Below are 72,089 nucleotides of genomic sequence, written 5' to 3' on the forward strand. Positions count from 1 at the left end.
ATCTGGAGAAAAATAATAAACTGCTGGAGGTGTCAGGAAGCAGGGTTTTAAACTGAAGTGTTGACCATTCTGCATCTGCAGATGCTGTCTGACTCCCTAAGTTCCTCCAGAAGTGTGTTTTCTTGCTTGAGTTAGAATGTCAGCCGTGATGAGTCACCGAGTAAAAGGTTCATGGTGAAAAATTGTCTGAGGAAGAAAAATAAATGAGAGGAACAGAAAAGTTATGGTCGAGAGGTTCAGTTGTTCTTCAGAACAAACATCAGACTGGGTAGAAATGTGATCCACTTTGGAATGATTGTAGGTGCCAGAAGGGGTAGTGTGAGTATCTCAGTAACTGCTGATCTCCTGGGTTTTGCACACACTACAGTCTCTAAGGTTTACAGAGAATAGTGCAAAAACTGAAAAAAATTAAATCTTGCGAGTTGCGGCTCTGTTGGTGAAAATGCCCTGTTAATGCGAAGGCCAGAGGAGAATGGTCAGACTGGTTCATATTGACAGGAAGGTAACTCAAAAAAACATGCATTTACCACAGTGGTGTGCAGAAGGGCATCTCTGAACACATAATACATTGAACCTTGAAGTGGATGGGCTACTGTAACTGAAGACCACAGACATACTCCCAGTGGCACTTTATTAAGTACCTCCTGTTGAGTGTATGTCATGTGTTATTTTGTGTGTGAGTGGAATAGTCCCCACCACTCCCCCCACTTCCATTTCAATAGCACCCGGGATTTAAAATAAACCCACAGCTGTAGCAGTTGATGCAGAGTTTGTTCACAGAGGCAGAGGGAAATGTCTGAGGGTCTCTGAGCCTGTGACATTGAACAATCACGTTAGCAATGATAAATTAGTTCAATGTTTAAATTTAGAAGAATAAGAGCAGATGCACATTTAATGCAAGTTAAGCTTTTTTGCAAATATATCTATGTCAAATAAATAGCTCCAGTTACCCCCCCCCCCCCATGCAGTTCGTTTCTCCTGTGGACCCCTCTATCGTTGTACTGGTAATGGATTCCCATCAAAAAAGGCAATTGATCATTGGGAATCCGCAAAAGTAATCACATGGTAAACAACAATTCTGCTTCGCCACGGTGACCTAAAACTTGAATATTGAATGTCAGTAACGTTCTCCATTTCCTGCTAATCAACACTCATGACATAACCGTTGCCTGAAGATGTTTAGAACTTAAAACAGACTCTGGTCATATTGCATCACTTTCTCACATGTCAGATGAAGGATGTTATGTTACCTGATCGGTAATCTATGTTTTCTAGTTTAATGATTACAACAACGGAGTTACCCTTCTGTCATTTTCAAAGAAGATAATTTATTGTATAATCATGGGTTAGAGTCACATATCGGCTTTGAGATACATAACATCTCCTTTTTGGAATTTCATACTGTGTTGACCATTACAAGCTGCAACACATGTGCGTCACTCACTTTATTCAGCTCAATGATTTACTTTCTACAGCTCTTTGTCCTTTAACACCCTTGTACAGTGACATCAATTGTACCCGTATTGAATAATTCATCACAGCAATCATTGTGTAGCAGTATTTCTGAACACGCAAGCAAAATAAGATGGTGGGATGTTCGATTGTAGCAGCTTCTATAACCTCAACCAAATGTGGTATTGTCCTTTTTAAATGTATTTTTCGCAATCATGTGACCCTGCAGGACATTAGCAACTTAAGGTACTGCAGATCTACCCCATCAGTGAGTTGCTCGTCTGTGGAGAAAGAGAAGGAGCTGAACTTGGCGCTGACTGTGATGTTGCGTGGGTTAGAGAGGCTTTGGTGCACAAAGATACCGTGCAATCTACTAGCAAGTGATCGCCTTAGTCGATTTCCTTGCAATCACATGAACTTGTGGGCATTGTTAATTTGGAATTCTGCAAGTCTGATTCGCTGATTTATTGGCGGGTGGCAGGGGAGCTGCTTGGCCTCAGTCGCAGGGAGGACTGTGCCTCAAGCCACAGCGTTACCTGTTTACAGCCCCCCAGAGTCACTGCACGCCCCCGGAGGCGGTGTGGTGTGTGTCCAAGCTGGAATCAGTGCTGCCCCCCAGTGCTCACTTGGCAGAAGACAAGCCATATTGTATTAAATTGCAGATTGCTGCAGCATTCATAGACTCATGATCTTGGGCTATATTTTTCTTGTGTGACTGTATTTTTCTGATATCTCATAAATGTTTGCTGTCTTATTTGTATTATATGTGCTTTGAGCTGTGTGTGACTGTTGGTACTGTGTTTTGCAGCTTGATCTTAGAGTAATACCGTTTTGTTTGTCTGTATAAATGAAAGGCCGAATGACATTTAAACTTGAACTATGAACTATAAGTACATGCCTGTCTGAAATGAAATCAGCGAGTAATAGATATACCCAGAAGGTCAGACAGCTTCTGAGGGGATCAAAGTCAAGCTAATACCTCATAAATTTGTTCTGATGGAATGTCAAAATGAGTGATTAACCGTTTCCCTTTCCTGAAGATTCACAACTGTTGATAACAAAGGTAAGTCCAGGAGCCTGAATGTGATCTATTTCCCATGAATGCATTTCAGTTCGAAACAAAACCACTTATTGATAACATCAGTTTATGAAGATGCATCTAAATTGATTATCATTCATTGGTTATTAGAACAAACAACATCTGCAGGCATTTGAATCCATAGAACGAAGTTTAGCAGTGTAAAAGGATATTAATCAGCTCACAAGTATGTGAGGGTTAAATCTTTTTGCTGGGGTGATGAAGGAAACATTGGGAAAACTGTTGTTATATTGATATCAATGAGGATAACATGTTGGAGAAGGAATTCAAAAATCAAGTCACTGCCTTGAAGGATGACAACATTATCTTGTTTTTTTTCTGGTGACAAAATCAGGTTTAATGTCACCATCACACTGTATGCCATGAAATTAGCTATAGCAGTCATAATCAGGAAAATTCGATGATTACCATTGGAGCTGTATGCGGAGCTAGGTGGGTCAGAAGAGTTAAAAGAAAGCACTTGGCCCAAAGACCTGTGCGGTTTCAGGGTCCTTTAAAAGAATAGAACCGCTGTACCCTGCCAAGCATGTCGTAAAAGGCGACTAAAGAGGGTTGGGCAGAGGGTTATCAGCCCAATCCTGTAAAAATAATTATTGCTACAGAAACATCAGCAGCATCAAAACCAAGCCAGCCAGTCTTGGGAGAGGTAGGGCCTCTTTTGGAGAGCCGTATGACGTGGAGAAGTGAAAGCCAAAAGGAAGCTCCTTCACCGAAAAACCTACTTTCAACCAAGATGACCTCCACAATTGGCATCTGGAATGTGAGGACCTTGTATGAAGCTGGGAAAACCCTGCAAGTGGAATCCTCAGGGCAAGTGTAATCGAGGTAGGCCCAAGTCCAAATGGCGGAGGGAAGTGTTAACCGATTCCAGGAGAGTGGAAATGACATGGTCACAGCTGGAGAGATATGCACAAGACAGGTTGATCTGGAAAGAGGTTGTTGATGGCCTATGCTCACTAGTGAGTTGAAAGGCAGAAGAAGAAGAAGAAGAAGAAGAAGAAGAACAAATGGCCCAAAACTTTGACTCTCTATTCATTTCCATAGATTCTGCCTGACCTACTGAGTTCCTCCAGTGGTCTGTGTGTGCTGCTTTTCACTTCATTGTAGCGCGAGGGTTGAGGTGATCCAAGAATGTGGCTAATTTTTGTTTCTGACTTTGCAATTGTTTATAAACATGTAATTTCACATTGTATAGAAATAGATAAATGATAAAATAATTCAGGATACACAGACAGCTTTTGTTACTTTGGGTTTGTTACATTTGTTTTAGGGGAAAACAGTGCAGTATGTTAGCTATGAATTTATATCTGCTTAAATTCTGTACATTGTGTAGTATGAGTGCTGACTCTATTGCATCAGTCACTGCTGTTCATTCTCAATGAAAGATGTGGTTAGAACTTCTCTTTTCTTTACTTGTCTTACCAAACAGAATTTAGAGAAATGTCAATGTTTTGCTAAATTTTGACAGATAGTTCTGGTCTCTTCCTGAATAGCCCCATCACTTCTTGGAAAACATCTCAACAGCCGTGGGTCAATATGCTGATGAGAGCGAGTGCAGAGATACAAAACATCTTCAGCAAAGCATTTTTGTTTCAGCCACTAGATCACTGAACAACAATAAAAACTTTGTGAAGAAAAGTGAAAAGGCCTATTGTGTTTGAACCTAATCCCAGACGTGCACACGTGTAAATAGAACGGTGGGATTCTAAAACGTTTTCCATTCTGTTGTTGAGATGACATACAAAAACAGCAGCTTTGTAAGGTATTGGTCAGACTGCAGGTGGAAATTGTTGAACAGCTTTAGGCAGCTTATCTTCAAGAAGATATGCTGTAATTGGAGGGGGTCCGAGGAGGGGTACGAGAATGATCCCAGGAATGAAAGTGTTAATGTGTGAGGAGTGTTTAATGGCACTGGGTCTGTACTCACTGGAGTTTAGAAGAATGAGGGGTAGGTATTCTCTTTGAAACCTCTTGAATAGTGAAGGTCCTAGAAACTGGATGGAGTGTACGTGGAGAGGCTGTTTCCTCTGGTGGGAGAGTCCCTGACCAGAGAGCAATGATTCTATGGAATTAATAGTCACCGATGGTGGTGGAGGCCATTGAGTATATTTAAAGCAGAGGTTGATAGGTTTTTGCTTAGTAAGGGTGTCAAAAGTTATGGAGAGAATGTTGTTGACGGGGATGATAAATGAGCCATTATGGAATGGTGCAACAGACTCAATAGGCTGAATGGCCTTCTTATGCCCCGATGGCTCATTGTCTTATGGTCTGAAGTACAGGCAATGCAGGAGATGATGGAACAGTCTATTTACATGAGGCATCCATTGGCACTTCCCTGAATCCTGTTTTGAACGACAAGTAAAGAGCACAGAAGTTCTACCATATCCTTTGAGAATGGCTTTGGGATATCCTGGGACAAGTAAAGTTCTCTTTCAGAACCAGAATCAGTCTTATTTTCACTGTAATCTGATGTGAAATATTTTGTTTTGCAGCAGAGAAAAAACACAAAGCAAGTTCTTTCCCTCAGACCATTAATGAGCTCAGATTTAACAGGTCCAGGTTCAGAAGAGGGACACTGCATCTGAAATTATCTGCAGCTAATCAACACTCATCAGATAACTCTGAGCTGAAGAGATCAAGGGCTCCAAACAGACTCTGGTGTTACTGCTTCACATCCTCACAGAGCAGGTGAAGTTTATTATGTGATATTCCATATTGTCAGTGGGGCATTTCAAGGTTCAAAATTCAAATTAAATTTCTTATCAAAGTACATATATGTCACTCTCTACTACTCTGATTATAACTGCAAAAATACTTTACCTTCTCTCCTTTTCAAGACCCTTTATTGTACATTCACGTGTTAGTCACAGATCGGCATTGAGAGAAGTTATACCTTCTGTTTGAAGATTCACACCCTGATGACCAATGCAAGCTGCTATAATTTGCAGCTCTCTCATTTTATTCAGCACCCAACTTTTATTTCCATTGCTTGTTCTCCTTGAAGACCTTTGTACATTGACTGGAAATGTTCATGCTGTGGCTCTTTCTCACTCCATTTCGACAAAATGTGCTTTGAGAGGTCAGGAATCATTCAGCTTATCACAGTTGAGAAACTTCACGGTAAATTTATTCTCAAAGTATGTATATGTCTCTCTCCCTTGAGATTCATTTTCTTCCAGACATTTACAGTCTGTCTGTCAAGGTACCATATCCGATGTGGACATTGGTGACCACGGTTTTCCATATAGATCTATCCTTCGTTCTTTGGATAACTTCTATTTCCTCGATGTGTAACCACCTGGCTAGGCTTTTGATGTACATAAGCCGAGATCTTCCTCTAGGTTTGCTCCCCTCGATCTTAACAGAGAGCATGAGTTTTTCTAGCTCATCTTTCCGCATGATGTGTCCTAGGAATCTGAGTTGTTTTCCTCTTATTGTTGTTACGAGTGATGGAACTGCTTGGGCTCTTCTGAGAACTTCTTCATTTGATGTGTGTGTGGTCCATGATTTACAGTAGATCACAGAAATACAACAGAATCAAAAAAAACTACACAAGGACTGACAAACTGCCAATCTGCATAGGAAGGCAAATGGTGCAAATTCAAAAAAAAATTAAAGATGTAAATAAATAAGTAAGACTGAGACATGAGTTGTGGAGACCTTGAAAAAAAGTTCATAGGCTGTGTTCGGTGAGCAGCTCAGTGTTAAGGTGAGTGAAGTTATCCACGCTGGTTCAGGAGCCTGGTGGCTGAACTGTTCCTGAACCTGGTGGTTTGGGACCGAAGGCTTCTGTTCCTCCTTCCTGATGGCAGCAGCTGGAAGAGAGCATGTGTGGATGATCAGGGTCCTTGATGATGGATCCTGCTTTCTTGTGGCAACACTCCTTTGCAGATGTGCTCATTGGAGGGGAGGGTTTTACCTATCACTGATCAGTCTTAACCAATCTCCATACAAACTGCCTCTGAGTAATGAATGGGTCTGTTTTTACAGTTGGCTACAAGTCAATATTGCTGATAAATCAGTAAACACAGAAATGTCACTCAAGATGTTATCATACCTTCAAGGCATTGCAATGAAAGGATCAATCTATATACTACTAAAGCTCTCATGCTCTGTCTGTCTGTTTGTCTGTTTGTGACCTCCAATTAGCGCAAACAGTGCATTACAGCAGCACTTTTTTTCTTCAGTTTGCATAAATATTCATTTCCTTTAATATGACGCACAAAGTCATTAATTGTGCACCCAATTGGCTTTAGAGGTCACATAATTAGTTAAATAGAGATCTGTTTTTGGAGACCTGTGTGCAGTCAAGGTGTTTCAATTGAATGTATTAAAAAAAACGGTATCTGGAAGGTCCAACACCACAATCGGTGTTGTTTCCATCGGTTTTAAGCAGCGATAGTTAGTTTAAACACATAAAGACATCTTTGTTGACTGTCCTGACTTTGGAAGCAGTTGTACTTTTTAGCTGTATCAGGCTGAAATAGGAATATTTAATCAGATCCATTGAGAGTACTGCTGCTACTCGAGTGGCGTCTAGGCACCCCGGCAGAAGAATTTTCAGTGTTAAATTCCATCTACCACTTCTCCACCCAGCACTGCATCCTGTCGATATCCTCTTGTAAATTACAACTTTCTGTATGATCCAAAACACCCGACTCTCTTTGTGTCATGTGTAAACATTGGTACATACATCAGACTTTGGAATTAGGTAACATTACAGAGGCGTATTCATATACACGGGTGTCCATAGATCAGTAGGTCATAACCTGGGACTGAACTGTATCATCTTTTATCTTACACGTTATTCCTCTGACCAGATCAATCTGCTACATTAACAGTTTTCCACTTTTAATCCAGATCTGAGGAGGGGTCCCTGACCTGAAACTGGCTTCAATGAAGGGTCTCACCCGAAACATCAACTGCTTATTCCCTTCTGTTGATGCTACCTGATCTGCTGAGTTCCTTCAGCACTCATGTGTGTTCAATCAGCATATAGCAGTGAGATTGAAAATCTGGCTGAATGGTGTCACAACAACTATCTCTCACTCAATTTCAGCAAAACCAAAGAGCTGATTATTGTCTACAGGAGGAGGTATCCAGAGTTCCATGAGTCAGTCCTCATCAGGGGATCAGAGGTGGAGAGAGTCAGTATCTTTAAATTCCTTGTCGTTATCATTTTAGAAGACATATCCTGAGTCCAGTACATATCTGCCATTACAAAGAAAGCATGGCAGCACATTGTTGACTTAGAAATTTGCGAGGATCAAGATATCATCTCCGACTGATTGAAACACCAATGTCCTTGAATGGAAAAAAATGGGAAAAGGTAGTGGATACAGCTCAGTCCATCACGGATAAACTTCTCCTCACTGTGGAGCACATTGTCAGACTAAAAACAGCATCCGTCATCAATTAGACTATGCTCTCTTTTTCCTGTTGCTGTCTGGAATCAGGTACAGGAACCTCAATTCCCACATCATCAAGTTCAGGAACAGATATTACCCCTTAACCATCAGGCTCCTGAACCAGAGTGGATAATTTCCCCTATCACTGAACTGATTCCACAACTTATGGACTCACTTTCAAGGACTCTACAACTCATGTTCTCAAATATTATTTAGTACTATTATTATCATTTAGTTTACTTTTGGTATTTCACATTTTTTGTCTTTTACACATTGATTGTTTGTCTGTCTTTGTTCATGGGTAGTTTTTCATTGATTCTGTTGTGTTTTTTTGTATTTACACTGACTGCCTGAAAGTAAATGAATGGGATAGTATATGGTAACAAATGCAGTATGTACTTTAATAATACATTTAAGTTTCTTTTCTGAGAATGATACAACAATTTGATCATTATAACATTAAAAATGATTGAAATTGGGTATATTTCCAGTCAATATTCAAAGATCTTGAAGATGAATGAACAATGGAATTGAAAGTTGAGCATTGAACAAAATGAGTGGTTACAGTTTAATGCAGCTTACAATGGCCAATGGGGTGTGAATCTGCAAATGGAAGGTGCTACTTTTCTCAGAGTTGACATGTATCTGTAAACCGTCGATGTTAAATTAGCCTCAGAGCTGCTACATGAAGGGAGCTGTTTGCAAATGTGAGAATCAACACTGCATGATAACAAAGTGCAAAATTTTAGAAGATTCTTTGTAATCAGATAATGATGTTGTATAGCATAAATGTATTCACACCATGGATGAGGGAGAGAAGAAATATGACCAAAGGCCACATTGACATGGAAAATTGTGACAGGTCACTCTTGAAACTCTTGACAACATGAAATAAAAATAACACCAATTTTCAGCTTATTTGAGTTGTATATCTTTCACCATTGATCAAGTTAATGTCATTTTTTTGATAAATATGACTTAGAGGATTCACATTTTAATGTGTCAAGTTTCAGTAACTAACCAACTGTAGTTTCAAGATCAGGCACCTGAATCAGCATGGATAACTTCCCTCACTCAACACTGAACTGATCACTACACACAACCTAAGGGTTCACTTTCGAGGACTCCACAACTGATGTTCTCAGTATTTACTTATTTGGAGATACAGCACAGAACAGGCCCTTTAGGCCCAATGAGCCACACTGCCCAGTAACCCACCGATTTAACCCAGTCTAATCCCAGCACAGTCTTCACTATCATTTTGTATCTCCCCCTCCCCCTCCCACTTTCAAATCTCTTACTCACTCTTCCTTCAGTTAGTCCTGACGAAGGGTCTCGGCCTGAAACGTCGACTGTACCTCTTCCTAGAGGTGCTGCCTGGCCTGCTGCGTTCACCAGCAACTTTGATGTGTGTTGCTTGAATTTCCAGCATCTGCAGAATTCCTGTTGTTTACAGTCTTCACTAACTTCATTTGACACCAGAAGATACACTTCGCTGTATGTTTCGATGTTTTCATGGACATGTGACAAATAAAAAGCCAATCTTTTTAATAAAACTGAATATACATGCAATATCTCCTTCTTGTCTATGTAGCCGATTTGTTTCCACTAAAAATGAATATTGACGACCAATATTCCACAGCAGCAATACGTTGTGTGTGACTGATTTACTGTTGCAGAGGGGCAATCGATTGTGATCACTTTTCCAACAACTCCTCTTACCCCCTCTCTCCATCTACACAACTCCATCTCCCTCTAAGCAAAAGGAAGCTGAAAGTAAAAGCGTCATTCTCGAGGATATGAAGACAATTCAAAAAATGGAGCAAATGAGGGTGAGAGACAACATGATAGACACTTACAAGATGATCAGAGGCACATATCGAGCAGATATCCAGAGACTTTCCCAGGGAAGAAATGCCTACTATGTGGGTGAATAATTTCAAGGTTATTGGAGGAAAGTATTGAGGGGGTTTCAGAGGTATATTCTTAACACAGAGTGGTAGGTCCATGAAAGGCCTTGCCAGGAGTGATTGCAGAGGCAGATACATTTAAAAAAACTCTTAGATTGGTAAATGGATAATAGGAAAGTTACAGAAGGGAAGGATGAGACTGATCTTAGAGGAGAGTAAAAGACCCTGTACTCTGGTGTAATGTTCTATCTTCTATATTCCATGAATAGTGGAATCAATCCAGTCCATGACAGGCAAAGGCCACCCCACCAGTCTTTTGCTTGTGTGTAATCTTTGCATTGATTCTGTTATATTTCTTTGTTCTGCTGTGAATACCCACGTGAAAATGAAACTTAAGGCAGTATATGATGATAAACGTACTTTGATAATAAATTTACTTTGAACTTTGAAGTACAGCAGTAATAGAGATGTTGCTTTCAAATCAGATGCCTTCCAACTACTCAAATGCACACAAAGATCACTCAGTGACGTTTCATTAAGGGAACTCCCAGCTGTAATGGCTACATTCATCCTTGAAGCAACACCAGCCTTCATTTTTTCAGATGACATTTGGGTGTAAGGATCAGTGGAATCCCTGACTCTGACAGTACAGTCAACCATCCATCTGACAACTCACCAGTGAAGTTGATGTCTGATGGTACCTCACGAGTGAAGACAGTCCTTTGCAGGTTTCCCTCCAATCTACAATCGCCTGAAACATCAAGCTCAAATCTCATTGGACAGCCTTCTCTTACAGTATTTCCCGCAGCCCTGAGAGTTTTTAGTCAAGTTAGGCTCTGAATGATGAGAGTTTGAAAACGGAGAGAAACTCTAATATAGCATGAAGTATGTTGACCATTTTGGCATTTGGCAGAGCAAACCAAATGCACTGATCAACAAAGTCTCCTTTGTCTGTCCTGCCTGTTATTTGCTCAAATAATTTCAATAGACTTGGGAGGGTAGATTTCTCCTGAAGGAAACCATGTTGACTTAGGCCTATTTTATCATGTGCCCCCAAGTTTTCCGAAATCCCATCCTTAATAACAGATTCTAAAAACGTACCAACCACTGAAATTAGACTGATTGATCTATAATTTCCTGATTTTGTCTCCCTCCCCCTATAAAGAGATAAATGACATTTGTAATTTTCCAGTCATCTGGAACCATATTTGAAAAATCACTTCTAATGCTTCCACAGTCTCTCCAGCTACTTCGTTCAGAACCTTGGGATGCAGTCCAGATAACTGATCCTATTTCACAATGCTCTCTCAACTATTCTGCTCCACTCAGGTTCAATGCAGGGTCTTGACCCAAACCATCAACAGTTCCCTTCCCCCTACAGCTGCTGCTAGTTCTGCTGAGTTCCTCCAGAAATTTTCTCTTATCTCCAGATTCTGGCATCTTTAGTGTCTACATATATTTATGCACTGTTCCGGGAATGATCAATGACCCCCTAATCAAAGCAGATTATGAAAATATCCCACTCTGGTTGTCACCCACCCTGTAGGACACCAATTAGAAGAATCGAACTCCACATCATTTGATTCATGGCGAACCGATCAGCACTTGTCTGGTCACAGAGTGAAATAACTGTCAAAGAAAAGTAAGGAGGAAGCAGCCAGGAAGTCCAGTCATGTAAACACAGCAAGTCAATTGATGTGTGATATGTGATCATATTTCAAGTTCAACTTGAAATTTGATGGGGAGAAAATTAAGTCTAACATAGCATTATTTCAGTGGAGTAAAGAAAATTACAGTGGTATGGGAGAGGAGTTGGCCAAAGTAAATTGGATGTAGCTGCTGGCAGGGATGACAGCAGAGCAGCAATGTTGTGAGCTTCTAGGAAAAATGAAGAAGGTGCAGGACAGATTAATTCCAAAAATGAAGAAATACTCAAATGGCAAAATAATACAACCATGGCTTACAAGGGAAGTCAAAGCTAATGTAAGAGCAAAAGAGAGGGCATACAACAAAACAAAAATTAGCAGGAAAATAGAACATTGGGAAGCTTTTAGAAACCTACAGGAAGCAACTAAAAGAATCATTGGGAAGGAAGAGACAAAATATGAAAGCAAGCTACCAAACAATATCAAGGTGGATAGTAAAAAGCTTTTTCAAGTATTTATAAAAATAAAAGAGGGATAAGAGTGGATATTGGACTACTAGAAAATGAGGCAGGAGAAATCATATTGGGAGTCAAGAATATGGCAGATGAACTAAATGAGTATTTTGCTTCAGTCTTCACCATGGAAGGCACTAGCAATGTGCCAGGTATAGAAGGGTGTGAGGGGAGAGCAGTGAGTACAATTATTATTACAAGGGATGAGGTGCTCAAAAAGTTGAAAAACCTAAGGGTGCACAAGCCACCCAGACCAGATGAACTGCACCCGAGGATTCTGAAAGTTGTAGCGGTAGAGATTGTGGAGGCCTTAGTAATGATCATTCAAGAATCATTGGACTCTGGCATAGTGCCAGAGAACTAGAAAAATTGAAAATGTCATTCCACTCTCTAAGAAAGGAGGGAGGCAGCAGAAAGGAAATAATTGACTATTTAGCCTGACCTCAGTGGTTGGGAAGATGTTGGAGTCAATTGTTAAGGATGAGGTTATGGAGAACTTGGTAACACGGAACAAGATAGGACAAAGTCAGCATGGTTTCCTGAAGTGAAAATCTTGCCTGGTGAATCTGTTGGAATTCTTTGAGAAGATTTCAGTAGGATAGTTAAAGGGGATGCAGTGGATGTTGTATATTTGGATTTTCAGAAGGCCTTTGTCAAGGTGCCACATATGAGTCTGCTTACCAAGTTAAGAGCCCATGGTACTACAGCATGGTTAGAGCATTGGCAGATTGGTTGGAGACACCTGGTGCGAATAAAAGGGTCCTTTACTTGTTGGCTGCCAGTGACTAATGGTGTTCTGCAGGGGTCGGTATTAGGACCGCTTCTTTTTATGCTGTATATCAATGAATTAGATGATGGAATAGATGGCTTTGTTGCCAATTTTGCAGCTGATGTGAAAATTGGTGGAGGGGCAGATAATGTTGAGGACACAGATAGGCTGCAGAAGGAATTACAAACATTGTCGATAGGTTGGGAGAATGGGCAAGAAAGTGGCAAATGAAATACAACATTGGAAGATGCATGATAATGCAACTTAGCAGTAAAAATAAATGTAAAGTCTGTTTTCTAAAAGTGGAGAAAATCCAAAACTCAGATGCAAAGGGACTTGGGAGTCCTTGTGCAGAACACCCTAAAGGGTAACTTACAGACCATAAGACCATAAGATATAGGAGCCCATCAAGTCTGCTCCACCATTTAATCACTGGCTGACCCAATTCTTCCAGTCATCCCCACTCCCCTGCTTTCACCCCGTACCCTTTGATACCCTGGCAGTGATGAGGAAGGCAAATGCAATGCTAACATTCGTTTCAAGTGGTCTAAATATAAGAACAAAGATGTGATGCTAAGGCTTTATAAGGCACTGGTGAGGCCTCACTTTGACTATTGTGAAGAGTTGTGGGCTCCTTATCTGAGAAAAGGTGTTCTGGCATTGTAGTGGGTTCAGAGGTGGTTCATAACAATGATTCTAGGAATGAAATCATTATATGAGGAACATTTGATAGCTCTGGGCTTCTACTCACAGGAATTTCAAAGGATGGGGGGAATCTCATTGAAACCTTTTGAACATTGTAAGGCCAGGACAGAGTAAATGTAGAAAGGATGTTTCCCATGGTGGGGGAGTCTAGGACATGAAGGCACAACCTCAGGATTCAGAGGCGTCCATTTAAAACAGAGATGCTGAGAAATTTCCTTGGCCAGGGGGTGGCAAATTTGTGGAATTTGTTACTACAGGCAGCTATAGAGACCAGGCCATTGGATGTATTTAAGGTGGAGATTGAAAGATTCTCCATTGGCCATGGTATCAAAAGTTATGGGGGAAGGCTGGGGAGTGGGGCTGAGGAGGGCAAAATAAAGGATCAGCCATGATTGAATGGTGGAACAGGCCTGGTGGGTCAAATAGCCTAATTCTGCTCCTACATCCTACGGTCTTATGAAAAGCAAGACACATAATAACAAAAATCTGACATGATTGAATATGCTCAAAAAGGAGCGGAGTTCATAGATATTCTTTGTTGCTGGGGCTTTAAGAATGGGGCGAAGGTTTTCTTTAATAGGATGTATATCGTTGGAAGCCAAGTGGAATTCCACATGTTCTGCCAGCATGGTACGTTTCTTGCGCTCACTCTGGGAGGCTGATGTTAATATTAGATAACATTATTGCTAATGCTGGGAGACCGTTTCGCTGAACACTTATGCTCAGTTCGCCAGAGAAAGCAAGATCTCCCAGTGGCCACACATTTTAATTCCACGTCCCATTCCCATTTTGATATGTCTATCTATGGCCTCCTCTACTGTCAAGATGAAGCCACATTCAGGTTGGAGGAATAACACCTTATATTCCGTCTGGGTAGCCTCCAACCTGATGGCATGAACATTGACTTCTCTAACTTCCATTAATGCCCCTCCTCTCCTTCACACCCAATCTCCTTATTTATTTAATATATATATACATATATTTTCTCTCTCTCTTTTTTCTCCCTCTGTCCCTCTCACTGTAGCTCCCTGCCTGCTCTCCACCCTCCAGGCTCCCCTCCCCCCTTCTCTCTCTCCCCAGGCTTCCCGTCCCATGATCCTCTCTCTTCTCCAGTCTGGTATCCCTTTTGATAATCAACTTTCCAGCTCTTAGATCCACCCCTCCCCTCCCGTCTTCTATCATTTCGGATCTCCCCCTTCCCCTCCTACTTTCAAATCTCTTACTATCTCTTCTTTCAGTTAGTCCTGACGAAGGGTCCCAGCCTGAAACGTTGACTGTACATCTTCCTATAGATGCTGCCTGGTCTGCTGTGTTCCACCAGCATTTTTTTTTGTGTGTGTTGCTTGAATTTCCAGCATCTGCAGATTTCCTCATTTCTGAGGAAAAATAGAGAGATGATATTCATGGGTTCACTGTCCATTCATAGGTCTGCTGGTGGAGGGGCTGAAGCTATTTCAGAAATGTTGGCACTGAGGAACTTGAAACTGCTCACCCTTTCCACTGCTGATCACTCGCTGTGTGAGTTCACTAGAATTCCCCTTCCTGAATTGGGCACTTGTCAGCATGGAGAGACTGGGCCGAAAGACCTTCATCCATGCTGTATTGCTCTGTAACTCTACGAGATGTTTGTGAGTGCTGAACTGAGCCACATGGAAACCGAACATGTGAGATACAGAAGAACTTTATTCAACACAGCAGATCTAGAGAGTCTATTTCTGCTCACTCCACACAAAACAATACAGTGATGTTTTATACTTTGTAAACAAAAAGAAAACAATCAGTGATTAAATGCATTTTAATAGTTATTGTTACTTAACCTTTAACTTTAATTGCTGAAAATAGACAGGTAACTTTTGCAGAATTGCATATTTACATGGGAGAACATCCCAAATGAACAGCACATCTAAAATTTAATAGACTAGCAGCTGGTCTAAGAGCTTCTGAGCATAAACACTAGACACCCAGAATATATATCTTTTATTACAGATTTGAGCGATGACCCCCTGACTATACAAAGGTTGGTATATGCCTTCAACACTGTGTTAATACAGGATATGGCCACTTAATGGTTCCTTTGATTTTATCCTGAAGACTTCATTCAGTACAATTTAACACCTCGATTTTTCAGTTGTCTCAATCTGAAGTGTTATAGATGCAGATTGGGCCATCCTCACGGTGGAGGGGCGACAGCTTGTTTTACATCTGGTTAACCTCCAACCTGATGGCATGAATATTGGTTTCTTCTTCCAGTTAAAAAAACACACCCCCTCACCTTTTCTGTATTCCTCACTCTGGCCTCTAACCTCTTCTCACCTGGGTACCCTCCCCCTTCCCTTTTTCTTATGTTCCACTCTCCTCTCTTATAAGATTCCTTCTTCTCCAGCCCTTTATCTTTCCAACCCATCTGCTTCTGTCTATCACTTTCTAACTATCCACTCCCTCTCCCCTTTTTATTCTAGCATTTTCCCCCTTTCTTTCCTGTCCTGTCTCAGATCCAAACATCATTTCCATGGCTGCTGCTTGACCTGCTGAGTCCCTCCAGCATTTTGTGTGTGTTGCTTTAGAAATAGAATATCCCACCCTCAATGATTGGTTTCAAAACCCTTAGAATATTAGTGGATTACATTTTATTTCAGGAAGCTTTGTTCCCATTTTCAATTCATACCAATTATTCATATAATTTCATAACTCCTGGATAATACAGGGCAGTGAAGAAAATGATTGATGAGGGGAATGCTATGGATGTTTTATACATGGTCTCTAGAAACCATTTGACATGGTCCCTCATATTACGTTGGTCCAGAAAATTAAGTAACACAGGATCCATAGTGAGTCTGTAAGTTAGAAACAAAGTTGGCATGTTGATAGACAAGTGAGCCAGTGGTAGAGGGGTGATGATGTGACTCGAGGCTCATGACCAGTGGAGCTCTGCAAGGTTCAGTGCCTGGACCTCTGTTGCTTGCAATAGGTATAAATGATTTGCATGAAGACATAGGTACTTTTGTAGAAAAAACAAAAATTTCAGAGCTGGGGATAGTCAGGAATGTGGTCAAAGGATACAGAAGGATATAATAATCCTGGAGGAAAACCTAATGCAGTCTGCAAGAGAACTGAGACTTGGGAGAAGATTTGCTTTCCAGCAAGACAATGACCCCAAGCATAAAGCCAGATCAACACAGGAATGACTTAAAAACAACAGAGTTAATGTCCTGGAGTGGCCAAGTCAGAGTCCAGACCTCATCCAATTGAGAATTTGTGGCTGAACTTGAAAAGGGCTGTTCAAGCAAGATCACTATGCAATCTGTCAGAGCTTGAGCAATTTTGTAAAGAAGAATGGGGAAAAATGCCCAGATGTGCAAAGCTGATAGAGACCTATCCACACAGACTCAAGGCTGTAATTGCTGCCAAAAGTGCATCTACTAAATATTGACTTGAAGGGGGTGATTATTGTGTTATATATTTGTAATTAATTTAGATCACTTTGTAGAGGTCTGTTTTCACTTTTACACGGAAGAGTCTTTTTCTGTTGGTCAGCAGCAAAAAAGCCAAATTAAATCCACTGTGATTCAATGTTGTAAAATAATAAAAAATTTAAACATCCAAGGTGGGTGGGGGTGAATACTTTTTATGACCTCTGTAGATCAGCTGGGAGTTTGGGCAGAGAAAAGACAGATAGTCTTCAAATCACACAAGCATGAAATGTTGCATTTTGGGAGGTGAAATGCAAGACAAGATTATGAAGGAACTGGCAGGTCCCTTTGGAGCACTGATCGACAATGGGATCGTGACATGCAAGTCCACAGCTCCCAAAAGAAACAATGCAAGTGAACAGGGCTGTGCTTGCTAACATTGAGTATGAACGTTGGGAAGTCAAGTTGCAACTGTATAAAACTTTGGCAACATTTGGAGCAATCATGTGTAGTTTTGGTCTCCACACTATAGAAAGAACGTAGAGGCTTCGGAGATGGTGCAGTAGAGGTTAACCATGGTTTAGCCTGGATTAGAGTGTAACAGCTATATGGAGAGCGTGGACAAAGTTGAAGTGTCAGAGCCTGAGGGGGAGATGTATTGGAAGAGTTTAAAATTATGAAAGGCACAGACAGTGGAGATAGTCATAATTCCCTGGGTAAATGTATAAAATACCAAAAGACTTACATTTAAAGCGAATAGGGGAAAACATTGAAGGAGATGTGAGAGGCATTTTTTCTTTACACAGTAAGTATAAATGGTGCCTGGAATAATTTGCCAGATAGAATAGCAACATTGAAAAGGTATTTAAACAGACACATGGACAGGTTAAGAACATGTGCAGGCAGATGGGATTAGTTAGATTGGAATAATGGTCAGCACAGGCAGGGTGAGTCCCTGTGTTATACCCTGATATAATATATATTCTACTTTCCATATTCCTTGTTTCACAGAATTCATACACCAATCCAACAAACACAAAATCCCAAGAATCTTTCTGGGAAAACTTTGCTGTACTCAGTCCATTGTATCCTTCCTTAGGTGGGAAGAACCAGACTTGTACAAAATGGTCTATATGCAGTCTACCAAAGCTCTATATAATTAAAACACGATAATCACTCTATTAATGTTTAAATACCTGAAAGAAATTATGATGGAGGAGGGGGTATCAGGGTGGATATTGTAGAACTCAAAATGAGAGGCAGTAGCATTTTGACATTTGTAGAGATGATCGAGCTTCCAAGAGGATCACAACTTTGTCATGTTTTGGAGGCTTTTGTACCTCAATGACCTGGTGAGCTACATCGACTGGAGTTAAGGCATTATGCTTTGGCCCTTGGCAGGGTTACCCTTGCCAAGCAGGTCAAAGGGTCCAGGCCAGATGAAGAGTATTGCACTGGTCCTCTAAGTTCAGTGGTTCAGCTCAGGGCTAACAACTCTGACAGCTAAAACAAAACTGTTGTGGAAACAGCAATGAAGAATCCTACGTCTGAGTGTGATTCTATAACTGAGTCTCAAATCGGGACTTGCATGACTAACAATAGCGAAAACTGAGAGGAAGCTACTGACACGATGAAGGAAGCACTGAACACCACCAGAGATGGAGGACCTCCATTGCTGCTCCAAAAGCCAGCGACATAATGGTCAGTAACTCAGAGACGATATAGACTCAGATGCTCAATGCCAGTTGGTTATACTTGCCAATGAAGCTGAACTGGACAAGAGGGATCTGTGGAAGAATCAGCTCAAGATAAGCTCAACAAAGTAATTAAGTGGATAGATTCAGGCAAACGAGTTACACTCAGTGGCCACTCTATTGGATACACCCATACACCTGCTCGTTAATGTGAATACCTAATCAGCCAATCATGTGGCAGCCACGCGATGCATAAAAACATGCAGATATGATCAAGGGGTTCAGTTGTTGTTCAGATCAAACATTGGAATGGAGAAGAAATATGACATAAGCGATAAACAAAAAAAGCATCCAATGAGTGGCAGTTCTGTGCGTGCAAATACCTTGTTACTGAGAGACGTCAGAGGTGTTGTAAACTACTGCTTTTTTAAACAATACTTCTTCTAACATTTGTACTTTTTTAACATACTCATATATTTTTGACAGTATGTGGTGGTTTATACCCATTCACTGGTGAAGAATTATCACATTATCCACATGAGATAATTGTTTTAATTATATGGCCTAGTTTAATAACTAGTTTATTTCTATCGAAGGAATTTTCCTTATCTTGCCTATAAAAGTCATGGATTTTTCAGAGGTGCCATCATTTTGACTTCACATTTTATGCCGTTCATTTACCTCTCAGTGTAATTTCTCTGCACCTTATTTAGTTTGTTTACTCTGCTGAGTTCCTCCAGCATTTTATGTGTGTTGCTTAGTACTTGTGTGTTTTTTTTATACTTTAAAATAAATGATCATTAGAATTAAGACTGTTCATCATTCCTGATTCCTGGAAAAACCCGAAGGAACAGTCAATAAACACAGGTTCAATAGAGGACAATGGCCAGACTGGTTCAAGGTGACAGTTAGTCAAATAAACATACGTTGCAACAGTGGTGTGCAGAACTACACCTTTCAATGCATGACATGTCAACATGCATCAAGTTGCTGCCATGTGATTGGCAGATTAGATATTTGCACTAACAAACAGGTGTCCAAGTGTACTTAATAAAGTGGCCTCTGAGTGTAACTTTTCTGCCTTAAATTAATCCACATAATGACTTTTTCAAGCTTATTCTGAGTCCTGTGGAGTACCAGGAGAGAAAGCTTTCTATTTGGGCCTTGCGGGTTGGCTTTGAAATTTGATATCTGCATAGGTGTTGTCCTCATCCATAACAGCTCTTGGCTTCCTTTTAAATTTCATGTTTGCATACACAACTCCATTTTCATTGTTAGCCGACTGGGCAGCTGCCTCATTGTTTTGAACACGGTGTAGATCTGCATAAACAATGTTTTCTTCCAACCTGGCCATTTCCTGAAATGATAAATAAATTCCAAGATCTATATTATGTCTGATGAATGTGGAAGGTGAGGGTGTGAAAGGCTACTAGGAGAAGGCAGGATAATAGGGTGAGAAAGAAAATAAATTAGTCATGATTTGATGTGCAGAGCAGTCTTGAGGGGCCAAATGGCCTAATTCTGCTCCTATACCTTATGGTCCATGGTTTTGTCCATGGATTTTTAAATTATTTATCTTATGTTTATAGCTTCACTTCTGCTCTCATCTGTAAGTAGAAACATGTTCACTACTCTATAAAACAATTGGATACTGTTGCAGACATCTACCAGATCACCTTCAGTTTTCTGCTTTTAAGTTCATCCCAATCTTTTCAATCAGCTTGTAGAATATAATTTTTCAGAATGTTTGATAACAGTTTATGACTGAGTGGCAGTGATCCCTAGTGAGGACCCGCTACTAAATGTACAACATCGGCATGTTGCTTTACAACACCAACACACTAAACTGGTCCAAGGTGTTTCACAGGGATTCAGCAAGAGAAGAGGTTGAGAATGAAGTTGGGAATTATTTGGGCAAATTACAATACTTTTATGGTTTACAGTCTAAACGGGTTGTCAAAGCAGGTAAATTGATTAGATGGGTGTAATTAGGTGGCTCGTGAGCCAGAAGGACCGGCTACTCTGCTGTATCTCTGACGAACAAAAGTTAAGAGGACAGAATTGCAGGAATCTCTTACTAACTCTTCCTTCAGTCAGTCCTGACAAAGGGTCTCGGCCTGAAACGTCGACTGTACCTCTTCCTAGAGATGCTGCCTGGCCTGCTGCGTTCACTAGCAACTTTGATTTGTGTTGCTAGAATTGCAGGACTTCATGGATTTGTGGGATTTGTCTAGTGTGTGGGATTTGGGCAGCTAAAGCTACTGACATTGGTGGTGGGATTCCGAGACTGGAGGATGCACAAGAGGAACACACAGTCCTCTGAGGGTACAGCTCTGAGAGGGAAAGTGATGCAAACAAGGGAAAATGTACGGCAGAGCAGAATCCTCCAACAATCTCCACCCTGCAGTTACCTTTGGGAATAAGAAAGGCAAATGATAAAATTGAGAAATCAATTGAAACTCTTTGATAATATTGAACCCAATCATTCAATAAGGAAAAAAAGTTAAATTAATTGGGACATTAGTTAAGGTAATAATACACAAGAAGCATGTTAAAAACTGTGGAAAATATCACAAACAAAGATTGTTGATAACAGACCTAGGAGACAATAGACTATTCATTCTGGTGCCAGGATTGAGGGGTAGAGTGAGAAAGTGGGGGGGAGGGCCGGGGGTGAGGTCATCACAGAACTGATATTTACTTATTTAGAGATACAGCATGGAAACAGGCCATTCTGGCCCAACAAGCCTATACTATCCAATTAAACCCATGTGACCAAATTAACATACTAACATCTTTAGAATCTGGGATGAAATGGAAATACCCAGAGGAGATCCACACAGTCATAGGGAGAGCATACAAACTCCTTCCAAACAGGAGCAGAACTGAACCCAAGTCACTGGCGCTGTAATAGCGTTACGCTAACCGCTACCGTACTGTGTCACCCCCAATTTATTATTCTGAATAGACCTGCCCTATTTTTCTGATTTCACATCAGAGTTTGAGACTTAGAGGGAATATACAAAATGTAAACAGAAAAGTTATTCAACCCAAAGGCAGATTTACACAATTAGGTGTTCCATCTCCAATTGTAGAGAAAGGACCAGTCTCACTTTTCACCTTTCAGTAACGTAATAAAGACTGAAGCACTTTGAAGGTAAGTCACATAAAATATTATGGATAGACTGAAGGAAAACTGGATGAGCATGAGAGCAAGGGACAAATAACTGGAAGGATATACTGATGGGATTCAATGAGGGAGTGTTCAGAGGTTTGTGTAAAATATTAATACTGGACTGGACTAGTGGAGATGAATGATCTGTAAACTCCCATGAAATCCAAATTTTAAATATTCTGAAACATTCAGACAATTTATACTTCTTGTCCATACCTGGGTATCATCGTTGCCTTCTCTGTGAGTTACGTTGTGCTTGGATTCTGGAAAATATACCATTATTGCTAAAAATTGCATTGTTGTTACAGACATAAACATTTATTTATTCATTTATTGATTGATTGATTGATTGATAGATACAGCACAGAGTTGGCCCTTGCAGCCTTTGAGCTTCGCCACCCCAACAACCCCCGACAATCCAGATTAACCCTAACCTAATCTCGGGACAATTTCCATTGACCAATTCACCTACCTGGTACGTCTTTGGACTGTGGGAGGACACTGGAGGACCCGGAGTGTATCCATGCATCCCACAGGGAGGACATACAGAGACTCCTTTCAGAACGGCACTGGAATTGAACTGCCCCAAGCTGTAATAGCTTCGCCCAAACTGTTACGTTACCATGACCCCCATACTGAATCTCAGAACCACGGGAACCCAGGCTGCAACACAATAATGATTCTCCACAAAGAGCAAACCTCTGCTCTGGTTACTGCACAATATTCAGAAAGGATCATGTTGTTTTATACCTCACCTTCTCTGCTACTGCAAACTGACATTTTTTTTTATCTTTGAACATTGTAATGAAGAATTCAGATTTGAAATTTCATTTTTCTTTTTATTGCTTCAAATTCTGTCTGATCTACCTACATTTTCTACATTGTCTGTGCATGTTTTTAGATAATATTTCTCCTTCACAATATGATGGAACAGGTTACCTGACAATATTCACACTGTCGCATGAACATTTCACTGATCTCCCCAGGACTCTGTGGCAGATTGCCCCTCGGGAAGAAGGAATAAACTGCCCAAAATAAAAATTACCTCGCTTTCCTACTGGCCACAAAACCTCCTTTCAAATTCAACACTGAGATCAACAATTTCATATGGAAACCGAATGCCCTATCTTCAATGAATGTTATGTTCGCCTTGATTTGGTTTGCCATTTTATTTCTAGTCACTAGAAATCACTGCTTACTTGTAAGTTTACAGCAGTTGTTCATTTCTTACTACTGTGTTTCTAAGCAAATGACCTACGACACCGGGTCAGCCATTTTATAATTGCTTGCATATTTACTCATTCATTTGTCCAAAAAACTTTGTGACGAGTCAAAGGAATTTTAATCAATAATTGAATCTATCTCTTGTGAAAACATCTAGAAACACTTTTTTTCTCAGCTCTTGGCTTACTGTAATGTGTTGCTGAATAACAGAATTGCATTCAAACTACAACTACACCTAGACTGGAGTTTACCTATCTGCCTACCTTAAGAAAACGGGGAAAACTCTTGAGTGAGGGCAGAATAGTGGAAGTGGAATTGTGAACAGATTTTACTTCCCAAATCCTGCTTCCCATTTTTTAATTAATAGTTAACAATAGAAAGAGAAATGCCAAAGGAAATCAAGAGCAGTACACTCTGTTACTGATGAGGATTATGTCACCAATGAAGATATCAAATTTCAAAGCCTGCCCATCTTTAAGTCTTCATTTATCCTATTACCACCCACCTTTTGCCTCACACATCATCTTTCCTGACGTATTTTTTCTGTCTTGTACTCCCTCAGAGACCCTCTCTTTTATGCTTCCTTCCGTACTTCCTCTGCACCTCAGGACTTGCTATCGCTCATATCTTCCTGTTTTGATGTAGGTCATTGCCTTGAAGGATCAGCTGTTCCTCTCTCCACAGCTGCTATCTGACATGCTGAGCATTCCTAGCACTTTCCTGCCTATACCTCAGGTATTGATCATTTAGGGAATTTCTCTTTGGAAAAGAATGCATTCCTTTTGTTCAGATCGTTGCAATAAACAGTGACTTGTGGACAATACTACGCTGAAAGTAACTGTCTGGTTTGTTGGGGGGAGAGAGAGAGAGAGGCCAGGAACTAAATCATGGGGAGCAGTTGAATTATTAGTTGTCTTCATTTTCATCCAGTGAGTTATATTCCATCAGCCAGTGAGTTGGAGGCTCTAGGGGCTTTATTTTCCAGTGATCAACTCCATTTCCCCATCTGATAATAACACTGAGATAGATGATCACTGTACTCACAGTTCTCTTCAATGGTTTACAAAGTCTACTTAAGGGATACAAGATTATTTATTTATTTATTTATTATTTATTTATATTTCGCAGAGTAAGCCCATCTGGCCCTTTGTGCCTCGCTGACCCAGTGACCCCGACAAGCCTGATTAAACTTAATCCAATCATGGAACAATTTACAATGACCAAATAACTCTCTTTGGAGAGTGGGAGGAAACTGGAGGACCCAGGGACACATTCAATGGGCTGGACACAGAGACTCTGTACAGAACAACATCGGAATTGAACTCCGATCTCCAAAAAGCCCCAAGGAGTAACAGTGTGGCGCTAACCTCTACGCTACCATGGTGCCCATCTCAGGATCATCTCAGCAAAGCAGACCCGTGATTTAATCTACAGCAACCAATGAGAGCAGGGTACTTTGTCCAGTGATATATGGTGAACGGTAGATAGGTGAAAGATACACCTGATTTTTTTTTGAGAATGACATGAGAGAATGATTTTACACATACATTGTCCAAATGATTGCTTTTAATTTGGAAGTTGTACTGAGGAACAGGTTATTGAATACACTTTCAAATACAACAGCTAATTCCCCAAAACTGAGTACAACAGTGAGACCACCTAAATCTTTCTTCAACCCAGCCTCTTGGTTCTCTGCCATTCCACACCTGAGGTGAGATTCCATCACCTGATGTTTCAGGAATAATGGAGTCACCAGGTTACAGTGGAAGCAACACGATTTTATCATGTGTTGTAAACCAACAAATTGGCACTCTAATCCTGGCTTTTTGTTGACTGCAACGAAATCAAGTTCTTTAAAGTTCAGCTGCTAGTTATCATATTCATCATGAAATAATTAAAGGAAAAAAGAAACCTACCCCTCCTTTTTCTCTTCAGGTAGTAAAGTACACAAACGACAAGTAGTATGAGAAGAATTCCAACAACACTTATGTAAGTGGGCCTGTGGTAAAGAATAAGAAAGTGTCAGTCCTGGTTTCAAACTTATTCTTGGCCATTTGTAAGGTCTGACATTTACACAGCATTTTTCATGAGTTCAGGTTGTCTACAGATCAGAAATGATTGTTAGACACTGTTGACAGTGTGGGAAATTGCAATAGCAAATCTGCTCACAGCAAGGTCTCACAAGTAGAAATGTGACCATGACCAATGATAGTGATGTTGGTTAAAGAGTAACTATTGTCCAGGCCATTTGGGATCCCTCACATGTTCTTTTACAAACATTTCATTGGAACTGTTACATTAAAAGGATTGATTGGTGGTTTCTTCTCTGACAGACAGCGTTGCTGACCATGTAGCTGAACCTCTTCTTTGAACAGTTTCCATGGTTTTCTTTGTTTCGTGGCTGTCTGGACTCTTGTTTGGCTGGGACGAGTCAGGCTGAAGGGCCTGTTGTTCTAATATACAACAATGACTTTAGTACTCAGAATATTTCGAGTAAGAAAATTATCTTTGATCTCAGGCTTGACACCTGTACAACAAAATTAGTTTCCAACACGTCATTTCATTGAAGTTAATCATGTCAAATGTTTCTAATACCAGTTAAAGAGAGACAAATTTCTCTCCCAACTGGCTCTATTTGGAAGGAGTAGCAGTGAAACCAGCCGTAGAGGGAAATTTATACTTTACATTTTATGTGACGTAGGTTCTCCCCCTTGTGCACTTGTTGTAGATTCTGTCACAGTATTTTCACAGAAATGGATTGGCCCTGTTAAAAGAAAATCAAATGACATTTTATCTGCTTTGTACTTGCAAAAACAAGACAGCACAATTGTTGGACCAATGGGTACTTGAGCATGGTGGACCAAAGTTGATCTGTTATCCAATACACATTTAAAGATTAAAGATGAGATTTATTTGTCACATGTTCATCAGATCACACAGTGAAGTGCATCGTTAGCAATGACAACCAATATAGAATATTTTCTGGGGGAAGCCTGCAAGTGTCCCATGCTTCCAGCACCAAAATGGCTTGCCTATGAATTACTAATACTTGCCCGTGTGCCTTTGGAATGTGAGAGGAAATCAGAGCACGCAGAGGAAACCCACACAGTCACTGGGAGAGTGCACAAACAACTTGCAACAGTGGTGGGAATTGGGCCCCGGTCACTGATCGCTGGTGTTGTAATGGTGTTATGCTTATTGCTGTTCTCCTGAGCAACCAGTTGCATTCACTGACAATTTGGATTCTTTCCCGTATTTAGGCACTGGTGGTGTGGAGATGCTGCTGGGGACTTGGACTGAGGGAACTGTAATCCCAATCATAAGGGAAATTTCCAGCCAGGGAGCTGGCCTCTGCCAGCCATGGGGAGACCTCTTTCTGGGGCCCCATCACCCTCTGCAGGGGCGTGGTCATAACTGCTTGAGTATTCAGGCAGATAATGGTTCAAGTACACTTTTTATCCAACAGGATAATGCAGGATGTTTTCTCAATGAAAAGGCCATATACAGAAAATCAATGTACCCTGGTTGCCATGGTACCGAAGCAGCTAGAGTAATGCAATTACAGTTCCGGGCATTCCGAAGTTTGGAGCTCAATTCTGACGCTGCTCTATAAGGAGCCTCTGTATGTCCTCCCTGTGGAATGTGTGAGTTTTCTCAGGGTCCTCCGGTTTCTTTCCAGAATCCAAAGACGACCGAGTAAAGTAATTGGACAGTGTAAATTGTCCCATGATTAGGTTAGGGTTAATTGGGTTTGGTAGGGGTTGCTGGGGCAGCATGACTCAAAGAGCTGGAAGGGCCTACACCATGCTCTATTGCTAAATAAATGAAATGATGGAACCTCACTTCAGGTGTAGAGTGGCAGAAAACTAAGAGGATGGGTAGAAGAAAGATTGAGATGGTCTCACCTGTTGTACTCATTTCGGGGCAATGAGCTTTTGAATTTGAAAGTATATTCAATAAGCTGTTCCTCAGTACAAACTCCAATTAAATGCAATCATTTGTACAATGTGTGTGTAAAATATATGTCTGGCTTTCTGTGTTTGCCCTAGTGACAGAAACCTCGACCATTCTGAGAAGTTGTCATAAAATCCTGGCAACAATTTTCTCTACATATAATTTTGCTGATTCTCTTGCTGGTGAGAGAGTTTCCACCCCTCCAGTGAACACTCAGAGATTTGAATAAAGCTTTTCATTTTTGAAACATTTGTTCAAACTGCACAGAGTTACAGACTTAAGTACAATAACAAAATGATTATCAATATTCTGTCATAAGGAGGTGGCTGGGAATGGACCCAAGTGCAAGACACAGACACTGAAGTACTAGGGACAGGACTAGGATAAGAGAGCTAGGATCCCGGTCTTGGACTCCGAGCCAGAGACTGGACAAGGACCCAGTACCTGGGTCTTGCCTCTGGTTCGGACCCCAGGACTAGGCAAGGACGAGGCTTGGCAGGCAGGACGAGGCTGGAAACTTCAGGCGAGAGGCGAGAGGCGAGAGACTTGGCTTGGCAAGAGGCTAGAGACTTGGCTTGGTAGGAGGCTAGAGGCTAGAGGCTAGAGACTTGGCTTGGCAAGAGGCTAGAGGCTTGCGACTTGGCTTGGCTAGAGGCTAGAAGCTAGAGACTCAGCTTGGCTTGGCTAGAGGCTAGAGACTCGGCTTGGCTAGAGGCTAGAGGCTAGAGACTTGGCTTGATTAGAGGCTAGAGGCTAGAGACTTGGCTTGGCTAGAGGCTAGAGACTTGGCTTGGCCAGAGACTAGAGACTTGGCTTGACTCGAGACTCGCGACTAGAGACTAGAGACTAGAGACCAGAGGCTTGGCTTGGCTTGGCAAGGGGTTAGGCAGGAGGCTGGAGTCTTCAGGCTTGAGCTAGAGGCTAGAGGCTAGAGACTTGGCTTGGCAAGAGGCTAGAGGCTAGAGGCTAGGCTTGGCAAGAGGCTAGAGGCTAGAGACGGCTTGGCTAGAGGCTAGAGACTTGGCTTGGCTAGAGGTTAGAGGCTAGAGGCTAGGCTTGGCTAGAGGCTAGAGGATTGGCAAGAGGCTAGAGGCTAGAGACTTGGCTTGGCTTGGGAAGAGGCTAGAGGCTAGAGACGTGGCTTCGCTAGGGGCTAGAGGCTTGGCTTGGCAAGGGGCTAGACACTTGGCTTGGCAAGAGGCTAGAGGCTAGAGGCTTGGCTTGGCAAGGGGCTAGGCAGGAGGCTGGAGTCTTCAGGCTAGCGGCTGGGCAGGAGGCTGGAGTCTTCAGGCTAGCGGCTGGGCAGGAGGCTGGAGTCTTCAGGCTAGCGGCTGGGCAGGAGGCTGGAGTCTTCAGGCTAGCGGCTGGGCAGGAGGCTGGAGTCTTCAGGCTAGCGGCTGGGCAGGAGGCTGGAGTCTTCAGGCTAGCGGCTGGGCAGGAGGCTGGAGTCTTCAGGCTAGCGGCTGGGCAGGAGGCTGGAGTCTTCAGGCTAGCGGCTGGGCAGGAGGCTGGAGTCTTCAGGCGAGGCGAGGCCGGAGGCTGGAGTCTTCAGGCTAGCGGCTGGGCAGGAGGCTGGAGTCTTCAGGCGAGGCGAGGCCGGAGGCAGGAGACTTGAGGTAAGGCTGGAGGCTGGAGGCAGGAGATTTGAGGTGAGGCGAGGCAGGAGGCAGGAGACTTGAGAGGAGAGGCCGGAGGCAGGAGAATTGAGGCAAGGTGAGGCTGGAGGCAGGATGCAGGAGACTTGAGGCGAGGCGAGGCTGGAGGCTGGAGGCAGGAGGCAGGAGACTTGAGGTGAGGCTGGAGGCTGGAGGCAGGAGACTTGAGGCGAGGCGAGGCTGGAGGCAGGAGATTTGAGGATAGGTGAGGATGGAGGCAGGAGACTTGAGGTGAGGTGAGGCTGGAGGCAGGAGACGAGGAGAGGCGAGGCCGGAGGCAAGAGGCAGGAAACTTGAGGTGAATCGAGGCTGGAGGCAATAGACGAGGAGAGGCGAGGCTGGAGGCAGGAGACTTGAGGAGAGGCGAGATTGGAGGCAGGAGACTTGAGGAGAGGCGAGGCGAGGCTGGAGGCTGGAGGCAGGAGACTTGAGGCGAGGCTGGAGGCTGGAGGCAGGAGACTTCAAGAGAGGTGAGGCTGGAGGTAGGAGACTTGAGGTGAGGTGAGGCGAGGCTGGAGGCAGGAGACTTGAGGAGAGGCGAGGCGAAGCCGGAGGCTGGAGGCAGGAGACTTGAGGCGAGGCTGGAGGCTGGAGGCAGGAGACTTGAGGTGAGGCGAGGCTGGAGGCAGGAGACTTGTGAGGAGGCGAGGTTTGGCAGGGCGCGGTACTCCTGGGCAGGGTGCGGATAACCACCCGACAGAGGTAAGGGACAGGAAGGGATATAACCAACCCCAGGTAACAGCAAGACAGCCCGGTTTACCTGGGCGGAGGCAAGGGAAAGGAAGGGACGGAACCAACTCCAGGTAACGGCAAGACAGCCTGGTTTACCTGGGTGGAGGCAAGGGACAGGAAGGGAGCGAGGTCCAGGGTGGCTCTAGGACAAGACTACCGGCAAGACAAGGCAAGGCTTCTGGCAAACCAAGACGAGACAAGAACTTCAGGCGGGACGAGAGTTACCGGTAAGAAAAGGCAAGGCTTCAGGCAAGGAAACAGAAGGCAGAGAAAGGGATACAAGGAGTAAGGACAAGAACAATCCAGCAGCCACGCCTGGGTCTCTGAAGGTATTTATGCAGCCAGCCCCAATGAGCATCAGCTGCCTCAATTAGCTCAACAGGAACAGAAACAGGGTAGATAGGAAAATCTGGAGCAAGGGTCGATGAACTGGACCGTGAAACGGAATACGGACTTCACAAACATGACATATTCTCCTGGAATTGTCCCCATTCTGGACCCTGCAGCCTGTGAAACATCCTTTTCAACATGAACTCCATCCATCCCTCAGGGAATATTTCATGCATTAAAGAGATCCCCTTCGAGCTTTTAAGACCATCAAGCAGGACTTTCAAAAGAAGTTTGTGAATCTATTAGATCCAAGGAAATGTATCATGTTCAGCAAAAGCTGCAAAGCTGAATATTAGTAAACAACAGGAATTCTGCAGATGCTGGAAATTCAAGCAACACACATCAAAGTTGCTGGTGAACGCAACAGGACAGGCAGCATCTGTAGGAAGAGGTGCAGTCGACGTTTCAGGCCGAGACCCTTCGTCAGGACTAACTGAAGGAAGAGTGAGTAAGGGATTTGAAAGTTGGAGGGGGAGGGGGAGATCCAAAATGATAGGAGAAGACAGGAGGGGGAGGGATGGAGCCAAGAGCTGGACAGGTGATAGGCAAAAGGGGATACGAGAGGATCATGGGACAGGAGGTCCGGGAAGAAAGACAGGGGGGGGGGCCCAGAGGATGGGCAAGAGCTATATTCAGAGGGACAGAGGGAGAAAAAGGAGAGTGAGAGAAAGAATGTGTGCATAAAAATAAGTAACAGATGGGGTACGAGGGGGAGGTGGGGCCTTAGCGGAAGTTAGAGAAGTCGATGTTCATGCCATCAGGTTGGAGGCTACCCAGACGGAATATAAGGTGTTGTTCCTCCAACCTGAGTGTGGCTTCATCTTTACAGTAGGGGAGGTTGGAGGAACAACACCTTATATTCCGTCTGGGTAGCCTCCAACCTGATGGCATGAACATCGACTTCTCTAACTTCCGCTAAGGCCCCACCTCCCCCTCGTACCTCATCTGTTACTTATTTTTATGCACACATTCTTTCTCTCACTCTCCTTTTTCTCCCTCTGTCCCTCTGAATATACCTCTTGCCCATCCTCTGGGTCCCCTTCCCCCTTGTCTTTCTTCCCGGACCTCCTGTCCCATGATCCTCTCGTATCCCCTTTTGCCTATCACCTGTCCAGCTCTTGGCTCCATCCCTCCCCCTCCTGTCTTCTCCTATCATTTTGGATCTCCCCCTCCCCCTCCAACTTTCAAATCCCTTACTCACTCTTCCTTCAGTTAGTCCTGACGAAGGGTCTCGGCCTGAAACGTCGACTGCACCTCTTCCTAGAGATGCTGCCTGGCCTGCTGCGTTCACCAGCAATTTTAAGCTGAATATTAGAAATAGTTTAGAATTCAAAACAAAACAAAGAAATTGATTAAATCATTGAAAATTCAGAACGTGAGCAGGTTTGTAGGGAACATATATACTTATGTGAAACCTTCAATAGGTACATGGAGAGATGAGGAATTAAAACAAATATATATAGGATAGCTAACAGACAGAAATGGGGGAATTTATAGTGGGCACAAAGAAATCCAAGACCAATTCAATACATTGGTTTTGCCATTTGTCCTTCCTCATCACGTTTCTTAATACCAGTGTCAGGCTAATTGCTCAATCATTTCCTCTTTTCTCTCTATCTCCTTTTTTAAAATAGAGTGGTTAGCTTCCCCCCAGTCCATTGAAATTAGAAATGGCCAGTAATTTTTTTCTTGTCCCAACTTTCTAAGTTCTCCTGGACGTAGAATATTAGAACCTGGAGATTTCTGGGAGAGTAACTGTTTCCCATATCTTTTGATCTCTCTACCTCTGAGAAAAATAACTCAATCTTTCTTAAATACAGATTCACCACTTTCTGGGAGAATAGACCTTTCCTAATCTCAGTCTTAAATGACTCACCCATTGTATTATTCTCAGAGTCCGGAAACTGTCCTGTATTCCCTGACATTGGAAGCATCCAACCTGAATCTGCATCTAAAATATTGCAGATTTTTATGCGATCACCTCTCAGCCTTCTAAACTGCAGCAAATGAAAACCTCTTCAACTAAATCTCTGATCTTTTGTCACTTGTGACATTCCAGAAATCAGTCTGCTGGTCCTTTGCTCACCTCCGTCCAAAACAAGAACATCTTTCATTGGACCAAAATTGCACAGAATACTGGTGGCCTGATACCAATTTTAGTGCTGGGCCAGATTGGAAATATCTGGTACGGACCTAATTGAGGCATTAGGTCCTGGGCATGAGAGCATATCGAAGCATCAGGGCCACGTGTCAGAGAGCAAGGAACGATCGGCTCACCTATAACAGGAACATATTTCATTGGACCAAATCTGCACACAATTCTAGTAGCCGAGAGGGAGGAACAAGTTGGTGTCTCACTGATTTAACCTTTGGGCCAGGTCGAATCGAGTCAGCAGGTTCCGAGCACATAAGCGCATCGAATGGCAGGGCCTGAGTGTGAGTGAGAGGAACGACGCTCTGGTTGGCCGACTTAAGCACAGGGCCAGATTTAAAAGTTCAGGCTGTCAGGGCTGGACAAGAGGGACGGGCTGATGTGAGGCTAACTACTCCGCAAAGTTTACTCATCCCTGCGCTGAGCTGAAGCTGTGGCCTGCAACAGACAGGCTCCGAGATTGCCAGTGAATGGCTTCATAGCTGGGGACTCACTTGTATGAACTTCAGTTCTGAATGTTATTTGCTTACAATTATTGTTTGATTGATTTGTTTATTTTTGGCACATTGGGTGTTTGATGGTCTTTTTTTGATAGGTTCTATTGGGTTTCTTTGTGTTTGGCTGCCAGTAAAGAGACAAGTTTCAAGGTTGTGTATGGTATACATACTTCGATAAAAAATGTTACTTGGAACTTTGTTCCCAACTGATAAAGGCCTTGTTTCATTGTAGTGTTTCATGCTTTTTCCTTTACTTGAATCTTCTCTCTGAAAGTCCAAATATAATTTGCATTCTTTATGCCCTGCTGCATCTGCATGTTTACCTTCAGTGAAAGATGTACAAGGACATCCAAAACTCATTACATTTCTCGCTTTTCTATTTTATTGCCATCCAGGTAATTATCTACATTCCTGTTATTGCCACAGTCTAAGCAATACTAATTTTTTTGTCCATGTATTTTCAATTCGCTGAACAGGGGAAATAAGACAATCCAAGCCCCAGTGGTTGAGTGGTTGAGTTGTTCCAGTATAACCCTACCCTCTTCAATAATGTTTTTATCCTTGAAACTGCTCAGCATAGAATTCACTTGAGCTCCATCTTTCTACACTTTTGCTTGGAGACTCAATGAACTAGGATGCATAGTTTTTTGAGGTCATATCTCACAATTCCACCTGCGGGGAAAAGGTATGTTGGCTTTCAGGACACAGACATTCACAATCCATGTGATTTCTGTACTTTTCATCAAGATACAACTGCTTTGATTTGATGACTCAGCCCATTTGCTATAAAATGCAGCACAGATAATTGTATATAAATTCAGGCAGAACAAATATGGATAAAAGTCCACATGGAACGCTGCCACGAGAAATCAGCATCCATCATCATGGACTGCTACCATCCAGGCCATGCTTTCTTCACGCTGCTGTCATTGGGAAGGAGGTGTCACAGCACCAGGGTCAGAAACAGTTATTACCCTTCAACCATCAGGATACTGAACCAACATGGATAACTTCATTCATTTCAACACTGAACTGGTTCTGCAACCAATGGACTCACTTTCAAGGACTCTACAACTTACATTTTCAGTATTTTTTATTAATTTACTTATTGATAATTTGTTTCTTTTATATTTGCACAGGTTGTCTTCTTTTGGTTGTTTGTCCATCTTTGATTATGTGTAATTTTTCATTGATTCTATTGTATTTATTTGTATCTACTGTGAATGCCTGCGAGAAAATGGATCTCAGGGTAGAATATGAAGACATATATGTACATTGATGATAAATTTACTTTGAACATTGAAGTGGTTTATCTTAGAAGGATTATGTTAATTAATGGCTAGAAATATTACCAGATGAGACACATTCACACCCAGCCAGTGACAGCAGATCATAGGCAGGAGACAGTGTGGTGAGCGACTCACGTTTAAACTGCTGTGCTGAAAGGTTTTTCATTCTCTGAAAGGTGGTGACAACATACACTCCATGATCCTGAGTGAAGTTCCAACAACACAATATCCAGCACACATCAGTCATTCAGTTGTACTCCATCAACCATCACAAAGAATCAAACCCTGCACCACTTACCCGTGCTGTTGACTTCAATCACATTTCTGCAGGTGCTGACACTGTTGGAGATGGACACATTGACCATTTCACTGGACTTTGTTCCATTAACATTTGAGGCTTTGCAATAATAGAGATCTTTTTTGTATTTTAATGGTTGGCAATGTAGATCCAGTGTATTGTTATCGGAGATCTTTGAATCCGCAGATGGGGTCCTTTCGTACCATGAGTACTGAATGGGAAGGGATCCATGGACAGACTCACAGGACACTGACACGGAGTTCCCACAACTTGAGCCACTTGTTGGTGGAGAAAATTGAAGCAAAGGAACAGACACAGGTTCTGTGGAAAACAATCAGTAAACATCTGAAAATCAAACACAGTAAAGATTTCAGCAGTTCTGTATCTCAACCAGAACCCACAAGTTTGGAATCTCAGCAGCTCATCTGCTCCATTGTGTCTCTGCATCTTCCCATCTGTCTGAACTTCCATGTCTGTCAGTATCGCCGGAGACAGAAGGATTCCTGATCAGAACAACAGTGGTGACACTGAGAATGTGTCAGTGTGATAATCTGGGATTCAGTCTCTCTCAGCCCCAAGGAGACAGTCGTAAGTGAGAGCAAACATTGTGACTTTGCAATGGCAATACTTGTGTGTGTCCTAGAAAACTCACCATAATTTGAAAGCAGGAAATTGTCAGATACGTACAAGATGAATGGTGACTTTAAGGAGAAAGTATAATTGTGATTTGATTTCAGTGACCTACAGCAGCAAGGGAACCCATTAGTAATGATAGCTGTATGAAGACAACAAGGAATGATGTGAGATCATAGACCATAATACCATGAAACATAGGAGCAGAATTAGGCCATTCTGTCCATTGACTCTGCTCCACGATTCCATCATGGCGGATTTATTATCGTTCTAAATCTATTCTCCGGCCTTCTTCCTGTATCCTTTGATGCTCTTACTAATCAAGAGCCTATGAAATTCCATTTTAAATATACCCAATGACTTAACCTCCACAGCTGCCTGTCACAATGAATTCCACAGATTTTTTTTTAGATTATGCGAACACTCTGTCCTCCTTTATTGTCATTTAGAAATGCATACATGCATTAAGAAATGACACAATGTTTCTCCGGAGTGATATCACAGAAAACAGGACAAACCAAAGACTAACACTGACAGAACCACATAATTATAACATATAGTTACAGCAGTGCAAAGCAATACCATAATTTGATGAAGAACAAACCATGGGCACGGTAAATAAAATCTCAAAAGTCCCCGAGTCAATTGACTCCCGGGTCCCCAATAGCAGACGGCAAAAGAGAGAAACTCCCTGCCATAAACCTCCAGGCACCGTCAACTTGCCGATGCCTTGGAAGCAGCCGACACTGAGTCCATCCATCCAAAAACTTCGAGCTTCCGACCAGCCTCGGGCCTTCTGCTCCAGAGATTCTGGTTACCATACAGTAACAGCGGCAGCGAAGCGGGCAATTCAGAAGTTTTCCAGATGTTCCTCTGTACTCTCATGTCCGTCTCAATCAAATCAGAATTGTGCACGGTCCCCTACTTAACAGATAACAGACATCACCATCGAAGTGGTTGCGCGTGCTGCTGTCGCGCCGCCATCTTATCCTTCTCATTAGTAAAGGCTTCATCTCCCTCTGGCTGAAGAAGTTCCTCCTCATGTCTCTTTTAAAGGGACATCCTTCCATTCTGAGTCTGTGCTTTCTGGTCCTAGATGCCCACACTGTAGGGAACCTCTCTTCACATCCACTGGGGTTTGCAATGCTCGATAGCTTTCAATAAAATCCACCCTCATTCTTCTAAACTCCAGCACGCACAGGCCCAAAGCCTTCAAATGATGCTCATACATTCAGGGAGTTTAACATCACCTGGAATTTAACAGATGGATCCCTTTAGAATTGATATACGGAGAGTTCTTGGGAAACAAGTCCATTGCTCCCTGAAAGTGGCAACACAAGTGGACATAATGGTAATGAAAGCATTCAGCACCTTTGCCTTCTTTACTCTACATGTTGGAGGGTGAAGCTGACTGGGCATCTTGTAGCTTCATAAAACACTGATTAGGTTACATTAGGAACATAATATGTTTTTCTGGTTGCAACACTATAGGAAGGATGTTGTCATTTTTCAGCCTATTTTTCAATCTATTGTAGATCTCTCTGCAAGCCATGATTGCCCCCCTGACTGTGCAATACACACACAATCTTGGTGTCATCTGCAAATTTGCTGATTCATTTTACCACATTATCATCCGGATCACTGATACAGATGCAAACAACAACAGACCCAGCACCAATCCCTGCGCTAAGCATCATTGTTGCTAAATATATTTTAATTATGTTTGCCAGCGCCCCAGTAATTTCTGTACTTACCTCCCGTGAGGTCCGAGATAACACGTTAGCAGGCCTTGGGGATATATTCACACTGACTTGCCTCAGGAAAGCAAACACCTCCTCCTTTAACAGGGTGACGTCTCATGGAGTTCAGAAGCAGGAAAATATACTGAGCCTTCCATTGGAAACCAGTATCCCAACAGTGGATCAGAACTCACAGTGGATGAGAGTATTATGAGCGAGGTCTCCCCATCTTTGCACACTCGCCACAGGGTTCTGCATGCTGTGGAGCCTCCGGATATTCCTGCTGTCCTGACTCTTCCCAGAGAAAACCTGAATCAGACATTTCGGTGGAGACAACAAATCAATCAATGAGAAACCTACCATCAGATACTTGGAGATGCACATCAAACACTGGATCATTGCCAGAGGTTGTAATTCCACATCTGTAAGGTCCTGTATCATTAGAGACAAGATTCTCCATAGTAACAGTAAATATTCCCTGGGATGTGTTATCTCTGATTGTCATTCTTCCATACTGCTCACTTGTCCCATTTGTATTCACTAACGATGTGCATTGGTGATCCCACATGCGGCACAAATACTTTGTGTGTGAACGGTACTTTGGTGCATAGTGACAATCGATTGTGACCGCTCTTCCCACAACTCCTCTTACTTCATCTTCTGCCCATAAAGCACCTGAAACTGAGGGAGAAAATCTTCAGAAAATGGACAGGTAAAATCAAATTTACACAAGCAGGCTCAAGTTTCAAGATTATTTAATGTTATTTCCTGTACGAACGTGTAAACTGGAATTAAATCGTTGTTATGCTGGATCTAAATGCAGCAGAAAAAAACACAAAAGATAATGAATACAATTAAAATAGCTAAAGATGTTTTATTTACAACTGACACTGTGTTACAAGGAATCTGCCACAGTGTCAATTGATATAAATAAATTCCTCACAGACAGAGAAGACAATAACATCGTCCCTCCTCACGTGCTCCCAGCTCTTCACAAGTAGCAATTTTTATTTGATTGGAGTCATCATTGTCACTGCCCACTAATGTCTCAGTGTGTTTCCATATTTCTGAGTCAATAGATTACTGATCCAGTCCCACTCCTGGCAGGTGAGCCCAAGATCAGTGGGGGGTAACTTACTGGAGGCAGGATCGACCTGAATTTGCAAAGGCAAGATCTGATTTGGGATAGTCAACATGATCTTGTGCATTGGAAATCCTCCCCCAAAACTATTTGACTGAGTTTTTTTTGAGAGACGATGAAAGGACAGGACCTTAGAGATTAGCAATTTTTGTTTAGCAAGGTTTATGACCATACCTTGCATAGCAGACTGATCTGTAATGTGAGATCACATGGTAAGCTACCTGGATGGATATTGAATAGGCTTGGTGGAAGGATACAGACTGTGGTAGTGGAGTGTTGGTTTTCTGACAACATCAGACTTTATCACCAGCAATGTGCCATCAGGATCGTTGCTGTTATTTGTTAACCACTCTTATTGTCATCAATATTAATAATCTGGAATGAAACTGTAGGTGGCATGATTAATAAGTTATGGGTGAGACAGCAGTGTGGTGGACAGTGGCAAGAGTTGTGTAAGTTTACACGAGGATCTTGAAAATGAGCCGGTGTTCAGCCCCATTATTCTGTGCCAGCAAGCTGCCCCCTCCCCACCTGAGCCTGTATTGTCTGTTTGCATTTGACCTGTCTCCCTCTCTTCTTGGTCCAACTATCAGGTGGAAGGTGCAGGAGCCTTGGAGCCCACACCACAGGGTTCGTCAACAGTTGTTGTCCTGCAGCTATCAGGCTCCTGGATTGGTTTCACTCGCCTCAGCACTGAACTGACTCCGCAGCTGTGGACTCACTTTCAGAGACTCTGCCTCTCATGTTCTATGTATTATTTGTTTACATAGTTTTATTATTTGCACGATTCATCATCGCTTGCACATTGGTTTTTTGTCAGTCTTTGTTGTGTGTGGTTTTACATGGATTCTATTGTGTTACTTTGTTTTGTGGGCAAAGGTATGGTGGATAATCACAGTCTTTATCCCAGGGTGGGGGAGTTGAAAACTAGAGACCCTCGGCTTAAGGAGTGAGGGAAAATTCTTAGAGAGCCCGGAGCAGCCGTGTTTTACACACACAGCCGTGTGTGCATGGAAAAGGCTGTCAGAGGAAGTACTAGAGATGGTTACAAATACACTATTTAAAATACATTTGGACAAGTTCATATATAGGCAAGTTTTAGAAGGATACGAGACAAATGCAGTGAAATGGGAGAAGCTCAGGAAGACACTGTGGTCAGCACGGATGATTTGGGGTGAAACTCCTGCGTCCATAACCTATAACTCCCTGACTCTGCAGCATCCTCTCTAAACTGGAACATGCTTTTAAAAGGATAAATTCAGAATTCTATTTCATTGCATAGATGTGACAGCTCATGGGATCACAGCCTATCAGATTGCACTTCAATCTCAACAATCAAAGTTCAAAGTATACTTATTATCAAAGAATCTATACTATATACAACCTTGAGATTCACCTCCTTCCAGGCAATCACAAAAAAATAGAACATCCCAATATACAGAAAAAAGAGCAAATCAAAGTAAGCAAATAACATTTGGAACTGAAATTCACAAAACTGAGGCCACAGCCAAGAAGCCAGTCATCACTGTAGTCAATTCATGAGGCCATTAATTGCCAACCACAGCCTCAGTTCAGCGTAAAGACACGTAAACCTTCTGTGCAGCAAGCTGAACACCAGCCATCCCTCACCTTGGACTGACATTCCTTTAGTGATTAAAAGGGAATTGAAGGTTTATTATCCTTGTTGTAATCATGAAATGCAGCAGCCTTGTTCATAGAAGGAATGGATTTCCTTCTCATGTCTCAAAGCGAGTGAGGTTTTTTATTTAACAAACAAAAACCCAATTTCAGCGGTTAGTAATTTACCTGGGATGCTCAGATATTCAAAAGCTAGAGACAACCAAAGACAATGAGACCATTAGACATAGGAGGAGAATTAGGCCATTTGGCCTATACAGTCTGCTCCACTATTCCATCAAGGCTGACTTATTATCCCACTCAATTCCATCCTTGGCATTTCTCCCCATAATCTTTTGATGCCTTTCCTAAACAAGAAACTATTAAGTACGCTTTAAATATACTCAAATGTCTTGGCCTCAAAAGCCATGTATGGTATTGAATTCCACAGATTCAACACCCTCTGGCTACAGAAATTCCTCCTCATCTCTGTTCTAATGTACGGAGTCTGCACATCCTCCATGTGGAATGTATGGGGTCTCCCCGAGTGGTCCTGTTTCCTCCCACAGTCCAAAGACATACTCATTAGGATAACTGCTCTTTGCAGATTGCCCTGTGATTATGTTACAGTTAATTGGGTTTGTCGAGAGTTCGATCGGTGTTGTGACCCAAAGGGCTGGAAGGGCCTATTCTGTACTCTATCGGTAAATAAATAAAATAAAGGGATGCCCTTGCATTCTGAGGCTGATTTTTCAGGATGATTTCCCCATAAGGAAACCACTTTTGATCATATACCTCCAAATACCCCAAAATCCTGTTCTTAATAATAGACTCCCACATCTTCACAACCACTAAAGTCAGGCTAACTGGTTGACAATTTCCTTCCTTTCGCCTCCCTCCTTTCTTAAAGAGTGTGGTGATACTTCCAATTTTCCAATCCTTTGAACATTTCAGTCTAATTATTCTTGAAAGATCACCACTAATGCCTTCATGATTTCTTTAAATAACTCTTTCAGAAACTTGGGATGTAGTACATCTGGTCCAAATGACTCATCTACTTTCAGATCCCTCAGCTTCTCAAGCACGTTTTGCTTAGTAATAGCAACAACACTCATCTCTGCCCCTGCCATTGCCAAATTTCTGTCATTCCCACTAATATTTGCAATATTATAAGTCCTTCCTTTTGCTTTTATGAGAATCAGAAGTCGATACCAGTCTGGACTTTTCAATGTGAAGCCAGAAGTATTAATGGAATGCTCTCAATTTGTCGAGATGCGCAAGTCCAACTATGTTTGAGATGCTCCATATCTTCCAGGAGCAAGTGACAGACTTAACTGTTCACTGCACTTTAGTTCTACCCCATGGATGCTGCAATGTGCAGCTTCTACAAATGCAAAGAAATTCCTTACCCTCACTAGAGGTATAAGAGCAGCAGTAACAGAGTAACAAAAAGAAATATTTAAATGTATCCTCCCTTGAAATTAGAACTTACCGCTGCCATTGATTTCTGTCACGTAACTGCAGATATCTCCGTTGTTGAAGACTGTCGCATTAACCATTGCACTGGATCTCGCTCCAAGCCGATTTGAGGCACTGCAGTAATATTGCTGGTGTGTGTGCTTGAAGGATTGACAATGCAGAGTCAGCTCATTGGTATCTGAGATCTTCGGATACCCAGATGAGGTTTGTTCATACCATCTGTATTGAATGGGAAGGGATCCCTGGAAGGACTCACAGGAAAGTGACACTGAGCCCCCGAGACATGAGACATTTGCTGGTGACAGATATCGAATCACAGGAACAGACACGAGTTCTGTGGGAAAGAATTAAACATTCAGACACTGAATGAACATCTGAAAATCAGACACTCTTCTGTCACTTTATTACGTACAAATATTAACCTGATCATTAATACAAATATCTAATCAGTCAATCAGACGATCAGCAACTCAACTCATCAAAGCATGCAGAAATATTCAAGAGTTTCAGTCAATGTTAGGCCAAAGTCAGAATGCGGAAGTATTGTGATCTAAGTACCTTTGAGCATGCAATTATTGCTGGTGCCAGACGGGGTAGTAAATATCTAAGGCACTACTATCCTCCTGGGATTTTCACACACAACTGTTTCTAGAGTTCAGTGAGAATGGTACGAACAACATGAAAAAACATCCAGAGAGCAGCAATTCTGTGAACAAAAGTGCTTTATTAATGAAAGAGGTCAGAGGAGAATGGCCAGACATGTTCATGCTGACAGAAAGGTGACGGGAATTCAAATAACCGTGGGTTATGACAGCGGTGTGCTGAAGAGCATCTGAAGGTACAACACGTCAAAGCTCGAAGTGGATGAGCCACAGAAGCAAGAGACCATGAACATCCACTCAGTGGCCACTCTGTTATGACAGGAGGTTTAAAGGCAGCAACTTGTGAGATATCTGTCACATGTTTGGAGGCTTTCAGGAGAGAATGAAATTGTAACTGGGTTCAGAGACCTGCCGTATAGAGGGAGACATTTGGTACTGATATTAATGCAGAGATAGTGAGGGATGGACAGTGTCTGGCAAAGATCATGAGACTTTTATTTTATGGAAGGCACAAATCAATCACTGAGAAACCTACCATCATTTACTGTTAGTTTTAAATTAAATCTTGTATCGAGACCTGGTGTTGTAATTCCACAGCCGTACCATCCTGAATCTCCAGAGTGAAGATCTTCCATAGTAACAGTAAATATTCTCCGTTCCGGGTTATCTGTGATTGACACTCGTCCACTCCGTCTGTGCTGCTCATTTGTTTGCACTAAAACTGAACAATAGAGAGTCCATCCATGGCACCAATACTTTGTGTGTGAGCGGTACTTTTCTTCATAGTGACAATCGATTGTGATCGCTCTTCCCACAACTCCTCTTACAGATTTCTCTGCCCACAATGCACCTGAAACTGAGGGAGGCATTGTCAGATGTGAGGGAAAGGAACAATTTAATACAACAATTATTTTTCAACATGACGGTAAAAACAGGTGCAGGTCATGTACAGCATGTGGTCCATGACAACACAGCCAATGATTTTTGTGTGAAGTGCAGTCAGTGCTGTTACTGTGTCAGCCGTGTCAGTGATCTCTCTTCCCTGTGTCGGTACATTGTGGGTTCACTTCCCACTCCAGAATCCTGAGCAGAAACCCAGGGCTGATCTTCCAGTGCACTGCTGGGGGAGAGCCGTAGTGTAGCCAGAGGGTGTTGACTCTATGGAATTCAATACCATACACAGCTTTTGAGGCCATGAAAGTGTTCAACTTTCAGTTGCTTCAGAATATGTCAGCCTTTGAAATGTCCACAGAGCTTCCAGCTATTTCATAAGATGCTCCCAATTTTGTGTGTGTGTGTGTGTGTGTGTGTGTGCGCCTGTGTGTGTTCAGACAAGGTTCTGAAGCAATTTGTAAATATTGTACCTATCAAGTATTTCTATGTGTAGTTAGAAGGTGGCGCAACAGTGGTCATTAGTGCTTCTGTGTCTAGAAACTCAGGTGAGATTTCAATAACTGTTGAGATACTTTGAGTACGAAAATCCAATTTATTATTTCTGGAATTTAAAAAACAAGTATCAATAATAATAATGATGAACTGTCAGATTGTAAAGATCCCATCTAGATTGGAAAGACTTTTAGGGAGAGAAATTTCTTATCCCTACCACCCTGGTGTACCTTTGACTCCAGATCTAGTAACGTTCTATGCTAACTGCACCACTGAAGTGGCCCAGGAAGTCTCTGATTTCAAGACAATAATGTCAAATGTCACAGTGATCCCTGCAGAGAGAGAACAGATCCCAGCAATGGTAGATCTGATGTTCTCGCTTAACAGGTTGCAGTAGATTTCTCCAGCTGGACATATTCTCCCCACACCTGGCTCTACACAATTCCTCTTTTCTCCTTATCTGCTTCCACCTCTCACCCACCTCCAAACACCATCCCTTTTCCACCCCATTCCATTTGCCTGTTGTGCTTCACTATTCCTCAGCCCCGACTAACGTGAGGACCCAGCTTCACGCCTCCCCCTCTCCTATTTAACCCTCTCCCGCTCTACTCACACATGAGGCAGGGTCTCGACCCGAACCATTGACATTTCCTCTGCCCCTGACAGAAGCTGCTTGACCCATTGAGTTTCTCCAGGAGTGAACTCTGAGCTCCAGTTTCCGACAGCTTTAGTGTCTACGGGTATCAAGCATTCTTGTGAAAACGTTGTACGACCCCCAATCCAACACTGATTATGCAGTTGTCCAGTGCTGTCTGTAACTCACCAGGTAGGAAACCAGTCAGAAGGATCAACGTCCTCAGCATTTTATTCACGGAGACACAGCCAGGACCTGTCTGTCCTCAGAGAGAAATGACTGAAATAAAATAAGGAAGAAGTCAGTCGGAAGTTTGATCAAAAAAACTACAGTAACACAATTGGTGTGTGGTACATGACAATCTGAAAAGCTTTTAGTTATATTTAGCAGGACAGGAAAACTTAAACTATTCTCAAAGAGTGAATGAAGTGATGAGAAGTGTTAAAATATTAGAGACAAGCAACAGGAAACGTTTTAATCTGAAGTCAAAATAAACGACTGTAGGTGTCCTGAAGCAGGGAATTAAGCTGAAATGTTGACCACCTGACTCCTGAAGTTCAATTTATTTTTTGCATGATTTATAGTGTTAGCTGTGGTGCGTCATTGGGAACAGTGTTCATGGTGAAAAGTTAACGATGGAAAGAGAAAGAGCCCATGTAGAGTGTTGTGAGTGTGAGGAGAAAGTTTGATGGCTCTAGGCGTGTACTCACTGGAGATTAGAAGAATGAGGGGGAGAGGGGGAATCATATTCAAACCTATTGAATATTGAAAGGACAAGACAGAGTGGATGTGGAGAGGATGTTCCCTGTGAGTTCTAGGATCAGAGGGCAGTGCCTCTGAGTACAAGCACATTCCTTTAGAACAGAGATGAGGGAAAATTGTTTTAGCTGGATGGTGGTGAATCTGTTATATTCACTGTCACAGATGACCGTGGAGGCCAATTCACTGGGTATATTTAAAGTGGAGATTGATAAATTCTTGAATAGTAAGGGCATGAAAGATTATGGGGAGAAGGCAGCAGAATAGGGTTGAGAGAGAAAATAAATCAGGCACAATGGAATGGTGGAATAGACTCAAAGGGAAGAATGGCCTAATTCTTCTCTCTGCCTTTTGGTCCTATGGTCTTCTGATACAGGCAGCAATCTGCTGAACCTCTTCTGCAATCCCTCCAATGTTTCCACATCTTTCTTGCTATGCTGCAAACACAACTACACACTGACCTGAAGTGTGTCCTAATCATATTTTTATACATTTGCAACCTGAATTTTCATATGCACATTGCTGGCTCATTGCCATTAGCGGAAACACATCTCCCTCTGTTCCAAATTTCAGGGAGTTATGGACTTACACTCCAAGCTTTGTCCGTCATTCCGGATCTTGCCTTGGTACCCCCAGCACTCAGGGCAAACCCTTTTCTCATTGTTACCATCAGTAGGGAGATACAGAAGCCTGAAGGCACACACTCAGCAATTCAGGAACAGCCTTTTCCCCTCTGTCATCCAATTCCTAAATAGGTATTTTATGCATAAAGACTACCTCACTTTTTTAATGTATATTATTTCTGTTTGTGCATGATTTTAATCCATTCAGTATATGTATACTGTAATTTATTTTTTTCTCTTCTTCTATATTATATATTACATTGAACTGCTGCTGCTAAGTTAACAAATTTCATGACACATGCCAGTGATAATAAAAGTGATTCTGATTCGGGTTCTGATTTTGATTCTGATAACTCAATGTTTTGGGGAGCTTGCTGCTGAGGAGGGAGCAAAGTAGGAAATAGGTGTGATGTAGAAGAGGCTTTTCACGCAAACTCAGCATACAGTACTTCACTTCATTCCCTCTCCTCTCTGAAAACCGTGTCTGCTCTTTGAAGGAAACTTTAAAGCACACCTTTTCTGAATTCTATTCCATCTGTCAGTGCAATTTCAAGAACTCTGATGGATTTTCACTTTACTCTGGTTAGATGTGAGAGGAAACCAAGTGAATGGAATTACACAGTCACAATGGAGTAAAATCCATATCAGATCTGTTCTTAAACCAAATCAACTCAATTTTGACAGGAAATGATCTGTGTTAAGTAGACAACCCCTGTAGTTTCTATTTCTCATAGAATCACAGGGCACAGTTAATGGGCTGGACACACTTGTCCAAGGAGAAGACATTTCTGTCTTACCTGGCTCAACTCCATGGTCTCCCTTTCCCCTAACCCTGCATATCTTTGCTGAGATTCTCAGTCTCTAGCATCACAGTATCTCTGTTCACCAGGTTAGATCTTCCTATGTTAGTCGAAGTGTGATCTATCCACATTCATGCTGTGCAATTATCTGGGACAGATGAAGTCTGAGGAGAGCTTCAGTGCAAGGAATAACAATTCTCACATGTCACACATATTGTAGAAGTAATACAGAATCATAATCAAAATCAGTCTTAATATCACTGACATAATGTATGTTGTGAAATTAAATGTAGCAGTCCTAAATGGGAATGTTCGATGATTACCATTGGAGCTCTACACAGAGTCACGACTTCTCGGTGCCATCTTGAATTTTATCTGAACAATGTTAATTGTTCAACCTTGATTTCATTGTAAACACTGGAAAATCTGCAGATGCTGGAAATCCAAACCAACACACAGAAAATGCTGGAGGGAACTCAGCAAGTCAGGCAGCATCTGTGGAAATGAATAGATAGTCGACATTTCAGGCTCAGGCTCTTAGTCAGGTCTGAGGAGAAAGTGAGAAGTTGCCTGAATCAAAAGATGGGTGAGGGGCGGAAGGCTATCTGGAAGGTGATCAGTGATGCCAGCTGGATAGGAACAGGTGTAAAGGCAGTAAAAGAAGGAATCTGACGTGAGAGGAAAGTGGACCATAGGAGAAAAAGGAGGAGGGGCCTAGGGAGAAGAACCAGGCTGGTGAGAACTGGTAAAAGAAGGGCCTCCGACTGAAACCTTGACTGTCTATTCACCTCCATAGATTCTGACTGACCTGCTGAGTCCCTCCAGTATTTTGTGTGTGTTGCTTTTGACCTCATTGTAGTATGAGGGTTGAGGTGATTCAAGAATGTAGCTCATTTATATTTTCCTGAATTTTTGTTGCTGACTTTGCAATTGTTTATAAACACTTAATTTCACATTGTATATCAAGAGATAAATCATAAAATAATTCAGTATAGATGGAGAGCTGTTGTAATTTTGGGTTTGTTACATTTGCTTTAGGGGAAAACAGTGCAGTATATTAGCCATGAATGTATATCTGCTTAAATTCTGTACATTGTATAGTATGAGTGCTGGCTCTATTGCATCAGTCACTGCTGTCATCAGTCTAATGTTCACCCTCAGCGAATGATGTGGTTAGAACTTCTGTCTTCTTTACTTGTCTTACCAAACAGAATATAGAGAAGTAACAGCAGATGCTACACATTGACAGATTGTTCTGGCCTCTTCCTGCATTGCACCATCACTTCTTGGAAAACTTCTCAAAGGTCATTTTCATAAATAACCTGGATGAGGAAGTGGAGGGATGGGTTAGTAAATTTGATGACACAAAGTTTGGGCGTGTTGTGGATAGTGTGGAGGGCTGTCAGAGGTTACAGCGGGACATTGATAGGATGCAAAACTGGGCTGAGAAGTGCAGATGGAGTTCAACCCAGATAAGTGTGAGGTGGTTCATTTTGGTAGGTCAAATATGATGGCAGTATACAGTATTAATGATTAGACTCTTGGCAGTGTGGAGGATCAGAGGGATCTTGGGGTCCAAGTCCATATGACACTCAAAGCTGCTGCGCAGGTTGACTCTGTGGTTAAGAAAGCATGCGGTGCATTGGCCTTCATCAATCGTGGGATTGAGTTAGGAGCCAAGAGGTAATGTTGCAGCTATATAGGACCCTGGTCAGACCCCACTTGGAGTACTCTGCTCAGTTCTGGTCGCCTCACTACAGGAAGGATGTGGAAACCATAGAAAGGGTGTAGAGGAGATTTACAAGGATGTTGCCTGGATTGGGGAGCATGCCTTATGAGAATAGGTTGAGTGAACTCGGCCTTTTCTCCTTGGAGCAACGGAGGATGAGATGTATAGATAGAGGTGTATAAGATGGTGAGAGACATTAATTGTGTGGATAGTCAGAGGTCTTTTCCTAGGGCTGAAGTGGCTAGCATGAGAGGGCATAGTTTTAAGGTACTTGGAAGTAGGTACAGAGGAGATGTCAGGTGTACGTTTTTAATGCAGAGAGTGGTGAGTGCATGGAATGGGCTGTCAGCAATGGCGGTGGAGGTGGATAGATAGGGTCTTTTAAGAGACTCCTGGATAAGTACATGGAGCTTAGAAAATCAGAGGGCCATGGGTAACCCTTGGTAATTTCTAAGGTATGAACATGTTAGGCACATCTTTGTGGGCCAAAGGGCCTGTATTGTGCTGTAGGTTTTCTATGTTTTTAACTGTGGGTCAATATCCTGATGAGAACAAGTGCAGAGATACAAAACATCTTCAGCAAAGTATTTTTGTTTCAGCAGCTAGATCACTGAACAACAATAACAATTTGGTGAAGAAAAGTGAAAAGGTCATTTAACCATCGTGTTTAAACTGGATCCCAATCCTGTGCATACCTCTAAATACAATGGTGGGATTGTAAAACATTTTCCATTCGGTTGTTGAGAAGTCATACAAAAAGAGCAGCTTCATGAGGTATTGGTCAGACTGCATGTGGAAGATGGTGAACAGTTTTTGGCCCCTTATCTTTGAAAGGATGTGCTGTATTTGGAGCGGATCCAGAGGACGTTCCCGAGAACAATACCAGGCATGAAAGGGTAAATATGTGAGAAGTGCTTGATGTCTTGGGGTCTGTACTCGCTGGAGTTTAGAAGAATTGGGGAAGGGTTCTCAATGAAACCTCTTGAATAGTGAAGGGCCTAGACCTGGGTTGGTGTCTATGTGGAGAGGAAGTTTCCTCTGGTAGAAGGGTCCCTGACCAAAAGGTACTGATTCTGTGGAGTTTATTATCACAGATGGCTGAGGAGGCTAAGCCCTTGGACATATTTAAAGCAGAGGTTGATAGGTTTTTGTTTAGTAAGGGTGTCAAAAGGTACTGGGAGAATAGGGTTGAGGTGAACAATAAATGAGCCATTATAGAATGGTGATACAGTCTCAATGGGCTGAATGGCCTTCTGCCACTATGTGTCATCGTCTTATGATCTGAAGTGATAGGGCAATGCAGGGAAAGGTTGCAACAGTTAGTTTACGTGAGGCATCCATTGATACTTAACTATATTCTATTTTTACAGAATAAGACAAGTAAAGAATACGGAAGTCCGAACACAGACTCAGGGCAGTAATTGTTGCCAAAAGTGCATCTACGAAGTACTGACTTGAAGGGGGTGAATACTTATGCAATTAATTATTTTACATTTTATATTTCAAATAATTTACATCACTATGTAGAGATCTGTTTTCATATGCAGAAGTGTCCATAAATCAGGGCTTCATCACCTGGGACTGAACTGTATTGTCTTTGTCTTACACCTCATTCCTCTGAGCAGATCTGCTTTCTAAACTGACAGTGTTCCATTATTTATCCAGATCTGAGGAGGGGTCCCTGACCTGAAACTGGGTTCAATGGCCCAAAACGTTCAGTGCTAATTCCTTTACAGAGATGCTGCCTGATCTGTTGAGTTCCTTCAACACTTGTGTGTGTTCAATCAGTATACAGGAGGACGTTTGAAAATCTGGTTGTATAGTGTCACAACAACTATCTCTCATTTAACATCATCAAAACCAAAGTGCTGATTATTGACCACAGTATGAGGTATCCAGAAGTCCACGAGCCAGTATTCAGCAGGAAATCAAAGGTGGAAAGAGTCAGTAACTTTAAATTCCTTGGCATTATCATTTTAGAGGATCTGTCCTGGGTCCAGCACAAAGAAAGCTGACAGCGCATTATTTACTTAAAAATTTGCAAAGATCAAACTGTCATCTAAAACTTTGACAAAGTTCTATAGATCCACAGTGGAGCATATTCTTACTGGTTGCATCATGGCATGGTATGAAAACACCAATGTCCTTGAATGGATAAACCTATAAAAAGGTAGTGGATAAAGTCCAGTTGATCACAGATAAACCCCTCCTCACTGTGGAGCACATTGTCACACTAAAAACAGCATCTATCATCAACTAGGCCATGCTCTCTTCTTCCTGTTGCCGTCAGGAAGCAGGTACAGGAGCCTCATGTCCCACACCAGCAGGTTCAGGAACAGATATTACCCCTTAATCATGGGGCTTCTGAACCAGAGTGGATAATTTCACCTATCACTGAACTGATTTCTCAACCTATGGACTCACTTTCAAGGATTCTACAATTCATGTTCTCAAATATTATTTAGAACTTATTTACCTATTACTATGATTATTATTTTGTTTTTCTTTTAGTATTTCCATTTTTTTTTACTCATTGGTTATTTGTCTTTGTGTGTAGTTTCCACTGATTCTATTGTGTTTCTTTGTATTTACGGTGAATGCCTGAAAGTAAATGAAATAGTATATGGTGACATATACAGTATGTCCTTCAATAATAAATTGAAGTTTCTTTTCTGACAATTATGCAATCATTTGATCAGAATAAAATAAAAGTTAATTGAAATTGGGTATATTTCCAGTCAATATTCAGGGGTATTAAAGACGAATGAACAATGGAATTAAAAGTTGGGTGTTGAACAAAATGAGTGATTGCCTTGTTGCAGCTTGCAATGGTCAACGGGGTGTGAATCTGCAAATAGAAGTTGCTACTTTTCTCAGAGTTGACATGTAACTGTAACCCGTCGATGTACAATTCGCCTCGGAGCTGCTACATGAAGGGAGCTGTTTGCAGATGTAAAGATCATCACTCATGATAACAAAATGCAAAATATTAGAAGATTCTTTGTAATCAGATAACAATGTGGTATAGCACAAGTTTTTTTCACACAGTGGATGAGAAAGAGAATAAGTAAGGCAAAAGGCCAGCATTACATTGAAAACTGCAGCAGGTCACTCTTATGCAGCGAGTTTCAACCTGGAATAAAACCGCAACCTACAATCCAATTTTGAGCTTATTATAGTTGTATATCTTTCACCTTTGATTGAGATGATGTCAGTTTCTTTGATTAATATGACAGAGGATTCACATTTTAAGGCATCAAGTTTCAGTAACTGACAGACTATAGTTTCAAGATCAGGCACCTGAATCAGCATGGATAACTTCACTCACTCAACACTGAACTGATCATGACACAGAAACCTAAGGGCTCACTTTCAAGGACTCCATAACTCGTGTTCTCAGTATTTATTTATTTGGAGATTCAGCACAGAACAGGCTCTTTAGGCCCAATGAGCCACACTGCCCAGTAACCCACCGATTTAACCCAGCCTAATCCCAGCACAGTCTTCACTAATTCATTTGACACAAGAAGATGGATTTCACTGTATGCTTCGAAGTTTTGATGTAAATTTGATGAATATAAAGCTAATTTTTAAAAATAAAACAGAATATACATGCAATATTTCCTTCCCGACCCTGTAGCCCATTGGTTTCTACTGAAACTGAATATTGGTGACCAGTATTCCATGGCACCAATACATTGTGTGTGACTGATTTACTGTTGCATAGGGGCAATCATTTATGATCACCTTTCCTACAACTCCTCTTACCCCATCTCTCCATCTCCACAATCCATCTCTCTCTAACCAAAAGTAAACTGAAATTGAAAGCAAAATTCTTGAGGATCTGAAGAGAATTCAGAATTGAAGCGAATGAGGGTGAGAGACAACATGATAGAGATGTACAAGATGATCAGAGGCAGAGATCAAGCGGTGATCCAGAGAATATCTCAGGGCAGAAATGGCCAATGTGTGGGGGAATAATTTCAAGGTGATTGGAGGAAAGGATTGAGAGGGTGTCCGAGGCATGTTCTTTACACAGAGTGGTGGGAGCATAAAAAGCCTTACCAGGAGTGGTGGTAGAGGCAGATACACTTAAAAGACTCTTAGATAGGCTTATGGATTATAGGAGAGCTTTAGAAGGGATGGATTAGATTGATCTTATAGTAACACACAAATGCCAGAGAAACTTAGCAGGCCAGGCAGCACCTATAGAAACAGGTACTGTCCACGTTTCGGGCTCAGACCCTTCAGCACCTACTCCCCAGTTTTCAGGAACAGTAATTACCCTTTCACCATCATACTCCTGAACCGATGTGGATAACTTCACTCACTTGAACTGTGAACTGATTCCACAACACATGGAATCAGTCTCACTTTCAAGGATTCTGCAGCTCATACTCTCAGTATAAAAATAATGTATTAAAATATGTGTATTTTTATCTGCACTATTTGTCTTCTTTTGCACCTTGGTTGTTTGTCTGACTTCATTTATGTAGGTTTACACAAATTCTATCACATTGCTTTATTTTTCTCTAAACGCCTGAAAGAAAATGAATCTCACTGTAGTATATGCTGACATGCATGTACTTTGATAATAAATTTACTTTGACTTTGACTAGTGCAGCACTTTGTCAAAAGGCTTTTGAAAATCCAAGTAAACAACATCCACTGATGGACAAAGTCTTGTTCCTCTATGCAGCCTGTTAATTCTTTAAGGAGTTCTAACAAATTTGGCAGGGTAGATTTCTCCTTAAGCAGATTATGCTGACTTCAGCCTATCTTACCATATACCTCCAAGTACTCTGAAACCTCATCCTTAATAACAGATTCTAACATCTTAGCAAACACTGAAGTCGGACTAATTGTCCTATAACATCCTGCCTTTTGTCTCCCTCCCTTCTTAAAGAAATGAGTGACATTTGTAGTTTTCCATTCCTCTGGAACCATACTTGAAAGATTATTACTCATGCCTCTACAATCTCTTCAGTTAGCTCCTTCAGAACCATGGGGTGCAGTCCAAGTAACTGATCCTATTTCACAATGTCCTCTCTCCTATTTACACCATCTTCCCTCTCCACTCAGGTTCAATGCAGAGTCTCAACCCAAACCACCAACAATTCCCTTCCCCCAGACAGATGCTGCTTGGCCTGCTGAGTTCCTCCAGGAGATTTCTCTGAACTCCAGTTTCTGACATCTTTAGTGTCTACACGTATTCAAGCCCTGTTCTGGAAACAATGCAAACCAAAACTGATTATAAAAATACCCCATGCTGGTTGTCACTCACTGGGTAGGAAACTAATCAGAAGAATCGAAATCCACATTGTTTTATTCACTGAGACCCTGTCAGCACTTGTCTGTTCACAGAGTGAAATTGCTGTTGAATAAAATTAAGGAAGAAGAGGGCAGGAAGTCCAATCGCGAAACCACAGTGAGCTAACTTAGGCTGATATGTGAACATATGAAAAGCAACACACACAAAATTCTGGAGGAACTCAGTAAGTCAGGAAGCGTCTATGTAAATGAACATACAGTCGATATTTTGGGCCGGGATCCTTTATCAGGTCTGAAAAAGAAAGGGGAAGACACCAGAATGAAAGGATGGGGTGAGGGGATGCAGGCTAGCTGGAAAGTGATTGGTGAAGCCAAGTGGGTGGGTGGGTAAGGTAAAGGGCTGGAGAGGAAGGAATCTCGTAGGAGAGGACCGTGGAACATAGGAGAAAGGGAAGGAGAAGGGGACCCAGGGGGAAGTGATAGGAAGGTGGGATGAGGTAAAAGGCCAGAATATCAAAAGCTCTTAATTATATTTGTCAAAATTAAAGACAATTCCCAATAACAGATAGAAATAATGAGAAAAGTCGAATTCTTAGACGCCAGCGACAGCAGATGTTATAATCTGCAGCAAAAATAAATTGCTGGAGGAGTCATGATGCAGCAGCTTAATCTGCAATGTTGACCATTCTGCCGGACATTAAAAGTGACAGGTGCGTAAAAAGGACCCGAAGGATTATTGGCAAACCAAGTTACCCCGACCACAAACTGTTCCAGCTGCTACGATCCGGGAAACAGTATCGCAGCATAAAAGCCAGGACCAACAGGCTCCGGGACAGCTTCTTCCACCAGACCATCAGACTGATTAATTCACACTGACACAATTGTATTTCTAAGCTATATTGACTGTTCTGTTGTATATCTTACTGTTCATACTCTTTATTACAAATTACTGTAATTTGCACATTGTACATTCAGATGGAGATGTAACGTAAAGATTTTTACTCCTTATGTGATGGATGTAAGAAGTAAAGTGAATTCAATTCAATTCAATCTGCAGATGCTATCTGACTCCCTAAGTTCCTCCAGAAGCTTTTTCTCTTGCTTGAGTTAAAATGTTATCCATGATGAGTCATCAAGTAAAGGGTTGATGACAAAAAGTTAACTGAGGAAGGAAAAGGAATGAGAGGAAGAGAAAAAACCATGGTCAAGACGTTCAGTTGTTCTTCAGAACAAACATCAGAATGGGAAGAAATGTGTTCTAAGTGACTTTATTGTGGAATGGTTGTAGGTGCCAGATGGAGTAGTTTGAGTATCTCAGAAACTGATGATCTCCTGGGATTTGCACACACTACAGTCTCTAAAGTTCACAGAGGATGGTGCAAAAAATTGAAAAAAGGAAATCTTGTGAGTAGTGGTTCAGTGCCAATTCCAGGCACTGCAGTAATATTGATGGTACTTGCATTGAAGGATTGACAACATCGAGCCACTTCATTGGTGCCTGATACCGTTGGATACCCAGATGAGGTTATTTCATACCATGTGTACTGAATGGGAAAGGATCCCTGCAAGGACTCACAGGAAACTGACACTGAGTCCCTGAGACGTGAAACATTTGCTGTTGACAGATATCGAAGCACAGGAGAAGACACGGGTTCTGTGGAAAGGAATTCAACAATCAGACACTAAATGAACATATGAAATCAAAAACTCCTCTACCACTTTATTAGGTACACCTGTTCACCTGTTTGTAAATGCAAATATCTAATTAGCCAATCATGTGGCAGCATACTTACACACCTGGAGAAGAGGGATGCTGATGTGAGAATACTGTTCTTGGACCACAGTTCAGCATTCAACACCATAATTCCCTCCAGGCTTGACAAGATACTCAGAGACCTCAGCCTTCACCCTGCCTTGTGCAGCTGGATCCTGGACTTCCTGTCAGTTCACCGGCAGGTGGTAAAAGGGGGGTTCCCTCATCTCTGCCCCTCTGACCCTCAACACAGGAGCCCCTCAGGGCTGTGTCCTAAGCGTCCTCCTTTACTCTCTGTATACTCATGACTGTGTTGTCACCTACATGTCCAATCTGCTAATTGTATTTGCAGATGATACTATATTGATTGGCCTTATCTCAAATAATAACAAGACAGCCTACAGGGAAGTCATCACCCTGACACTGTGGTGTCAAGAAAACAACCTCTCCCTCAATGTCGCAAAAACAAAGGAGCTGGTTGTGGATGACAGGAGGAATGGACACAGGCTAACCACTATTGACATCAATGGATCTGAGGTTGAGAAGGTAAACAGCATCAAGTTCCTTGGCATACACATCACCAAGGATCTCAAGTGGTCTGTACATACTGGCTGTGTGGCGTAAAAAGCACAACAGCACCTCTTTCACCTCAGATGGTTGAAGAAGTTTGGCATGGGTCCCCAAATCCTCAGGACTTTCTACAGGGACACAATTGAGAGCATTCTGACTGGCTGCATCACTACCTGGTATGGGAACTGTACCTCCCTCAATCACAGGACTCTGCAGAGAGTGGTGTGGACAGCCCAGCACATCTGTGGATGTGAACTTCCCAATATCCAGGATATTTACAGTGATAGGTGCATAAAAAAGGTCCGTAGGATCATTAGGGACCCAAGTCACCCTAACCACAAACTGTTCTGGGACAGCTTCTTCCATCAGGCCATCAGACAGATTAATTCGTGCTGATACAATTGTATGTCTATGCTACATTGACTGTCCTGTTGTACATACTATTTATTACAAATGACTATAAATTGCACTTTGCAGATTCAGACAGAGATGTAGTGTAATAATATTTACTCCTCATGTATGTGAAGGATGTAAGAAATATAGTCAATTCAATTCAACACAGTCCATAAAAGCATGCAGACATGGTCCAGAGATTCAGTTGTTGTTCAGGTCAAACATCAGAATGTGGAAGAAGTGTGATCAAAGTAACTTTACGCATGAAATGATTGTAAGCGGTTGTTTGAGTATCTCAGATAATGCAGATCTCCTGGAATTTTCACACTGTCTCTAGAGTTGGTAGAGAATAGTGCAAAAAACAAAAAAAAAAATCCATGGAGCAGCAATTCTATAAGCATAAAATCTCGTATCAACACCTGTTGCTGTAATTCTACAGCCGTACCATCCTGTATCTCCCGTGTGAAGATCCTCCATAGTAACAGCAAATACTCCCCATTCCGGGTCATCTGTGATTGACACTCGGCTACTCCGTCCGTGTTGCCCATTTGTTTCCACTAAAACTGAACATTGTTGACTCTATCCATGGTACCAATACTTTGTGTGTGAGCGGTACGTTGCATCAGTGATAATCGATTGTGATCACTCTTCCCACAACCCCTCTTACATCTTTCTCCTCACACAATGCACCTGAAACTGAGGGAGGCATTTTCAGATTTGAGGGAAAGGAACAACTTCATGCAAACAAATATCTTGGAACACGAGTGTAAAAACAGGTCCAGGTCACGTCCAGAATGTGAACCATGATGAGCAACCAATAATTCCGGTATGAAGTGCAGCCGAACGTACACAAATATAACAGCCGTTTCATTTAGGATGCTGCTCTAATTTCTGATGGAAATCTTATATTTTGCATCTGTCAGGTATTTCTATGTGTAGTTGGAAGGTGGTGTAACAGTGGTCATTACCACTTCAGTGTCAAGAACTCCAAGCATGATTTCAATTTCCATAAGGATATATTCAGTGTTTAAATCCAATTTATTAATTATTTCTAGAATTTATAACCACATATCAATGATGGTAATAATCAACTACCAGATTTTCAAAATCCCATCTGGATCAGAAAAGCCTTTAGGGACAGAAATCTCTCATCCCTACCCACCCTGGCTTATCTTTGACTCCAGATCTAGTTGTATTCTTTACTTAATTGCCCCAGTGAAATGGCCCAGGAAAGACACTGATATCAAGACAATGTCAGCGTGTTCCCTGCAGAGTGAAATCAGATTCCAGCAATGGTAGACCTGATATTCCCACTGAACAGCCTCCAGGAGATTTCAGTAGCTGGATATATTCTCCCCCCACTTGGCTACACACTACTCCCTTTTTCCCTTTATCTGCTTCCACCTCTCAGCCATCTTCAAAATCCACCCCTTTTCCTCCCCATTCCATTTGCCTGTCATGCTTCACCCCTCCTCAGTCCCTGACCACCTAGTGGACCCAGATTCACATCTCCCCCTCTCCTATTTACACTATCTTCCTCTCCACTCAGACTTGATGCAGAGACTCAGCCTAAACTGTCGACAGTTCTCTTCCCCCTAACAGATGCTGTTTGGCTCACTGACTTCCTCCGGAAGTTTGCTCTGAACTCCAGATTCAGTCATCTGTAGTGTCTGCACACATCAAGTTCTGTTCTGCAAATGGTGGACGACCTCCAAATCAATGCAAATGGCCAGTGCTTGCTGTCACTCACCAGGTAGGAAACCAATCAGAGGAATTGAAGTCCACATTGCTTTATTCACAGAGACCCAGCCAGGACCTGTCTGTCCTCAGCAAGAAGTAACAGTGAAATAAAAATGAGGAAGATGGCAGCAGGAAGTTCAATAAGAGAACCACAACAGGGGTATGGTATGTGACAATCTGAAAAGCTTTTAGCTATATTTAGCAAGACAGAAACATTTAAGCAATTCCCAAAAACTGAATGAAATGTTGAGAAGAGTTAAAATGGTAGATACAAGAAACAGCAGTTGGTCTAATCTTCAGCAAAAACAAACTGCAGGAGATGTCCTGAAGCAGAGCGTTAATCTAAAAATGTTGCCTCTGTGGATCCCACCTCTCTCCCCACATTTCTCTAGAAATTTTATTTTTTTACTTGATTAAATATGTTAGGTGCATTGAGTTATTGGGGAAACTGCTGATGTTGAAAACTAAATGGTGGAAAAGGAAAAAGCCCAAGTTGAAGGTTGTCGTGATTGTGAGTTGAAGTTACGATCTGGGCTTCGTGTCTACGGGTTCCATGTGCTGATTTGAGGCTGAGGGAGTGACCCTCCCCACTGCTCCAGTCTTTTCTTCTAAATGCTATTTGCTTCCTTTTGTTTTTGATTTGTTCTTTTCTCTCGCTGTACATTGGGTGTTTGGAGGTCTTCTTTTATTTGTGGGTTATTTTGGGTTTCTTTGATTTGTGGCTGCCTGTAAGGAAGCTAACCTCAGGATTGTATAATGTATGCATACAATGATGATAAATGTACATTGAACTATTGAATATTGAAAGGCCTAGATAGAATGGATGTGGAAGGGATGTTGCCTGTAGAAAAGGAGTCTAAGACCAGAGGGTACAGCCTCAGAGTACAGGATGTTCCTTTAGAACAAAGTTGAAATTGAGAGTGATGAATCTGTGGAATTCACTGCCACAGATGGCTGCGGAGGCCAAGACACCAGGTGTATTTTGAGTGGAGATTGATAGTTTCTTGATTAGTAAGGACGTCAAAGGCTACGGGGAGAAGTCAGGATAATGAGATTGAGAGTAAAAGTAAATCAAACATGATGAAATGGTGGAATAGACCCAAGGGGAAGATTGTCTTAGTTCTTCTCCTATGCCTTTTGATCTTATGGTCTTCTAATACATTCACCAAACCTGTGAACTCTTCTACACCCCTCCAATATTTCCACATTCAGTATTTGCCATGATGATAATTCAATCAAATCTGTTTTGTGAACTTGCTGCCAAAAAGCAACAAACTAGGAAATAGGTGTGATGTAGAAAGGGCTTTTCATGCAAACTTAGCACACAGTACTTGGCTTAATTCACTCTCCTCTCTGAAGGCTGTGTCTTATCTTTGAAGAGACTTTAAAGCTCCACTCTTCTGAATTCTATTCCATCTGTTTGTGCAATTTCAATAGCTCTGATGGGATTTCACTTTGCTTCAGTTACCATCAGGAGCAATGTCAACATCAATATCTTCCAACCCAATGTCACGTCTTTCTGATGATTTGATTTCATTTTAATAAACAGAGCAATGCCACCCTTGTTGCCTTCTTGTCTGTTCTTTCGATACAATGTGCTCCAAGCTATAATTTTCTTTCAGCCATGATTCAGTGATGCCTACAACATCATACAAGCCAATCCATAACTTTGTGACAAGTTCCTCTACCTTATTCCGTATACTGCACATATTCAAATTTAACGGTGTATCCACCCTGTTCGATCTTGTCTGCCTTTTATGTTGAAACTCATCCTATTGACTGGTATTTTGCCCTGTCAGAATCAGAATCAGGTTTATTGTCATCGGCACTTGTTAACTTAGCAGCAGCAGTTCAATGCAATATATAATTTAGCAGAGAAAATAATAATAATAAATAAACAAGTAAATCAATTACAGTATACATATATTTAATAATTTTTTTAAAAAGCGTGCAAAATCAGAAATACTGTATATTTAAAAAAAGTGAGGTAGTGTCCAAAGATTCAATGTCAATTTAGGAATCAGATGGCAGAGGGGAAGAAACTGTTCCTGAATCGCTGAGTGTGTCTCTTCAGGCTTCTGTATCTCCTACCTGATGGTGACAGTGAGAAAAGGGCATGCCCTGGATGCTGGAGGTCATTAATAATTGATGCTGCCTTTCCATGACACCGCTCTCTGAAGATGTCCTGGGTACTTTGAAGACTAGTACCCAAGATAGAGCTGACTAGATTTACAACCTTCTGCAGCTTCTTCTGGTCCTGTGCAGTAGCCCCTCCATACAAGACAGTGATGCAACCTGTCAGAATGCTCTCCATGGTACAACTATAGATATTTTTGAGTGTATTTGTTGACATACCGTATCTCTTCGATCTCCTAATTATGTACAGCCGCTGTCTTGCCTTCTTTATAACTACAACAGCCTCGCCTCACCACACATTGGGTATTTGTAAATGATACCTTGTATAATATGAGAGCTGACTCTATTGTATAAGTTATTGCTGTCAGTTGTGTAGTGTTCACCCTCAGTGAAGGATGTGGTTAGAACGTCTGTCTTCTTTACTTGCCATAGCAAACAGAATATGGAGAAGTACGAACAGCTGTTGGTACTTCTCTATAGATGACAGATGTTCTGGTCTCCTCCTGTATTGCCCCATCACTTCTTGGAAAACATCTCAACAACCATGGTGCAACATGCTGATGTGAACAAGTGCAGAGAAACTAAACATCTTCAACAAAACTATTTTGTTTCAGCATCTAGATCATTGAACAACAATAACAATTCAGGGAAGTGAAAAGGCCACTTAACCATTGTGTTGAAACCTAATCCCAATCCTGTGCAGCCCCGTAAATACAATGGTGGGATCATAAAATGTTTACCAGTCAGTTCTTGGGAAGTTATCCAAGAACTGAGGCTTTATAAGGTATAGGTCAGATTCAATGGGCTGAGTGGCCTAATTCTGTTCTGTTTTATTGTCTTCTGGTCTATGGTCTTAACTGATGAAGCAATGCAGGAAGAGGATGCAACAACTAGTTGACTTGAAGCATCCATTGGATCCACCCTGAATACTGTCTTCTGAGCACAGAAGTTCTAAACTTACTCCTTGAGCATTACTTTGGGATGTCCTCGGAAAAGGAAAGGGTCCCTTTCAGAATCAGGATCAGTTTATTTTCACTGTCTTCTGATGTGAAATGTGTTGTTTTGCAGTAGAAAAACTAAGTAAGTTCCTTGCCTCAGAGCATTAATGAACTCCAGTTTAACAGGTCCAGGTCCACAAGTGGGACCACTGCTTCTGGAATTATCCCCAGGCAATCAACACCCATCAGATAACCCTGAGCTGAAGAGGGCAAGAGCTTCATCAGATTCCGGTGTTATTGTGTCACATCGTCACACAGCAGGCAAAGGTTATTATGCCATATTCCTACCTGCCGATGAGGCTTTTCAAAGTTCAAAATTCAAATTCAATTTATTATGAAGGTACATACATGTCAGCATAAACTATCCTGATTATAATGACGATAATGCAGTTCACCTTCTCTCATTTTCAAGACCGTTTATTGTACATTCATGGGTTACAGTCACAGATCAGTACTGAGAAAAGTTACACCTTCTAGTTGCAGATTCACACCCTGATGACCAATGTAAGCTGCAATAATTTGCAGCTCTCTCATTTTATTCAGCACCCAACTTTTATTTCCATTGCTTGTTCTCCTTTAAGGCCTTTGTACAGTGACTGGAAATGTTCATGCTGTGTCTCTTTCTCACTCCATTTCGACAAAATGTGTTATGAAAAGTCAGTAACCTTGTCAAACTTGAAAATCTTCATAGTAACTTTAGTAGCAAAGTTTGTATGTGTTGCCATATTCTATCCTCAGTTCCATTTTCTTACAGGCATTCACAGTAGAACAAAGAAGTACAATAGAATCAGTAAAAACTACACACAAGAGCTGACAAAATATAATCTGCAATGGAAGGCAAACTATGCAAATACAAAAAAATTATTGATTGTAAATATAAGACTGAGACATGAGTTGTGGAGACATTGAAAGTCAGTCCATAGGTTGTGTTCAGCGAGCACTTCACTGTTGAGCTGAGTGAAGTTATCAATACCTGGTTCAGGGGCCTGATGGCTGAACTGTTCCTGAAGCTGATGGTTTGGGACGTTCCAAAGGGAGCAGTGAGAAGAGAGCATGTCTGGATGATGAGGATCCTGGATGATGGATCCTGCTTTCTTGTGGAAACCCTCCTTTGTCGGTGTGCTCATTGTATGGGAGGGCTTTACCTATGATCTGATCAGTCTTGACCAATTTCCACACGGACCGTCTCTGAGTCATGAATGGCTCTGTTTTTTATAGAAGCCTGTAAGTCAATATTGCCCATAAATTAGAAAACAGACAAATATCATACAATGTGGTATCCATACCTCCATGGTATTCTAATGAAGGGCATCAACTGCATATAAAACTAAAAAGGAGTAATTCTGAAAAGAGATGAGAACGAAAACTCATTATGTTATTTGTAGGAACAGAGAACATAGAACAGTACAGCACAGTACAGGCCCTTTGGCCCCCAGAGTAGTGCTAAATTGTATTCCATGATCAAGCTAATCCTTCCCTCCTACATTGCACTTAACACTCTATTTTAATACATATATGTGTGTAGCTCTCTCAGAGCTTCTTAAATGTCCCTGTTGTATCAGCCTCTATCATCAAGCCTACAGTGAATTCCAGAGAGCTGCCACTCACTGTGTGGAAAAAAAAACCTACCTCTTACATCTCCCCTAAACTTTCCTCCACTCACCTTAAATGGGTGTCCTCTGGTACTGGTCTTTGTCATGATGAGATCGGTGTGCTGCCTATCCACTCAACCAATGCTTTTTCTCCACAATACTCCACGTGTGATCGAACCAGAGCTGCAATATTTCCTTGTGGCTCTTGAACTCAATCACATCAACTAGTGAAGTTTAGCACATCATACACCTTCTTTAAGTATCTGAGAATGGGCAAAGAAATGGCTGATGGAATACAGTGTCGGGAAGTGTTTGGTCATACACTTTAGTAGAAGAAATGAAAGGATGAACTACTTTCTAAATGGAGAGAAGATACCAAAAACTGAGGCACAAAGGGACTTGAGAGTTCTTGTGCAGGATTCCCTCAAGGTTATTTTGCAGGTTGAGTCTGTGGTAAGGAAGGCAAATATGATGTTAGAATATAAAAGCAAGGATGTAATGTTGAGACTTCATAAAATACTGGTGAGGCCTCATTTGGAGTATTACGAGCAGCTCCTCATCTTGAAAAGGATGTGCTGAAACTGGAGAGGGTTCAAAGGAATTTCACGAAAATGATTCCAGGATTGAATGGCATTTCATATGAAGAGCATTTGATGGCTCTAGGCTGTATTCAATAGAATTCAGAAGAATGAGTGGAGACCTAATTGAAACCTATCACATGCTGAGAGGCCTTGATAGAGTGGATGTGGAAAGGATGCTTCCTTTGGTGGGAGAGCCTAAGACTAGACAACATAGCCTCAGAATAGGGGTGTGTCAATTCAGAATGGAGATGAGGATGAATTTCAAAGTTGGAGATCGGTGAACCTCTGGAATATTTGCCACATGCAGCTGTGGAGGGTGAGTCTTCATGTATAATTAAGGCAAAGATTGATAGCTTCTTCATTGGTCAGAGCATGAAGAGATATGGGGAGAAAAGCAGGAGATTGAGGCTAAGAGCAAAACTGGAGTTTCCATGATGAATTGGTGGAGCAGGCTCAATGAGCCAAATGGCCTAATTATGCTCCTATATCTGAACTTCTCAGCCACAAGCAATAGCAGATATTTTAACTTGAAGCAAAAATAAAGATTTGGATTTGTCCTGAAGCAGAGGATTAATCTGAAATGCTGACCACTCTGCCTATGTAGAACACACCTGTCTCCCTGGGTTCCTCCAGAACTTTTATATTTTGCTTGATTAAAAAAGTCAGGTGTGTTGAGTCATTGGGAGAAGTGCTCATGGTGGAAAGGGAAAGAGCACATGTTGAGTGTTTTTGTGATTGTGAGTAGGAAGTTGTGGGCTTCGTGTTTACAGGCTCCACGACATTTACCATGCCGTGCTCTAAATTCAGGCTGATTCTATAGCCTGCTCAGGCTGCTCCAGGCTTCGAGTCTGAGGACGTACTTTCATTCTAAATACTATTTGCTTACTTTTATTGTTTGCACATTTCTCTCTGTCTCTGCACATCAGGAGATTTTTGATCTTTTATTGATGGGCTACTTTGGGCTTCTTTGTTTTGTGGCTACCTATAAAGAGATGGATTTTAAGAGTTGAAAATAAATGTACATTGCACTTTGAACTTTTGAATGATGAAATGGTGGAATAGACCCAATGGGAAGGATAGCCTAATTCTTCTCCTATGTTGTTGTGATGGAAATGAGACAGATTCTTTGGGTCTCAAAGGCAAGGATTCTGGACACACAGTTTTAACAATAAGGAGTTTATTTACAAGGGGAGAAGAGCTTGAGGACAACACAAGTGGCTAAAATATTCGCACAAACACGCTTAGGATAGTCAAGCATGGGAAAAGTTGGGTTGGCAGTACGCTCCCAAAACCCTATTCAATGCACAGCTCACCACGTGTCTCCAGCGCTGTTCTGTAGTCTTCAGCCTGGAGTGAAGCAGGGTGGTCCCTCGAGGATGGCAAAAAAGAGAGCTGGCCAAGCACATGTAGCACCCTTTATAGGTCAGGGGGCTGGAGGGTCCAGCCCAGGTGATTCACTGGGGGGCCAACGGCTTGGTACTAGATGGGTTAATCCAATTAAGGTGGCCAATGGTTAAGTGTGCATTGATTAGTTGGGAGGGGTGAAATGTTGACTGGCATGTGGTGTGCCTTCCGACCAGGTAGAGGGCAGTGCTGAGCCATGACAGGCACGGCTCTCTGGATATATATGTCTTTTGGTTTTATGGTCTTCTTATACAGGCAACAAACTGGTGAACCTCTTCTGCAATCCCCAAGTGTGTTCTAACTGTATTTTTATACATTTGTAACATAAATTCTTGAGTGATTAATGCTGGCCCAATGCCATAAGCTCTCTTTACCACCTACTTTACCGTCTCCCTCGATTCCAAAGTTTGGGGAATTATGGACTCCAAGATTTGTGCATCATTCTGGATCTGCCTTGATGATAATTCAATCAGACGTGTTTTATAGAACTTGCTGCTGAGAAAGAATAAAAATAGGAAATAGGTGTGACGTGGAAGGGTTTTTCATGCAAACTCAGCAGACAGTACCTCACTTCATTCTCTCTCCTCTCTAAAGGCCATGGCCGATCTTCGAAGGAACCTTAAAAGCTTACCCTTCTGAATTCTATTCCAGTTGTCGGTGCAATTTCAAGAGCCCTGATGGGATTTCACTTTGCTTCAGTCCAATATGAGGGGAAAACCCACTGAATGGAATTACCCATTCACAGCGGGTAAAATCCACGTCGGATCTCTTAAACCAAATCAACTCCATTTTGAAAGGAAATAGTCTGCATATGTAGACAGCTCCTGTAGTTTCTTTTTCTCATAGATTCATGGGGCACAGTTAATGTACAGGTCACATTTGTCCAAGAAGAAGACATTTCTATCTTACCTTCTGCACTTCTTTCTATGTTAGTTGAACTGTGATCTATCCAGATTCATGCTGTGCGATCCCCTGGGGCAGATGAAGTCTGAGGAGAGCTTCAGTCCAAGGGATTAGAATTCCCACATGTCACACATATTGGAGAATAAACACAGAATCAGAATCAGAATCAGGTTTAACATCACCGGCATACCGTATGTCATGAAATTAACTATAGCAGTCCTAAACAGGAATATTTGATGATTCCCATTGGGAAGGAGAAGCTTGTTTACAGAAGGCATTTATTAGTTCTTCCCTAAATTCTGTTTTGTAAGAGAAGTAAACAACACAGAAGTTCTAACAATATCCTTTGAGAACTGCTTGAGACAGCCTGGGACAGGGAAGTGTCCATTTCAGAATCAAAATCAGCTTTGTTTTCTCTGTCTTCTGATGTAAACTGTGTTGTTTTGCAGCAGAAAAAAAATAAACAAGTTCCTTCATTCAGACTATTAACGAGCTCAGGTTTAACAGGTCCAGGTTTACAAGTGGGACCACTGCATGTGGAATTATCTGCAGATAATCAACCCTCATTAGCTAACCCTATCCTGAGGAGGTCATGAGCTCCAAACAGACTCTGGTGTTATTGGTGTTATTTGGTGTTTTTGCTTCACATCCTTGCATCGGAGGTGACGGATATTGTGCTGTATTGCTCCTTGTCAGTGAGGCATTTTAAAGTTCAAAACTCAAATTGAGTTTATTATTGAAGTGCATATATTTCAGCAAAAAAACTACTCTGGTTATAATTACAATAATGAAGTTCACCCTTTGTTCGATTTTCAGGATGTTCTATTCTATGTATGTACATTAATGGGTTACAGTCACGTGTTAGTTCTGAGAAAACTTACACCATCTATTTGCAGATTCACACCCTGATGACCAATGCAAACTCCAATAATCAGCAACTTAATTTTAATCAGCACCCAACTTTTATTTCTACTGCTGGTCCTTTAGTACATTTGTGCAATGACTGGAGAGCTTTATGCTTGAGTCTCTTTCTCACTCCATTTCTACAAAATGTGTTCTGATGGGTAAGTAATCACGCACTTTATCACAGCTCAAAAAATCCAAAGCAAATTTATTTTCAAAATACATATAAATCACTATATACTACCCAGAGATTCATTTTCTTGCAACCTTTCATTGGAGAACAAAGAAAAACAATAGAATCAATGAAAAACTACACACAAAAACTGATAAACGACAAACATGCAAAGGAAGCCAATCTGTGCAAACACAATAAATAAGAAATTAATTAATACTGAGAACATAAAATTGTAGAGTCCTTGAAAGTGAGTCTATAGGCTGTGTTCAGTGATCTTTGCTGTTAAGTGACCAAAGTAAACCACTCTGGTTCAGGAGCCTGTTAGCTGAAGTGTTCCTGAATCTGTGGGCTTTGGGCCTAAGGCTCCTCTGTGTCCTTGCCAGTGAGAAGAGAACATGTTTGTATGATGGACGTCCTTGATGATGGATTCTGCTTTCTCATGGCAATACATCGCTGTAGATATGCTCGTTGGTGTGCTGGGCTGGGCTTTGCCTATCAATTGATCAAATCAGTATTAACCAATCTCCATACAGACTACCCCTGAGTAACGAATGGGTCTGTGTTTACAGAGGCCAGAAAGTAAATATTGCCGATAAATCAGAAAACACAGAAATATCACTCAATGTGTTACCCATACCTTCATGGTATTGTAACGAAAGGATCAACTGCAAATAAAACTGAGGAAAAACAGTAATTTTGAAAAGTGGAGAGAAAGTAAACCAGTTTTGTTATAACATAGAACATAAAACAGTTCGGCCCACAGTATTGTGCTGATCTATACTCCATGATCAATCAAATACTTCCCAAATGCATAGCCCATGAGACTCTGTTTCGTACATACATGTGTAAGCCCATCTAGGAGTCTCTAAATGTCCCTATTGTATCAGCCTCTACCCCCATGCCTGCAGTGCGTTCCAGGGACCCACCACTCTCTGTATAACAAAAAACTTACTTCTTACATCTCTGCTAAACATTCTTCCACTCACCTTAAATGGATCTCCTCTGATATTGGTCATTGTCACCATGAGGAGGGGGTGCTGGCTATCCACTCAATCTATTCTCCACAACGCTCCAAGAGTGATCAAACCAGAGTTTTCGAGAGCTGCGACATTACTTTACGGCTCTTGAACTTGATCCCCTCAACCGGTGAAGTCAAGCACCTCATTCACCATCTTTAACACCGTTTCAACTTGCTCAACAACTTTAAAGGATCTACACATTTGATCCCAATGTCCCTCTGTAACTCCTCACTGTTAAGAATCCTGCCATGAACCTTGTAATCTGGCTTAAAGTTCAATTACCCAAAGTGTATCACAACATATTTTTCAGTGTTAAACTCTATCTACCACTTCTCCACCCAGCATTGCATCCTGTCGTTGTCTGTTTGTAACTTATGACAACCTTCTGTACCACCCACAACACTGACAATCTACATGTCAGGTGCAAACATATGTATATACAGTACTGTGCAGAAGTTGTAGGCATATGTAAAAATATTTTATAAAGCGAAGAGGCTTCCAAAAATAATGAAATGTCAAGTTACCGAATATCAGATATTTACTATAAAGTGCAGTAAACAGAAAAAAGCTAAATAAAATCGATATTTGGTGTGACCACTCTTTGCCTTTAGAACGGCATCCATTCCCTTAGGCACACAGTTGTGCAGTTTTATAAGAAAATCAGCTGCTTTTTCCAAGCAACTTGGAGAACTTGCCACTGTTCTGCAGACTTGGGCTGTCTCGTTTGCTTCTGACTTTCCAGGTAATCCCAGGTAACCTGGATAATGTTGAGATCAGGACTCGGTGAAGGCTATGCTATCTTGGGATGCCTAAGAATTTTGCACGGTAATGTACATTGGAAATTTGAATTAAGTAACATTACAGAGGTTCATTTGTGTGTACAAGTGACATTAAGTCAAGTGATTATAACTTGGGAATGAGCTTGTCCTGTCCAGTTGTCCTGTCCAAGACCGAAAGAAGCTGCAGAAGATCGTGAACACGGCGCAGCACATCACACAAACCAATCTTCCGTCCTTGGAGTCACTTTACACCACACGCTGTCGGAGCAGTGCTGCCAGGATGATCAAGGACACGACCCACCCAGCCAACACACTTTTCGTACCTCTTCCCTCCGGGAGAAGGCTCAGGAGCTTGAAGACCCATACGGCCAAAGTTGGGAACAGCTTCTTTCCAACTGTGATAAGACTGCCGAACGGATCCTGACCCGGATCTGGGCCATACCCTCCAAATATCTGGACCTGCCTCTCAGTTTTTTTGCACTCCCTTACTTTCCATTTTTCTATTTTCTATTTATGATTTATAATTTAATTTTAATACTTTTTTTACTATTTTTAATATGTTTAATATTTCATATTTGTAATCCAGGGAGCGGGAACTGCAGAATCAAATATCGCTGTGATGATTGTACATTCTAGTATCAATTGTTTGGCGACAATAAAGTATAAAGTATAACTGTATCCTCTTTTATCTTAACATTACTCCTCCTACCAGATCAATTCTTTAAACTAACACTCTTCCATTTTTAACTCAGATCTGATGAGAAATCCCTGACCTGAAACTGGATTTAATGAAAAGTTCCTGTTATGATTTGCAGCTTCAAAACAGTGAACGAATTCAAAACAAACAACAGAGCTGGGAAATGAGAATCTTAGACTGTGTTTCTACTTTAAGTGAGGTGCACATGTATCACGTAGAAACATAGAAAATAGGTGCAGGAGTAGGCCATTCGGCCCTTCGAGACTGCACTGCCATTTATTATGATCATGGCTGATCATCCAACTCAGAACCCCGCCCCAGCCTTCCCTCCACACCCCCTGACCCCCGTAGCCACAAGGGCCATATCTAACTCCCTCTTAAATATAGCCAATGAACTGGCCTCAACTGTTTCCTGTGGCAGAGAATTCCACACTTTCACCATGTTGGTGTCATGACATATCAATTCATTTCATTTACTTATGAACCATATTTAATTACTTAAACAAACAAGAATACTTAATCAAACAATATTTACAATATTACTCGAATACTACTGAAATATTAAATACACAACACTCCTTGCAACTTAAGTATAAATTCCATCTGAATAGAAAATGCATCTCTCTATATATACAGTATACTATATGAAGGATTTCATACTCGTGGCATATCATCCTTCCTGAAACAGAGGATCACTCTGCTTAACAGATGAGACTTGTAGCTGTGAAACCATCTTAGGTTCTGGGGCCTCCTCCACAGTGGGTTGTAAGAGCTGTTGACCCTGAGACTGCAGGAAGTGGTTCTGACTGCGATGGACATCTTTCTTCTCTTTCCCATTTCTTCTTCTAGTTCATGCATTTAGTTCACTGGAGTATTCTCTTATTAATCCTTCTATTGCTCCCTTTACAAAAGGACGGGTTGCACTTGAATCCTAGGGGGACCAATATCCTGGCAGGGAGATTAGCGGGGGCTACTGAGGTGACTTTAAACTAGAATGGTTGGGGGGTGGGAATCAAATTAAAGAGGCTAGGCGTGAGGAGGTTAGTTCACAACAGGGGGATGGGAACCAGTGCAGAGAGACAGAGGGGTGTAAGGTGAGGGTAGAAGCAAAAAGTACTATGGAGAAAAGTAAAAGTGGCAGGCCGACAAATCCAGGGCAAGCATTAAAAAGGGCCACTTTTCAGCATAATTGTATAAGGGCTAAGAGAGTTGTAAAAGAGCGCCTGAAGGCTTTGTGTGTCAATGCAAGGAGCATTCGTAATAAAGTGGATGAATTGAAAGTGCAGATTGTTATTAATGATTATGATATAGTTGGGATCACAGAGACATGGCTCCAGGGTGACCAGGGATGGGAGCTCAACGTTCAGGGATATTCAATATTCAGGAGGGATAGACATGAAGGAAGGGGAGGTGGGGTGGCGTTGCTGGTTAAAGAAGAGATTAACGCAATAGAAAGGAAGGACATAAGCCGGGAAGATGAGGAATCGATATGGGTAGAGCTGCGTAACACTAAGGGACAGATGACACTGGTGGGAGTTGTGTACAGGCCACCTAACAGTAGTAGTGAGGTCGGAGATGGTATTAAACAGGAAATTAGAAATGTGTGCAATAAAGGAACAGCAGTTATAATGGGTGACTTCAATCTACATGTAGATTGGGTGAACCAAATTGGTAAAGGTGCTGAGGAAGAGGATTTCTTGGAATGTATGCGGGATGGTCTTTTGAACCAACATGTTGAGGAACCAACTAGAGAGCAGGCTATTCTGGACTGGGTTTTGAGCAATGAGGAAGGGTTAATTAGCAATCTTGTCGTGAGAGGCCCCTTGGGTAAGAGTGACCATAATATGGTGGAATTCTTCATTAAGATGGAGAGTGACATAGTTAATTCAGAAACAAAGGTTCTGAACTTAAAGAGGGGTAACTTTGAAGGTATGAGACGTGAATTAGCTAAGATAGACTGGCAAATGACACTTAAAGGATTGACGGTGGATATGCAATGGCAAGCATTTAAAGGTTGCATGGATGAACTACAACAATTGTTCATCCCAGTTTGGCAAAAGAATAAATCAAGGAAGGTAGTGCACCCATGGCTGACAAGAGAAATTAGGAATAGTATCAATTCCAAAGAAGAAGCATACAAATTAGCCAGAGAAAGTGGCTCACCTGAGGACTGGGAGAAATTCAGAGTTCAGCAGAGGAGGACAAAGGGTTTAATTAGGAAGGGGAAAAAAGATTATGAGAGAAAACTGGCAGGGAACATAAAAACGGACTGTAAAAGCTTTTATAGATATGTAAAAAGGAAAAGACTGGTAAAGACAAATGTAGGTCCCCTGCAGACAGAAACAGGTGAATTGATTATGGGGAGCAAGGACATGGCAGACCAACTGAATAATTACTTTGGTTCTGTCTTCACTAAGGAGGACATGAATAATCTTCCAGAAATAGTAGGGGACAGAGGGTCCAGTGAGATGGAGGAACTGAGCGAAATACATGTTAGTAGGGAAGTGGTGTTAGGTAAATTGAAGGGATTGAAGGCAGATAAATCCCCAGGGCCAGATGGTCTGCATCCCAGAGTGCTTAAGGAAGTAGCCCAAGAAATAGTGGATGCATTAGTGATAATTTTTCAAAACTAGTTAGATTCTGGACTAGTTCCTGAGGATTGGAGGGTGGCTAATGTAACTCCACTTTTTAAAAAAGGAGGGAGAGAGAAACCGGGGAATCATAGACCGGTTAGCCTAACGTCGGTGGTGGGGAAACTGCTGAAGTCAGTTATCAAGGATGTGATAACAGCACATTTGGAAAGTGGTGAAATGATCGGACAAAGTCAGCATGGATTTGTGAAAGGAAAATCATGTCTGACGAATCTCATAGAATTTTTTGAGGATGTAACTAGTAGAGTGGAAAGGGGAGAACCTGTGGATGTGGTATATTTGGATTTTCAGGAGGCTTTTGACAAGGTCCCACACAGGAGATTAGTGTGCAAACTTAAAGCACATGGTATTGGGGGTAAGGTATTGGTGTGGGTGGAGAGTTGGTTAGCAGACAGGAAGCAAAGAGTGGGAATAAACGGGACCTTTTCAGAATGGCAGGCGGTGACTAGTGGGGTACTGCAAGGCTCAGTGCTGGGACCCCAGTTGTTTACAATATATATTAATGACTTGGATGAGGGAATTAAATGCAGCATCTCCAAGTTTGCGGATGACACGAAGCTGGGGGGCAGTGTTAGCTGTGAGGAGGATGCTAAGAGGATGCAGGGTGACTTGGACAGGTTGGGTGAGTGGGCAAATTCATGGCAGATTCAATTTAATGTGGATAAATGTGAAGTTATCCACTTTGGTGGCAAAAATAGGAAAACAGATTATTATCTGAATGGTGGCCGATTAGGAAAAGGGGAGGTGCAACGAGACCTGGGTGTCATTATACACCAGTCATTGAAAGTGGGCATGCAGGTACAGCAGGCGGTGAAAAAGGCGAATGGTATGCTGGCATTTATAGCGAGAGGATTCAAGTACAGGAGCAGGGAGGTACTACTGCAGTTGTACAAGGCCTTGGTGAGACCCCACCTGGAGTATTGTGTGCAGTTTTGGTCCCCTAATCTGAGGAAAGACATCCTTGCCATAGAGGGAGTACAAAGAAGGTTCACCAGATTGATTCCTGGGATGGCAGGACTTTCATATGAAGAAAGACTGGATGAACTGGGCTTGTACTCGTTGGAATTTAGAAGATTGAGGGGGGATCTGATTGAAACGTATAAGATCCTAAAGGGATTGGACAGGCTAGATGCAGGAAGATTGTTCCCGATGTTGGAGAAGTCCAGAACGAGGGGCCACAGTTTGAGGATAGAGGGGAAGCCTTTTAGGACCGAGATTAGGAAAAACTTCTTCACACAGAGAGTGGTGAATCTGTGGAATTCTCTGCCACAGGAAACAGTTGAGGCCAGTTCATTGGCTATATTTAAGAGGGAGTTAGATATGGCCCTTGTGGCTATGGGGGTCAGGGGGTATGGAGGGAAGTCTGGGGCGGGGTTCTGAGTTGGATGATCAGCCATGAGCATAATAAATG

At 41.9% G+C, this 72,089-nt stretch overlaps 1 protein-coding gene across 2 annotated transcripts; it reads right to left on the reverse strand.

Moving 5' to 3' along the window:
- Positions 1–19,660: 19,660 nt before the first annotated feature.
- On the reverse strand, positions 19,661–52,527 carry LOC140210041 (polymeric immunoglobulin receptor-like). 2 transcript variants are annotated; one of them, XM_072278816.1, is made up of 10 exons: positions 52,398–52,527; positions 43,392–43,481; positions 41,718–42,038; positions 40,594–40,914; positions 36,704–37,018; positions 33,972–34,292; positions 25,690–25,768; positions 24,921–25,003; positions 21,997–22,043; positions 19,661–19,962 (listed from the first exon to the last, which is right to left on the reverse strand). In XM_072278816.1, exons 2-10 carry the CDS (start codon positions 43,429–43,431, stop codon positions 19,759–19,761), a joined length of 1,731 nt encoding a protein of 576 aa, XP_072134917.1. In that variant the 5' UTR covers positions 43,432–43,481; positions 52,398–52,527; the 3' UTR covers positions 19,661–19,758. The 2 variants fall into 2 exon arrangements, with proteins under 2 accessions (XP_072134917.1, XP_072134916.1); XM_072278815.1 differs by having other exon boundaries at positions 36,704–37,024; positions 52,398–52,526.
- Positions 52,528–72,089: the final 19,562 nt, after the last annotated feature.

This window comes from Mobula birostris, chromosome 14, assembly GCF_030028105.1.
Source record: "Mobula birostris isolate sMobBir1 chromosome 14, sMobBir1.hap1, whole genome shotgun sequence".
NCBI lineage: Eukaryota > Metazoa > Chordata > Chondrichthyes > Myliobatiformes > Myliobatidae > Mobula > Mobula birostris.

What these genes read in the sequence shown, in the direction of transcription:
- LOC140210041 (XM_072278815.1), bottom strand. Translation starts at nt 43,431, where the DNA reads ATGCTGAGGACGTTGATCCTTCTGACTGGTTTCCTACCTG. An exon ending in GATTGAAGTCAACAGCACGG is followed by an intron (nt 25,769 to 33,971) that starts GTAAGTGGTGCA and finishes TTCTTTTAACAG; the next exon opens with GGCCAATCCATTTCTGTGAA. An exon ending in AAGGCAACGATGATACCCAG is followed by an intron (nt 19,963 to 21,996) that starts GTATGGACAAGA and finishes TTATCATTTCAG; the next exon opens with GAAATGGCCAGGTTGGAAGA.